At 47.3% G+C, this 72089-nt stretch overlaps 1 long non-coding RNA gene across 1 annotated transcript; it reads left to right on the plus strand.

Annotated features, from left to right (window-relative positions):
* Positions 1 to 32617: 32617 nt before the first annotated feature.
* Positions 32618 to 34423, plus strand: LOC130358076 (uncharacterized). The gene is made up of 3 exons (XR_008889404.1): positions 32618 to 32776; positions 33365 to 33660; positions 33979 to 34423. It is a non-coding gene; the product is annotated as an uncharacterized LOC130358076 (long non-coding RNA).
* Positions 34424 to 72089: the final 37666 nt, after the last annotated feature.

Here is a 72089-nt window from a genome sequence, read left to right on the forward strand (position 1 = left end):
GACATACACATATGAGGTATTTCCTTACTCGAGAGAAATTGCGTTACAAATTTTGGCGGGCTTTTTCTCCTTTTACCCCTTGTAAAATTTCAAAAACTGGGTCTACAAGAACATGCGAGTGTAAAAAATGAAGATTTTGAATTTTCTCCTTCATTTTGCTGCTATTCCTGTGAAACACCTAAAGGGTTAACAAACTTACTGAATGTCATTTTGAATACTTTGAGGGGTGCAGTTTTTATAATGGGGTAATTTATGGGGTATTTCTAATATGAAGGCCCTTCAAATCCACTACAAAACTGAACTGGCCCCTAAAAAATTCCGATTTTGAAAATTTTGTGAAAAATTGGAAAATTGCTTCTGAACTTTGAAGCCCTCTGGTGTCTTCCAAAAGTAAAAACATGTCAACTTTATGATGCAAACATAAAGTAGACATATTGTATATGTGAATCAAAATATTATTTATTTAGAATGTTTATTTTCCTTACAAGCAGAGAGCTTCAAAGCTAGAAAAATGCTAAATTTTCAATTTTTTCATCAAATTTTGGGATTTTTCACCAAGAAAGGATGCAAGTTACCGTAAAATTTTACCACTATGTTAAAGTAGAATATGTCACGAAAAAAAAATCTCGGAATCAGAATGAAAAGTAAAAGCATCCCAGAGTTATTAATGCTTAAAGTGACAGTGGTCAGAATTGCATTATAATGGGCTCCGTCCCCAAGGAGTTAAGGAATCAGAGATCTGTAGAAGGGGAGAGGTGGATTCCCAGGAATGGAGGATGACAATATATCTCTAGCATAATATCTCTGGATAAGTGGATATGGTAGAAACAGTATCATTATTATTATTACTATTATTATTAACCCCTTAAGGAACCAGGGCACATGGATACGCCCTGGGTTTTTGATCGTTAAGGACCGCGCAGGGATTTCAGCAGGGACCGGAGCGGGATGCTTGCTGGAATCATTCAGCAGGCATCCCGTGCAAAATGTCGGTGAATTCACATTGACCATTTGCACCGATTCTGAGTCATACGGGTCTATGGTGACCCGGAATATAAGGGGGATCGCGGTTGTCCAAAAAACCCACAATCCCCCTGAAGGGATAGGAGTGAGATGGCAGGGGTGCCACCCCTCCTATCCCTGCTATTGGTCGTCAAGAAGCGACGACCAATAGCAGATTGGGGGCAGGGGGGGTTAACTTTTGGCTTACCCTCTTCTGCCCACCCACAGTAGGCTGGGCAGAACGGGGAAACCGACAGAGACCAGCGCCGAAGTTTAATTACTTATGGGTGGCGGTAGCAGGCGGCGATCGACGGGGGTGATCGGCGGCAGAAGAGGACGTCGATGCAGCTCTCTGGATCCTACGGAAGCCGGTGAGTTGCCTAGCAACATCTGGAGGGCTACAGTCTGAGACCACTATACAGTGGTCTCTAAACTGCAGCCCTCCAGATATTGCAAAACCTCAACTCCTACCATGCCCACACAGTAAACAGGTGTCTCGGCATGCTGGGAGTTGTAGTTGTGTACCTCCAGCTGTTGCATAACTACATCTCCCAGCATGCCCTTCGGCAATCAGTACATGCCGGGAATTGTAGTTTTACAACAGCTGGAGGCACACTTGTTTACCTCCCTAATCTCCCGATGCCTCTCTGGTGTGGCTCGTGGTACAGGTAATATTTTAGAAAATATTACCTTGGAGGTCCTTGCCTTAGGATTGCAGCCTAAGTCCCTGAAATCATTTTTAACCCCTTAAGGACCAAGGACCAAGGCGTACGTCCTAGCTCCCTGGTACTTAAGGACCAAAGACATACGCCTCCATCCGTTGGAATTTCGGTCCCCGCCGTGTGCCGGGCAGGGACCCGACCGTGGTGACTGCTGATATCGATCAGCAGGCACCCCGCGCAAATGCCCAGGGGTGTCTTCAGACCCCCCATGTCGGCGATCGCCGCAAATCGCCGGTGAATTCACACTGGCGATTTGTGCCGATCACGGATCATACGAGTCTATGGTGACCCGGAAAATAAAGGGGATCGGAGTTGTCCAAGACACCCACGATCCCCCTGAAGTGATAGGAGTGAGGTGGCAGGGGTGCCACCCCTACTATCCCTGCTATTGCTCGTCTATAAGCGACTACCAATAGCAGATCGGGGGCGGGGGGTTAACTTTTGGTTTCCCCGTTCTGCCCACCCACAATAGATGGGACAGAACGGGGAAACCGAGGAGGACTGATGCCGAAGGTCCACTTTCCCATTGGATGACTCAACGGGCGGCGATCGGTGGCAGAAGAGGACGGCGATGCGGCTCCCTGGTGCAGCCTAGCAACATTTGGAGGGCTAAAGTCAGAGACCACTATACAGTGTTCTCTAAACTGTAGCCCTCAAGATGTTGCAAAACTACAACTCACAGCATGCCCAGAAAGCTGTTTGCTGTTTGGGAATGCTGGGATTCGTAGGTTTGCAACAGCTGGAGGGCTACAGTTTGGAGATCACTGTGCAGTGGTCTCTAAACTGTGGACCCCTAGATCTTGCAAAACTACAAATCCCAGGATGCCCAACAGCTGTCTCGGCATGCTGGAAGTTGTAGTTGCATACCTCCAGCTGTTCCATAACTACATCTCCCAGCATGCCCTTCAGCGATCAGTACATGCTGGGCATTGTAGTTTTGAAACAGCTGGAGGCACACTGGTTGGAAAATACTGAGTTAGGTAACAGTAACAGTAAGTTTCCTGCTTCAATTTTGAGCTGTGGCAAATTTTTCGCCGCGGCGCAAACTCCTAGCGGGAAACTCACTGCAACCCGCCAGTGCGAATGTACCTTAAAAACACTACACTATACTAACACAAAATAAAGGGTAAAACACTACATATGCATCCCCTTACACAGTTCCCCCCCTCCCCAATAAAAATGAAAAATGTATCGTATGGCAGTGTTTCCAAAAGGAGCCTCCAGCTGTTGCAAAACAACAACTCCCAGCATTTCCGGACAGCCAATGACTGTCCAGGCATGCTGGGAGTTTAGCAACAACCGGTAGGCACCCTGTTTGGGAATCAGTGGTGTAGAATACCCCTATGTCCACCCCTATGCAATCCCTAATTTAGTCCTCAAATGCGCATGGTGCTCTCTAACTTCGGAGCCCTATCGTATTTCAAGGAAACAGTTTAGGGCCACATATGGGGTATTTCCGTACTCGGGAGAAATTGCACTACAGATTTTGGGGGCTTTTTCTCCTTTTACCCCTTATGAAATAGAAAAGTTGGGGTCTACACCAACCTGTTAGTGTAAAAAACTAAAAAAATTTACACTAACATGCTGGCTTTTTATTTTCTCAAGCGATAAAAGGAAAAAAAGACCCCCAAAATTTGAACAGAGAAAATTTGTACAGAAATACCCCATATGTGGACGTAAAATGCTCTGCAGACGCACAACATGGCTCAGGAGTGAGAGCACACTATGTACATTTGAGGCCTAAATTGGTGATTTGCACAGGGGTGGCTGATTTTACAGCGGTTCTGACATAAATGCAAAAAAAAGAAATACTCACATGTGACCCCATTTTGGAAACTACACCCCTCATGGAACGTAACAAGGGGCATAGTGAGCCTTAACACACCACAGGTGTTTGAAGAATTTTCGATAAAGTTGGATAAGAAAATAAAACAAAAAAAAAAGTTTTTTCACTAAAATGCTGGTGTTTCCTTAAAATGTTCATTTTCAGAAGGGAAGATAGGAAAAAGGCTGTCCAAAATTTTAAACCCCATTTCTTCTGAGTAAGAACATACCCCATATGTGGACTTAAAGTGCTCTGCGGGCGAACTACAATTAGAAGAGGAGCGCCATTGGGCTTTTGAAGAGAAAATTTGTCCAGAATTTAAGGCCATGTGTTTTTACAAAGCCCGCATAGAACAATGGAACCCCCCCCCCCCACATGTGACCCCATTTTGGAAACTACACCCCTCACGTAATGTAATAATGGGTACAGTGAACATTTACGCCCCACAGGTGTCTGACAGATTTTTGGAAAAATGGTTCAGTGAAAATGAAAAATGTTATTTTTATTTGCACAGCCGACTGTTCAAAAGACCGGTCAAATGCCAGTGGGGTGTAAATACATTAAATTATGTGAGGGGTGTAGTTTCCATAATGGGGTCACATGTGCAAAGCCAAATGTGACTCCTTCTATTCTGAGCATTGTAGTTCGCTCACAGAGCATTTTACGTCCAAACATTGGGTATTTCCATACTCAGAAGAGATGGGGTTACAAATTTTTGGGGGAATTTTCTCCCATTACCCTTTGAAAAAATTGTATATTTGTGGAAAAAACTGCACTTTGGTGAAACATTTGTTTTTTTTTCATTTACACATCCGACTTTAACGAAAAGTCGTCAAACACCTGTGGGGTGTTAAGGCTCACTGGACCCCTTGTTACGTGCCTTGAGGGGTGTAGTTTCCAAAATGGTATGCCATGTGGGGGCTTTTCTGCTGTTATGGCACCATAGGGGCTTCCTAAATGCGACATGCCCCCCAAAAACCATTTCAGAAAAACTTACTCTCCAAAATCCCATTGTCGCTCCTTCCCTTCTGAGCCCTTTACTGCGCCCGCGGAACACTTGACAAAAACATTTGAGGTAATTCCTTACTCGAGAGAAATTGGGTTACAAATTTTGAGAGGATTTTTCTCATTTTACCCCTTGTAAAAATTCAAAAACTGGGTCTACAAGAACATACAAATGTAAAAAATGAAGAATTTGAATTTTTTCCTTCACTTTGCTGCTATTCCAGTGAAACTCCCAAAGTTTTAACACACTTACTGAATGTCATTTTGAATACTTTGAGGGGTGACATTTTTATAATGGGGTCATTTATGGGGTGTTTCTAATTAGAAAGCCTTTCAAATCCACTTCAAACCTGAACTGGTCCATGCAAAGTTCAGACTTTGAAAATATTCTTGAAAAATTGGAAAATTGCTGCTGAACTACGAAGCCCTCTGATGTCTTCCGAAAGTAAAAACATGTCAACTTTATCATGGTAACATAAAGTAGACATATTGTATTTGTGAATCAAAATATAATTTATTTGGAATGTCTATGTTCCTTACAAGCAAAGTGCTTTAAAGTTAGAAAGATACTACATTTTCAATTTTTTCATCAAATTTTGGAATTTTTCACCAAGAAATGGTGCAAGTATCGATGAAATTTTACCACTAACATAAAGTAGAATATGTCACGAAAAAACTCTCTCGGAATCAGAATGAAAGGTAAAAGCCTCCCAGAGTTATTAATGCTTAAAGTGACAGTGGTCAGATGTGCAAAAAACGCTCTGGTCCTTAAGGCCAAAATGGGCCTGGTCCTTAAGGGTAGGGCTGGACGGTATGACCAAATATGTGTATCACTGTATTTTTGTAACTTATGGCTGTTCCACGGTATATAACGGTATCCGCTCCCCCCCCCCCCCCCCAAAATTTATTATCAGCCCAGCGCTGCGCTGTCCCCATCGGGGTAAATACTCACATGTCACCCACAAGCGCTGCCCTCCTTTTCCTCCTGTTTGTTGCCGGCCGTCGGCGCTGACACTCTATACTGTACAAGATATTCCTATGCCTGGGCTGCAAAAGGTAAACTACACTTTAACGCACGTTCCTACGTTGGCCTTACGCTCTTCCTGAGGACGGGACCGTCGGACAGCCGTCAGCTTATATGTACCATGACCGCTGGGTCCTCTCCAGCCCAACCCAGCAACCTGTCAATCCAATCCGCGATGTTCCGAACTCGGGCGCCAGGAGGACAACACACTGTTCAGCGATCCTGTCTTTGTGACAGATCGCCCTGTCTGTCCCCCTAATAATTGAGTCCCCCACTACCAGTACCTGTCTGGCCTGCCCTGCACTCCTCCCTCCTTACTGGATCAGACACCCCCCTGGCGGTTAGAGGCAGTATCTTGCTGCAGTACTACTAGCTCTGAAATGGCATCCCCCTCATCTGCCAACCGGGCAAACTTGTTGGGGTGTGCCAGTTCAGGACTAACCTCCCTGACACTTTTCCCTCTACCCCATTTTCTAACTGTAACCCAGCTAACTGCCTGACTTTCCTGCACCTCCGTCCCACTATCCTCCCCCACCTCTACCCCAGAGAGTACTTGCTCAGTCAGCAGGATACTCCTCTCCATGTTGTCAATGTGTCTCAGTGTTGCTAGTTGTCCCTCTAGATCCAGGATCTTGGCTTCCAAATGAACAACTCGCACACATCTCGCACAACAATATGCACCCTCAAACTGCTGTTCAAGGATTGCATACATTGAACAGGATGTACATCGGACTGCATTTTCCAATATGGAGGCCATAATAATGATGGGGATTTCACAGATTAACAGCCAAAAACAGACAGTAAATATTACAATGAAATTCTCTGTAGTTAAAGTCTCTACAGTGTAAGCAAAGTAACACTCACAGCAATCTCAAACTCCTGACTGGATGGGATTTTAGATACATCCCTTCCCCTCTAAACCCACTCCCAACCGATTATAACACTGACATATATTGTGGAAAAATTGGGCCGTGTGGCCCGTTTATTTAACAAGAAAATAAATAACAGTTAAATATCTTATACATATAAACATAACCAAAGTTCACTGGAGGGCACTCCCCTCCCCCAATCAGACTTGTGTACCATGCTCTTTCCCCTGGCCGCGACCACCTGGCCCAGGGGCACCAAGACAACCTTCTGCACCATCCTTCAAACTCCTGAGGCCCAGAACTACCACCAGGAGGCCCAATTGAACAATCTCAAACATTTATTTTTCAAACTACTACCTCCCCGGGACCCTTTCACACGCCACAGATGAAAGATATTGACACCTTACTAACTTTCATCCCGCCACACACTCAAAGCAATCTCAATATCCCCTTGCAATGCCAACGCCCACAAATCCATTCCAATATCATTCAAATGTATACCATCAGCATCCAAAAATTCCCCGGGCTCCCCCTCCAGGTCACTGTGGCCCACCACTCTTCCCCTATTGCGACGTACAAAGCAACCCACCTCTTTGTTCAGTTTCACCCGAGCCTTATTCACCCGATCCACCGACCGGGCGTGCCGCCACACCCGCCTTGCCACCACGTCGGACCACACAAATAGCAGACCTGGAAAGGTAGACTGTAGTCTCAAAATGTGTAGTTTAATATCCCTCATCAACTCCCGAGCCGACCGAAGGCCCAAATCGCTACCCCCTGCATGCACCACCAATACGTCCGGGGGGCGGTCAAAAGAAGCGTGAAAGTGCACCTCAGGGAGCACCCTACCCCACAGCATGCCACCAGTCCCGATCCAACGCAACACCGCCAAGTCCCTCGAAAAACCCAGCTGTCTACCATCCCGCCTTACAGCAGCCCGAACTGCACCCCGACGGACATAAGAATGGCCGAGAATCCACACCAAGCACCTTTCGCGAGCTGAAAAACACAAAAATAAGAAAAGCATAGAAAATAACCACCCCCACAACACACTCACAACAAATGCGGACAGACATACAGACGAAAACGAGCAGACTCCCAGCGCCCTATACGCCAAATCACTTCCTCACCCATCCCCCACCGGGCAGCCTCAGTAGCAGCACCGATCCGAAACGAATGAGAACTGTAATTACCTCGGTGAAAACCTCGCGCCACCAAACACCTGCGGAAAACCGACACAAACTGAAAATGCGAGAGAGAAGACCCATCCCTATGCACCAGCAAAGAACCCGCACCCTGCGGCCGCACTGACAAAAATGCACACACACAGCGCACCAGGCACACCAACGACCCCGGCAATTCCCCTAAAACGACCCAACAACCCTGACCTCTCTGATCAGTTTTAGACCTGCGCAAAAAACAACGCACACCCTCCGCCTGCACCACCACATCCCCGAATAACAAACCCCCAACCACTGAACGACTCAGAGCCACCAATTCGGAAATCAGAAAGGCCCCAAAAAAGGCCATAACAAACGCGACCCGAAACAACAGTACCTCATAATCATCAGTGCACTCAAACCCTACTCGCTCCGCCAAAAATAACAACAAATCAAAAGAAATCGGGCGACACCTTATAGGTGGAGTCCCACCACTCCGATATCCCTGCAGGGCGCGATGCACTAAAAGATGCTTGGTCGCATCCCCCAGGCCCCGTAACAAAATCCAAAACGCCAGCGCTGACATGCGGCGCGACCCGAAACCGACACCCCCGACTCAAACAGCATACCCACAAAGTACAGCACCACAGCCATCCAATCCTCTAAACCAACACACTCTGCAGCAACTCCTCCCATTCACACCAAACCTTCGAACATGCAGACCAAGCGCAAGCACTCAACGACCTCCTTATCAACTGTGCCGCTGCTCCCAAACCACGCTCCACAGCCGATCGAGGCAAGGGATAACGCACTGCCCCGCCTCTGTTGCCAGCACGCAAAACCTGTCCCACTGTGAACGAGAAAGAGAATCAGCGACTGAGTTGACAACACCTGAAACATGCACCGCCACAAACTGCGCATTCAATAGCAAGCCCCGCAAAACCAGATGCCGAAGCAAGCGCAACACCGGCGGGGAACTAGAGGTCTGATGATTGATCGCGTGGCCACTCCCATATTATCACAACGAAAACGGACCCTCCTATCCCTCAACCGATCCCCCCAAATTACTGTTGCCACCACAATAGGGAACAGCTCTAACACAACTAAATTAGCCACCAAACCCGCCTCCCACCAAGAGTCCGGCCACTGTGCCGCACTCCACTCCCCTTGAAAAAACGCCCCATAACCTACCGAACCGGACGCATCCGTAAACAACTCTAGCTCAGCATCATCAACCACCTCCGCCATCCACAAGGACCTGCCATTGTAAACAGACAAAAAGGAATCCCACACCTCCAAGTCCGCCCGCACTTCCCCAGACAGGCGAACGTAGTGATGCGGAACCGACACCCCTGCAGTGGCCAAGGACAAACGCCTACAAAAAACCCTGCACATTGGTAAAATCCTACAGACAAAATTCAATTTCCCAGACAACGACTGAACCTCCCTCAAAGGTGCCCGCTTACAACGACGAGACTGCTGTACACACCATCTCAGATCCGCCAACTTGTCCTCAGGCAAGCGACACTCCATCCGATTCGAGTCAATCACTATCCCTAAGAACTTTACCACCATAGACGGGCCTTCCGTCTTATCTGGAGCCAGCGGGACCCCAAAACGCTGCGCAACCGCCTCCATAGTATGCAACTACACCGAACAAATCTGATAGCCCTTTGGCCCCCAAAAAAGAAAGTCATCCAGGTAATGCAGCACCGAGGACCAACCGGCCTCCTGCCGCACCACCCATTCCAAAAAACAACTGAAGGCCTCAAAATATGGGCAAGAATTCGAACAGCCCCTCGGCAAACAACAATCAACATAATACTGAACCTCCCAACGAATCCCCAACAAACGGAAACTAGTCAGATGGACCGGCAACAAACGGAAAGCCGATTCCACATCCTTCTTGGCCAACAGCGCCCCCTGTCCAAACTTGCGAACCCACCGCACTGCTCATTCGAAGGAAGTATAGGACACCGTACAAACCCCCTCTGCAAACCCATTATTCACCGAAGCCCCAGCTTGGTAAGACAAATGATGTATTAATCTAAACTTGCCCGGGTCCTTCTTAGGCACAAGGCCAAGCGGCGAAACCACCAAATCCGCCAATGGCGGGTACAGGAATGGACCCGCCATCCGACCCAAAGCCACCTCCCCCTGCAGCTTAGCTGTGACCACGTGCGGATGACCAGAAGCCGAAACCAAATTGTGACCCCCAGCCCCCGTAGCAACTGCTGAACTTGGAATCACAAAGCCCAAACTAAAACCTTCCTCCAACAAAACCGCTGCCGCTCTATTTGGGTACCGGCTTAGAAACGGCCGCATCTCGGCCACCCTCACTGGAGTTACCCCGGGACGCCGAAGCCTCAGCTCCCTTTCCTTTACCTCACCTAAAACAACGGGAGAAACTGTGTGCACTCGTGCTTGAATTTACAATCAGCAAGGAAGCGGCAATGCCCCTCGTTGAATTGCCAACAGCAGCCACGTCGCAAACCAGCTGACTGTCTGGCTGCTCAGAAACCGCCGGCCACCCCTTGAAAGGGATGGGAGCCCCCACGAGTAGCGGCCATAAGGCGTATTCATAAACTGATGTCCTTATGATCCCACCTCAAGGAAGGCCGAACCACCTTGCGCTGATGAAAATGTTCATCATAACGCAGCCAAACCACTCCTCCATACACCCTATATGCCTCCCCAATGGCATCAAAATAGCAGAAAAGCGCCGAACAATGTTCAGGTGCCTTCTCCCCAATAATACTCGCCAATATAGAAAAAGCTTGCATCCAGTTAGTAAACGTGCGGGGTATCAGCTGATACCGCTGCTTCTCTTCCTCCTCCTTCTTACTCTCCTCTGTCTTTTTTCTATCTAGGTTAAATTTCTCCAACGGAAGCAAGGAGAAGATCTCGACATACTTGTCCTTCCAGATCTTCTCCTTCACCTCCGGTTTCAAGTGAGCCCCCAACGGCCCCTCAAAACAAACGTAAACTTCTTCCTTTGCGGAATCCGCCATACGCACATCCTCAACTACCACCTTAGCTGCCACCGCAGTCCCCGCCACACCTCCACCAGCTGCCGGAGCCACCACCTGCCCCCCCTCCGACAAAGTTGCCACCGCTTCCCCCCCCCGATGGCACCGCCAAATGCACACCAGCCGCTGGAGCAACCCACACTGGAACTGGGGACACCTCCCCACCAACCCCCCCAGGATGCCCAGACAACACACCTAACAGCTGCGCAAGTAAATCCTGCAACCCCCCATCCCCCCCACATTAACAGAAACCGACCCCTGCCCCATAACCCCAGTGGACTCAACAGGCTGACCTGAAGCCGATGCCCCAGCAGCCGCAGGCACAGGCGTCCTCTTCCTGGAACGGCCGGCTGCTCTCCTGCCATCAAACGCTGACGAAGGACCACCAGGAGGTGCCGCCAAGTACGTTCCAGACTCCCGCCGCTGACTGGCCCCCTGATGGGCCGCCATCTGAGTCGGCTCCGCCAGCTCCTCTTCAGCGTCTGCATCAAAATCAGATAGGGAAAAAGCATCAGGAGAAAAGTACCCAGCAGCAGGACCAGGCCTGCAATGTCGACTCCTACCACCAGGTGGCGCACTCCTCTCACTGGAACAGACAGGATCCTGCAGTCCTCTAGCAAATCTATCATCTCTGCCCGGTAAGGAGACGCTGGTAGAAGGGGAAAAAAAGGGCCTCCGATGTGACCTGGCTGCTCCTGAATTCATGGAACTCTGCTGTGGGGCTGCACTCCCCCCAGGAATAGGTGAGCCAGCTGTGTCTCTGCTGCCTCTGGGCCGCTCACTCCCCACTGCATTGGCCCCAGAAAGGTGTTTGGAGCCCGACCCAGGACTAGCCGGGGCCGGCCCCACCTCCACCACTCTAACCTGATGGGCCGCAATACAGGAAGGCCCCGTCACCTCCTCCAGCCGGGATCCACGCCGGGCCGATGTGGCAGCTGCTGCAGACCTAGCAGGGGGGCCAGACACACTCCCAGCTCTAGACGCCCCCCATTTATCTCCAGCCCGATGCCTCGATGTCCTCTGGCCCGTCTCCTGTGTGACGGCCGCACCACCACCCAGGCTGCGCTGTAGGGAAGGAGCGGAGGGGCCAGCTACCACCCCCGCTCCTGTAGCAGCTGCCGTACGCCCTGCCAAAGCCGGCCCAGATGTACACCCGAGCGCAGCAGCCACCGGCTCCCGAGAGGGCCGCACAGACCTCTGACACTGCTGCCTGGTGCGGGGAGTGGGTTCGGGACTGAAGCGCTCCGGAGCTCTGGACCTGCGGGAACCGCGCCGCAAGCCAGGGAGGGGGTCCGCCTGCACCCCTCTCCCACACCCACTCCCCAGCACCCTCTGTACCTGCTCCTGTGTGGTGTCCCAGTACAGGTACATTGTGTCAAGGTATTTTGGGCCCTGTCAGATTGAGACCTCCAGTGCAGGGACTCAACCAATTCTAATGTGTATTTGCACTGTGTAAGGTATTATGTTATTACTTGTATGTAACTTTATTGTTAATCCTACAGGTTAGGCAGACAACTCTATGGTCCACAGCTGCCTGGCCAATGGGCTTTAGTTTAGCCTTCCCTCATAAGGGGTGGCATTTCCTGTGTAGTTCAGTTCTGGAGGTCGGGTGTTCAGGGGTCCGGAGTTCTGGAGAGTTCAGCAGTTCAGTGGTGTTCAGAGATGGAGATCAGGAGTTCAAGAGTGCAGGAGTTCACAGTGAAGAATCATTAACTCATTTCAGTCAGAGTACAGAAATATCAAGCCTTTACTTCAGCCTTGATCAGAGAATTCCTAAAGGACAAGTCACTATCTTCCAGCGAAAAGCCACAAATCTACCGGCACTTCAGTAAGTGACTTTAATCTCAAGCCTAATATAGCGCAGAGATAAAACTCCTAGTCCGGCCGTAAGAGCAAAGCATATATGCAATATCAAGTTCAGGCACTGCGAGCTGTGTGGTCCTCTAGAGACTGTCTGTTAAACCTTTGGGAGACCTTGGTTGAGCGCTGTGAAGATTGTACCACCTATCTTCAAGTTAGTCAATTCTTTCCCTTGCTAGCCTGTGGGGAGACGGAGTTCCCCGGACCTGTAGTACCCTGGGAGATACCAAGACTACAGTGGCGTCACGTGACATTAAGGGTTAATACCATCCGACCCTGGGTTCATAACCCCCCCAAGAACCAAGTAGCTAACCCCAGCGTAGCGGTGGCTACGGACCTCACCCGTGGCCACCACAACGTTTTTGGCGTCCACGAACAGGATACGGGTGTACGCCTTAACTATTCTGCCACTAAATCAAGTCCTTCCCCCAAGTCCGAACTGTGTACGGGACTGTGTTATTGAAAGAAATTTATCTGCTGAGGCGCAAATACAAGTGGTGGGGAATGTGAAGTTTATTGCATTCTCTAAAGTCAAAGAACTGCCATGTGTAAAGGAAAGACAGAAATGATGCTTCGCGTCAAAAACTTCCCGGTACCTGAAAGAGTTAAAGATCCTCTGGAAAAGAGCGCCAAGGACTCCCGCCAAAGTCTTTGCCCCGCTCCTGGGCGAGGAAATAGTCTGGTTGTGTCCAGAGCCAAGTGGAACGGAAAAAGTCCAGCCCCTGATGCCAGGGGGCCGATGAAGAGGATACGCTGTTGTGCAACTTCCGGTCCCAGGCGCAGCCGATGATGCACTTCCGACTGGAGGCCATTTTGGTGGAGACCTTCATAAAAGAGAAGACACAGAGCAGCCTCTTCAGTCTGAAGGAATTACAGAGGAGAGCAGAGATGGCGGAGACCAAGAGCGACACGTGAGCCGAGAGTTCCAAGATGGAGTCCGAGGGGGCGGAAGATTGCCGCGGCGGCATCGGAGAAGTTCCGGTAACTGGCGGAGAAGTTGCAGCGACTGTCCCTCGGGGCCGACGAGGCCTACTGCCAAGTGCCGTTGCCGGAGGATGATGGCGAGTGGGCCGTAACGCCACCCGGGAGTTCCAGAGACCCGTCACCTGTGAGGTTGTCGCCCCATCACCGCACCTGGGGCTCGTGGGCAGAAATTCCGACGGAGTCGGACGTGAGTACCCCAGCGGAAGCTGATTTCTCCACTCCCTCTTCTAATAGCCCCGAAGCCAGCCCTGACGCAAAGGTCCCGCCACATCCACAGGCCGCGGCCTCCCAAGATCAGTCAGCCCCTCAGTCGGCCGAGCGCCCGCCATCACCCCTGCTCCCTAGAGGGTTGTTCGGGGATGAGCCCGCCATCATCAAATACATGTGGGACAATATCCTCCCGTTGCCTGGGAAATCCCTACCAAACAGATGGAGGCATAATATATGAGGAGGCTTGAGCAACCAAAAGAAGTCATTAAGTTTGACCGCATCAGGGGCTGCAACACTATAATGGGCTGTCACCACGAAGGCACGCTCTTTGTGAACGGGAGGGCGGTGCAAAGATCCTATCTGCCTCCTGAAAAGCACTCTCTAAAACCTGGGGAAATCGTTGAGTACACCCCTGTGAAGAGCCTGAGAGGGGAATGGGCTGCAGCAATCACCAGGCCCAGCCGTCCTACTCAGATTCCCTTTGCTTATTTCCCCTCAGAAGATTGGGACTCTGATCCCTTTGGACTTTTTACTCCAAATGTCAAGGAGATCCACGTCCGAGAGGACTACCCTATCACTTCTGCAGCAGTTATCCAGTTTCAAGAGACAACGCTCTCAAAGACAACGCTCTCAAAGACGGCGCACTCAAAGACGGCGCACTCAAAGACATCCACAGTGCACCAATGTACCCGGGCCTACACCACCGGAGGGCCGGCCCCCAACATGGGTACCCACGAAAGTGCCAGGGCCCCCTCCTGCAGTGGCGGAGGTTTGGCCCGAAGAGCAGGCACCAACTGATCATCCTTCTGTGGCACAAGCTGCTGCAGTCCAGGTGGTAGTGAATGTCCAACCTACCATCTCAAATTCTACCCTGTCCTATGTATCCTGGGACACCCACGTTGACCCCTTGCAGGGTGCCCAATCCCGAAGCCCTCGCTTCATCAGTCAGCCGAGGGCTCCTCCTAGTAGGCGGGATTGGAAAGAAAGAGGACGTCCCGTTCCTGCTGCATTAAAAAGAAAGAAGAATAAGGCACCAGAGTGATGCTATCTGAAAATGTTTGTTACTTATAGTGCTAGGACTAACTGTGTTTTGTTCCAGGTTCAGCAACGGTTTAGTGCCTGACACATGGTGTCAAGAAGAGTTTACAGAGAAGAAACCGGAATTGTAAGTGTTGTGCCCGGCCTAGCCGGGAGACTCCCGTATTGGAGATTTTTGTGAAAAGTGTTGTGCCCGGCCTAGCCAAGAGACTCCCGTATTGGAGATTTTTGTGTGAGAACTATTGAACACCTTCATAAAATTTCTTAATGACGTTTTCAAGTTTATTTCAAATCTAATAAACTTAAGTGGTTGAGTCTTTCCAGTGTCTGCTCCATATTTGTATGACCTCTACCCTTCAGCAGATCTTGTACACATTAATTGTACACCAAGTAGTATTATCGTGTATATATGTCACATGTAAACAGGAAGAAATGTATATATGGTTGTACCCGAGAAGGGAAATATGTATAAAATTATTGTGTTATACAGTCAAGTCACAAAATCCTGCGTGGTGGTTGGTTGTTTTCTCTAGGGGTCTATCCAGACACAGTCAGGAGTTACTTATACTGCCCCCATCGCCAACTTCATGTGTAAATAGAGATGGTGTTGCGTAGATCCACACGTTCTAATTGTGGACAACCCCCAGCAAGATATAGGGATTAGTCTAAAAACATGTACATAAACATATGTAGATAAACTACATACACATAAGTCAGTATACACCTCAAGTATACTTCATTGATAATTCACTACAAGTGAATCTAATGGGTGAACCATTATCAGTTCAAAACCTTTTAACCCTGTTTGTGCACAGGAACCTACCTGGCCAGTAAGTATCCTGTTCCTAACCTAAGCACTACAGTAAAAAAAAAAAAAAGAAAGGTATATAAAAATGTCTAGCTTGTGATATAATGTACAGTAAAGTTATGTAAGTCTGTATATTCAGCTACAAAACTGTCTAGTTAGACATATCAGTTGTGTATAGTGTACCATATGCATAGTCCACTTATAGAAAGTACATAGAAAGGTCTTTACGAATGTATATACATGTGTACAGGTTATAAATAGTAAAATAGCTAAATCTTATTAATAAGAACCCTTCAATACTTTGGATAATCAGTCTACTAAACCAGTCTGTTAGTATACTTAGATAAATGCTATCCCATTTACACCTACTTATTATACAGGTGACATAGCAAAGCATATAATAACAATAATATCCTAGTGATAACTATAAATATAAATAGTTTATGAGCCCTCATACCGGCCCTTATACGGAAAAATAAAAAAGTTATAGGGGTTAGAAGATGAGAATTTTTAACATATTGTTACGCCTAGCTGGCACGCGCCCTAGAGAGCGGAGCCGCGCGCGCCAGCACATGACAGCAGGGGACCGGGACGGGTAAGTGACCTGGGATGCGATTCGCAAGCGGGCGCGTCCCGCTGTGCGAATCGCATCCCCGACGGCCATGACAGTGCAGCGCTCCCGGTCAGCGGGACTGACCGGGGCGCTGCAGGGAGAGAGACGCCGTGAGCGCTCCGGGTAGGAGCGGGGACCCGGAGCGCTCACGGCGTCTCTCTCCCTGCAGCGCCCCGGTCAGTCCCGCTGACCGGGAGCGCTGCACTGTCATGGCCGTCGGGGATGCGATTCGCACAGCGGGACGCGCCCGCTCGCGAATCGCATCCCAGGTCACTTACCCGTCCCGGTCCCCTACTGTCATGTGCTGGCGCGCGCGGCTCCGCTCTCTAGGGCGCGTGCCAGCTCTCTGAGACTTAAAGGGCCAGTGCACCAATGATTGGTGCCTGGCCCAATTAGCTTAATTGGCTTCCACCTGCTCCCTGGCTATATCTGATCTCCTCCCTTGCACTCCCTTGCCGGATCTTGTTGCCTTGTGCCAGTGAAAGCGTTTAGTGTGTCCAAAGCCTGTGTTACCTGAACTTCTGCTATCCATCCTGACTACGAACCTTGCCGCCTGCCCCCGACCTTCTGCTACGTCTGACCTTGCCTCTGCCTAGTCCTTCTGTCCCACGCCTTCTCAGCAGTCAGCGAGGTTGAGCCGTTGCTAGTGGATACGACCTGGTTGCTACTGCCGCAGCAAGACCATCCCGCTTTGCGGCGGGCTCTGGTGAAAACCAGTAGCCTCTTAGAACCGGTCCACTAGCACGGTCCACGCCAATCCCTCGCTGACACAGCGGATCCACAACCCGTAAGCCGAATCGTGACAGTAGATCCGGCCATGGATCCCGCTGAGGTGCCGCTGCCAAGTCTCGCTGACCTTCCCACGGTGGTCGCTCAGCAATCGCAGCAGATTGCCCAACAAGGACAGCAGCTGTCGCAGTTGACCGCCATGTTACAGCAACTTCTGCCTCTGCTACAGCAGCAACCATCTCCTCCGCCAGCTCCTGCACCTCCTCCGCAGCGAGTGGCCGCTCCTAGCCTCCGCTTGTCCCTGCCGGACAAATTTGATGGGGACTCTAGACTCTGCCGTGGATTTCTGTCTCAGTGTTCCCTGCATATGGAGATGTTGTCGGACTTGTTTCCTTCAGAACGGTCTAAGGTGGCGTTCGTAGTGAGCCTTCTTTCAGGAAAGGCCTTGTCTTGGGCCACACCGCTTTGGGACCGCAATGATCCTGCCACAGCCACAGTCCAGTCCTTCTTCGCTGAAATCCGGAGTGTCTTCGAGGAGCCAGCCCGAGCTTCTTCTGCCGAGACTGCCCTGTTGAACCTGGTCCTGGGTAATTCTTCAGTGGGCGAGTACGCCATCCAATTTCGTACTCTTGCTTCCGAGTTATCATGGAATAACGAGGCTCTCTGCGCGACCTTTAAAAAAGGCCTATCCAGTCGCATCAAGGATGTGCTGGCCGCACGAGAGATTCCTGCCAACCTGCAAGAACTCATCCATTTGGCTACCCGCATTGACATGCGTTTTTCTGAGCGACACCAAGAGCTCCGCCAGGAAAAAGACTTAGATCTCTGGGCACCTCTCCCACAGCATCCTTTGCAGTCTACGCCTGGGTCTCCCGCCGAGGAGGCCATGCAAGTGGATCGGTCCCGCCTGACCCAGGAAGAGAGGAATCGCCGTAGGGAAGAAAATCTCTGTCTGTACTGTGCCAGTACCGAGCATTTCTTGGTGGATTGCCCTATCCGTCCTCCACGTCTGGGAAACGCACGCACGCACCCAGCTCACGTGGGTGTGGCGTCTCTTGGTTCTAAGTCTTCTTCTCCACGTCTCACGGTGCCCGTGCGGATTTCTCCTTCTGCCAACTCCTCCCTCTCAGCCGTGGCCTTCTTGGACTCTGGTGCCTCTGGGAATTTTATTTTGGAGTCGTTTGTGAACAAATTCCGCATCCCGGTGACCCGTCTCGTCAAGCCGCTCTACATTTCCGCGGTCAATGGAGTCAGACTGGATTGCACCGTGCGTTACCGCACAGAACCCCTCCTGATGTGTATTGGACCCCACCACGAAAGGATTGAGCTCTTCGTTCTCCCCAACTGTACCTCTGAGGTCCTCCTCGGTCTGCCATGGCTCCGGCTTCATTCTCCCACCCTTGATTGGACCACCGGGGAGATCAAGAACTGGGACTCTGCTTGCCATCGGAAGTGCCTCTCCCCCCCTCCCAGTCCCGTCAGGCAAGCCTCTGTGCCTCCTCATGGCTCCCGTCCTTGTGTCACCCTGCCCCGTGCCAAGCTTCACCCTCTGCCCTCCCTCCCCATTCCAACTCCTGCTGTACTGCCTGCCGTTGAGGAAACCCTCCATTCTTTCCCGGTGTCCTCATCCCAGGGGAGGCAGTTACCGGACAAAAAAAAGGGGAGACCTAAGGGGGGGGTACTATTACGCCTAGCGCTCCGGGTCCCCGCTCCTCCCCGGAGCGCTCACGGCGTCTCTCTCCCTGCAGCGCCCCAGTCAGTCCCGCTGACCGGGAGCGCTGCACTGTCATGGCCGTCGGGGATGCGATTCGCACAGCGGGACGCGCCCGCTCGCGAATCGCATCCTAGGTCACTTACCCGTCCCGGTCCCCTGCTGTCATGTGCTGGCGCGCGCGGCTCCGCTCTCTAGGGCGCGCGCGCGCCAGCTCTCTGAGACTTAAAGGGCCAGTGCACCAATGATTGGTGCCTGGCCCAATTAGCTTAATTGGCTTCCACCTGCTCCCTGGCTATATCTGATCTCCTCCCTTGCACTCCCTTGCCGGATCTTGTTGCCTTGTGCCAGTGAAAGCGTTTAGTGTGTCCAAAGCCTGTGTTACCTGAACTTCTGCTATTCATCCTGACTACGAACCTTGCCGCCTGCCCCCGACCTTCTGCTACGTCTGACCTTGCCTCTGCCTAGTCCTTCTGTCCCACGCCTTCTCAGCAGTCAGCGAGGTTGAGCCGTTGCTAGTGGATACGACCTGGTTGCTACTGCCGCAGCAAGACCATCCCGCTTTGCGGCGGGCTCTGGTGAAAACCAGTAGCCTCTTAGAACCGGTCCACTAGCACGGTCCACGCCAATCCCTCGCTGACACAGCGGATCCACAACCCGTAAGCCGAATCGTGACACATATAAATTTTCCTGCATGTAGTTATGATATTTTTCCGAAGTACGACAATATCCAACCTATATAAGTAGGATATCATTTTAACCGTATGGACCTACAGAATAAATATAAGTAGTTATTTTTACCAAAAAATGCACTGCGTAGAAACGGAAGCCCCCAAATTTACAAAATGCCATTTTTTCTTCAATTTTGTCACACAATGAATTTTTTTTCTGTTTCACCGTGGATGTTTGGGTAAAATGACTAATGTCACTGCAAAAAATAAGCCAACATATGGAATTTTATGTGAAAAATTGAAAGCGTTATGATTTTTAGAAGGTGATGAGGAAAAAATGAAAATGCAAAAACGGAAAAACCCTGCGTCCTTAAGGGGTTAAAGGTGTCAACAGATATTACCATACCTGAGTGGGGAGCTATACTTGCCTAGTCTTGTCGGTTTTGGCTCTAATTCCTCCTCCTCAGTGTGATTGACAGCTCTTATCACCACTAAGCTCTCTAAGCAGACAGAGCAGAGCGATGACGCAAGCTGAGGCTGGGCTGTCACTCAAACTGCGAGGGCGTGATTACAGCCAGAGAAGATTGGACTAGGTGAGTATAGCTTCTGACCCAGGGGACTACTTAAAGGGGTACTCTGCCCCTAGACATATTATCCCCTATTATCCCTTATTATCCCCTATCCAAAGGAGGGGATCTCTCCTGCAGCACCCCCTGTCATCTAGTGCACAGAGCGAGCTGTGCTCCATGCCTGATGACTGGCGATGAAGGGGGCGGAGGATCATGATGTCAGGAGGGGGAGGGGCAGTGACGTCACAATCCTCCTCTCTTCACCTGCCTCCTGACCGGCTCCAGAGATCATCTCCTTTGCTCTGCAATCCGGCAGACCAGAGAAGTAGATTGTCGATATTACTGATCAGTATTAAAAATCTAAAAGATAGCTATTAACTATTACAGTTTAATAATGGGAATAAGTAACTCCTCCAATAAAAAAAAAAAATTCGCCCTCTTTTCCCATTTTACAAATATTTAATATACGCAAATTTTACATATACGCAAATGTGGTACCGATAAAAACAGCAAATCACAGATTTAGTGCCCATACAAGCATAATCATATGAATAAAACATGTCCAGGGGTGAGATGTGAGTGCAGGTGCAGTGACCATGAAAAAAAAAATATATTTTTTTTTTACCCTCTTCAGGATGACAGGTTTTTCATTTTTGCACTTTCGTTTTTTCCTCCTCACTTTCTTAGAATCATGTCACTTTCAATTTTCTACTAACAGACTCATATAAGGGCTGTTTTTTTTTTGCGCCATATACTGTACTTTGTAATGACATCAATCATTTCACCACAAAATCTACGGCAAAACTAGAAAAAAACATTTTGAGGGGCAAAATTGAAAAAAACTAACACCATTTTCAATTTTTTTTAGGGGCTTCCGATTCTACACAGTGCACTTTTCTGTAAAAATGACACCTTATATTTATTTTGTAGATCCATACGATTAAATTGATACCCAGCTTATTAAGGTTTAATTTTGTTTCACTTCTGTTAAAAAAAATTATAACTTTTTGCACTAAAATTAGTACGTTTAAAGTTGTCCTCTTCTGACCTGACAGGGATGAATACGGGGAAAAGAAATAGCCCTCATACAGTTTAAAACATACTAAGGCTGGGTTCACATCACATTTTATGCAATACGGGACCACATACGGCTGGACCACGTTCTAGGTCCGGTGGGAAAACCAAATACGGGACAAAAATAAGTTGACCAGAGTCATCACTTCACTCTGGTCGGCTCACTGAGATACATTACATGCGGTAAGGATACGGGAGCCCTCGGTTTTAGCTCCCCCCCCCCCCCCCCCAGCCGTATGCGGTTCCGTATTGCATAAAACGTGATGTGAACCAGCCTTATATTGTTCAAAAAGTTTGAGGTATTTTTTAGAAGCAGTACTGACTTTTTTTTTATCGTATTGACCTGCAGTATAAAAAGAACATGTCATACAGTTCACTGTGTAAAAACCAAAAGCCCTCAAAAGTTGGAAAATTGGTTTTCTTTTCAATTTCCTGCCTCAAATTATATATATATATTTTGGTAGAAGAGCAGCACTCCCAGGCCGTCAGTAAGTGGGTGCAGGCAGTCTCAGGGACCACGGTCCTAGGTCCAAAGGGCTATAGAGACAAGAAGGCGACCACAGCACTCCAATTCAATGTGCAAAAGTATTTATTCCAGGGTTAATACAGGCGACGTTTTTGTGGCCTCACACCACACCAGAGCTTGAAAATGGTGGTGTGAGGCCACAGAAACGTCGCCTATATTAACCCTGGAATAAATACTTTTGCACATTGAATTGGAGTGCTGTGGTCGCCTTCTTCTCTCTCTCTCTCTCTCTCTCTCTCTCTCTCTCTCTCTCTCTCTCTCTCTCTCTCTCTCTCTCTCTCTCTCTCTCTCTCTCTCTCTCTCTCTCTCTCTCTCTCTCTCTCTCTCTCTCTCTCTCTCTCTCTCTCTCTCTCTCTCTATATATATATATATATATATATATATATATATATATATATAGACAAAGAATAAGTCAGCCAGCACTTTAGTTGATACCAAACTATTATATGGACCTGGCCTACAGGTGCACGCTACTAGGCTAGATATACAGCAACAGAAGAATGCAGCAGCACACTGCCAGCACAAGGATATAGGTGAAACATGAACATGCAGATAAAACATGGAGAGCTATACAGCTATGGTGTAATAGATGCAAATGTGAAACTATGAAATAGTGAGGCACTTAGCTCGCAAATTTGTCTCCGCCGGCGGTCAAATAGCTTGGACCGTCCCACCGCGATAAGGTAGCCTCCTGGGACGGACCCTACACTGTGTATATGCCTCTGTGTGAACAGTTCAGTAAGCATGGCAGGATCTGGAACATCCAAGACACCTTATATACACACCTGATAGAGGTGGGTGGGGTGCAAGGCCAACATGGAGGTAGCCACTCCCCCGTATGTGCAATACAGACAAAGAATAAGTCAGCCAGCACTTTAGTTGATACCAAACTATTATATAGACCTGGCCTACAGGTGCACGCTACTAGGCTAGATATACAGCAACAGAAGAATGCAGCAGCACACTGCCAGCACAAGGATATAGGTGAAACATGAAAATGCAGTTAAAACATGGAGAGCTATACAGCTATGGTGTAATAGATGCAAACCTCCATGTTGGCCTTGCACCCCACCCACCTCTATCAGGTGTGTATATATGGTGTCTTGGATGTTCCAGACCCTGCCATGCTTACTGAACTGTTCACACAGAGGCATATTCACAGTGTAGGGTCCGTCCCAATGAGGCCACCTTATCGCGGTGGGACGGTCCATGCTATTTGACCACCGGCGGAGACAAATTTGCGAGCTAAGTGCCTCACTATTTCATAGTTTCACATTTGCATCTATTACACCATAGCTGTATAGCTCTCCATGTTTTAACTGCATATTCATGTTGCACCTTTATCCTTGGGCTGGCAGTGTGCTGCTGTATTCTTCTGTTGCTGTATATCTAGCCTAGTAGCGTGCACCTGCAGGCCAGGCCCATATAATAGTTTGGTATCAACTAAAGTGCTGGCTGACTTATTCTTTGTCTATATATATATATATATATATATATATATATATATATATATAATTTTTTTTTTTTTTTTTTTTTACAGTACCAACTGTACTTCATTACAAAGTACAGTTGGTCGCAAAAGAAACAAGCTTATGGCTCTTAGAAGGGCGACACATACTGTACTTTGTAATGACATCAATCATTTCACCACAAAATCTATGACAAAACTAGAAAAAAAAATGTTTGTGGGGCAAAATTGAAAAAAAAAAAACTAATTTTTTTGGGGCTTCCGATTCTACACAGTGCACTTTTCAGTAAAAATGACACCTTATATTTATTCTGTAGATCCATACGATTAAATTGATACCAGATTATTAAGGTTTGATTTTGTTTTACTTCTGTTAAAAAAATTAGAACTTTTTGCACTAAAATTAGTACGTTTAAAATTGTCCTCTTCTGACCTCTATAACTGTGTTATTTTTCTATATACAGGGATGTATGCGGAAAAAAAAATAGCCCTCATACAGTTTAAAACATACTAAGGCTGGGTTCACATCACGTTTTATGCAATACGGGACCACAAATGGCTGGACCACGGTTTAGGTCCGGTGGGAAAACCAAATCCGGGACAAAAATGAGCCGACCGGAGTCAGCGCTTCACTCCGGTCGGCTCACTGAGATACATTACATACGGGCCGCATACGGTAAGGATACGGGAGCGCCCGGTTTTAGCTCCCCCCCCCCCCCCCAGCCATATGAGGTTACGTATTGCATAAAACATGACGCGAACCAGCCTTATATTGTTCAAAAAGTTTGAGGTATTTTTTAGAAGCAGCACTGACTTTTTTTTTATCTTATTGACCCGGAAAATAAAAAGAACATGTCAATGTTATCATACAGTTCACTGTGTAAAAATGAAAACCCTCAAAAGTTGGAAAATTGGTTTTCTTTTCAATTTCCTGTTGCAAATAATATATATATATTTTTTTTGGTAGTACTGTACATTTTATGTTAACATGAAAGGCTTCATTACAAAGTACAGTTGGTCGCAAAAGAAACAAGCTTATGGCTCTCAGAAGGGGAGGAGCGAAAAATTAAAACGTAAAAATGAAAATTTCCTTTGTCCTGTGACCCTGAAGGGGTTAAAACTAATCTTCAAATCCTTTGTAAACCCCCAGTATATAACTGTGCATAGTGTAAGTAAAGTACAGTACAGCCATTACAATGGATACACATACACGTGATGTCATCTGCTGTGACATCACACATCAAAGAGACTTTCTCCAGGGTAGAATCCAATCCCTAACACTTATTTCCTCGGTTCGGCGGGTGAACACGTTCTCCTACTAGACCTGCGCTTATTTTGCAAATTGAAGAGAATTTTGTCTATTTAGGCAAAAGGATCCTGTAAGGACGGCGACCATGAAGCTAAGAGGTAGGAATAATGAAAACTTCCTACATTTCTGTTTATAAATGGATTTAACATGAATGTATTAGTGTAAAGTTAATATAGTACAGTTCCGAACGCTTGGAGCGGGCGGTGGGGGGCGTGATGTCACAGCCACGCCCCCTCAATGTAAGTCTATGGGAGACTTGCATTGAGGGTGTGTGGCTGTGACATTACGAACCCGTCACCCAGCGTTCTGAACAAACACTGGGTGCTGCACAGAGATCTCTGCAGGACCCCTGCGATCAGACATCTTATCCCCTATCCTTTACATAGGGGATAAGATGTATAGGGGCAGAGTACTCCTTTAAGTCTCTTACAGCTATTGGGTAGAGGTTTACTCCTGTGAGATAAATGATTTGTGAATCAATGTTTTACACATAATAGTCACACATAAATTTACAAAAAGCTTCCTACAGTGTTCAATGACCATACTTTGTGTGAATATATATATATATACATAAATACATGAATGAATATAGGTCTAATATATTGTATCCTGTCGCTATTTTGCAGATATCCCAGTTCTCTCGGTGCCTGTCGTGTGTCTCATACATTACGTGACGAGTTTCCTTTGGCGGTATACTAACCTATATCATTATAAGGTCACTCCACCATATTATGAGATCCATAAAATACCTGGGAAGAAGATTAAGCACCGTGGTCAGCGAGCAGATGTGGCTATTGACATGGCTTTAGGTGACAATTCAGACCCACATGAATCCAGGCACAGTGATCATGTGACAGTCACCATGGCGGATAACCAGATGGATTTACCAACAACCTCTGAAGATGCCTCGGAGCCCAAAGTGTCTTGGCTGCAGCGGACTTGGCAATATGCTAAAAGCAAACTGAAGTGGTCCAATTATGTATCCAATGTGTGGGTTGGAGCATGGGCCATGGCCAAATGGACAGTAACCGGCATGATGACCACATTCAAGATGCCATTTTACTTCCTACATACAAAGCTAAGAAGTATTACAGCAAAGGCCATTGATGATCAATGTGAACCAGTTTAACAAGATGCTGATTGGGTCACACAAGATCTACATATGGTTGGGGGTGGGGGTGGGGAGGAGCCCGAAATGCAGCCACCTCCACGTGGTGGGCTCTGGGTCACTTGATACATTAACAAGTGAGCGAGGAGCTGCATAATTCAAGGCACATTTCCCCTATTGGACATACAGCTTGTAATGGAGACAGAAGATATTGTCCACCTAGAGATACATTTTGCACATAAGTGGGAAACAAGCCTCCCTATTGGATGATTAACTCCTTGGGGACGAATGGCGTATGCATACGCCCTCGCGTCCCGTCACTTAAGGACGGAGGGCGTATCCATACGCCCTCCGTATTTCCGATCACCCCCCCCCCCCCCCATATCGGCGATCGCAGCAAATCGCAGGTCAATTCAAACCTGCGATTTGCCGCGATCCGGGCAAATCGGGTCACTGGTGACCCGATCTCCCGGAAAATAAGACTGATCGGAGCTGTCAGAGACAACTCCGACCAGCCTAAAGCATAGAAGCGAGGTGGCAATGTTGCCACCCCCTCCAATCCCCTGCCATTGGTCGGTCAGGCTGACCACCAATGACAGGAGGGGGGCGGGGGGTTAGAGTTCATTTCCCCTCACTCTGCTCACCGATCGAAGTCGGTACAGAGAGGGGGGAACACTGGCGGCGAGGGGGGGGACATGGCCCGGCTTACCCGGACCGGCATCGTAGGCAGCAGGAACAAGCGGCGCGAGAAGGAGGAGCGGCGGCCGGAAAGTGCGGCTGAGAAGGCTGCAGTGAAAATCGCGATAAGTGATCTTCACTGTGGCCTTCTAAAAGCTGCAAAACTACAACTCCTAGCATGCCCACACAGCCAATGGCTGTCTGGGGATGCTGGGAGTTGTAGTTTTGCAACATCTGGAGGGTCACAGTTTGGAGACCACTGTGTAGTGGTCTCTAAACTGTGGTCCTCCAGATGTTGCAAAACTACAACTCCCAGCATGCACTAATTGTCTGGGTATGCTGGGAGTTGTAGTTTTGCAACATCTGAAGTGGCACAGTTTGGAGATCACTATATGGTGGTCTCCAAACTGTAGCCCTCTAGATGTTGCAAAACTACAACTCCCAGCATGCCCAGACAGTCAGGGATGCTGGGCGTGTAGTTCTGCAATATCTGGCCCTTCAGATGTTGCAGAACTACAACTCCCAGCATGCCTGGACAGTCTGGGCATGCTTGGAGTTGTAGTTTTGCAACATCTGGAGGGCTACAGTTTGGAGGCCACTGTTCTTCCCCAGTTGTTGCATAACTACAACTCCTAGCATGCCCAGACTGTCCAGGCATGCTGGGAGTTGTAGTTCTGCAACATCTGAAGGGCCAGATATTGCAGGACTACACGCCCAGCATCCCTGATTGTCTGGCCGTGCTGGGAATTGTAGTTTTGCAACAGCTGTAGGCACACTGGTTGGGAAACACTGAGCTAGAGTCTGTTTCCTAACTCAGTGATTTCAACCCGTGTGCCTCCAGCTGTTGAAAAACTACAACTCTCAGCATGTACGGTCTGTCAGTGCATTCTGGGAGTTGTCATTTTGCCACAGCTGAAGGTTTGGGGTGCCCCCTCCCCTTGGGGCACCCCCCCCCCATGTGAATGTACAGGGTACATTCACACGGGCGGGTTTACAGTGGGTTTCCTTCAAGGAAACTTACTGTGAACCCCTACCTGTGTGAATGTACCCTAAAAACACTACACTACACTAAGAAATAATAAAAAGTAAAACACTACACATACACCCCCTTACACGTCCCCCCCCCCCCCCCCCCAATAAAAATGAAAAACGTCTCATACGGCAGTGTTTCCTAAACGACGCCTCCAACTGTGGCAAAACCACAACTCCCAGTGTTTCCGGACAGCCATAGACTGTCCTGACAGGCTGGGAGTCTTGCAACAGCTGGAGGCACCCTGTGGGAGACACTGCTGTATGGTTTTGGTGGAGACAAGCCCCATCCTTGTAACCGGGTCCACCCCTACTGCAAATTCCTTATTCAGGCCTCAAATGCGCATGGCGCTCTCTCACTTCAGAGCCCTGTCGTATTTCAAGGCAACAGTTTAGGGCCACATATGGGGTATCTCCGTACTCGGGAGAAATTGCGTTACAAAGTTTGGGGGGATTTTTCTCCCATTACCCATTGTAGAAATGGTAAATTTGGGGGAAAAACCTGCACTTTAGTGAAAATATTTTTTTTTTTCATTTACACATCCGAATATAACGAAAAGTCGTCTAACACCTGTGGGGTGTTAAGGCTCACCGGACCCCTTGTTACGTGCCTTGAGGGGTGTAGTTTCCAAAATAGTATGCCATGTGTTTTTTTTTTTTTTTTGCTGTTCTGGCACCATAGGGGCTTCCTAAATGCGACATGCCCCAAAAACTATTTCATTTTTTCATATTCCATATTTTTTGATCTTTTTCAGTGTGTTTCCAGTGAAGTTCCATTTTAGAAAGTACTACAGGTGTATTGACACTTTGTCTCCTCTACATTGTTGCCAGGATTAAAGACCTTCTACGAATAATCTTTATCCCTCCGATTTTATCCGGTCATCTCATCCCCATGGATATTCTATCTTTATATGTATTTTCATTATTTATTATTTTTTATTTTACATATATATATTATTTCACATACCGTATTTATCAGCGTATAACACGCACTTTTTAGGCTAAATTTTTTAGCCTAAAGTCTATGTGCGTGTTATACGCCGATACACCCCCAGGAAAGGCAGAGGGAGAGAGGCCGTCGCTGCCCGCTTCTCTCCCCCTGCCTTTCCTGGGGTCTAGAGCGCTGCTGCCGGCCCTTCTCTCCCCCTGGCTATCGGCGCCGCTGCCCGTTCTGTCCCCCTGACTACCGATAGCCAGGGGGAGAGAAGCGGCGCCGACAGCCAGGGGGAGAGAAAGGGCAGCGGCACCCAATTCCGGCACCGCTGCCCCGTTGCCTCCCCCCATCCCTGGTGGGATAATTACCTGGGTCGGGTCCGCACTGCTCCAGGCCTCCGGCGTGCGTCCCCGGCGTCGTTGCTATGCGCTGCACGGCGCGGCGCATGACGTCAGTGCGCCGCGCCGTGCATAGCAACGACGCAGGGGACGCGCGCCGGGGATCGGGGGAGGCAACGTGGCAGCGGCGCCGGCAATGGGTGCCGCTGCCCCTTCTCTCCCCCTGGCTGTTGGCGCCGCTTCTCTCCCCCTGGCTATTGGCGCCGGCACCGATAGTCAGGGGGACAGAATGGGCAGTGGCGCTGATAGCCAGGGGGAGAGAAGGGCCGGCAGCAGGGCTCTAGACCCCAGGAAAGGCAGGGGGAGAGAAGCGGGCAGCGACGGCCTCTCTCCCCCTGCCTTTCCTGGGGGTATATCGGGGTATACACGCGCACACGCACCCTCATTTTACCATGGATATTTGGGTAAAAAACTTTTTTTACCCAAATATCCTTGGTAAAATGAGGGTGCGTGTTATAGGCCGGTGCGTGGTATACCCCGATAAATATGGTATATATAAAAATATTTTTTTCCGATTTTTCCCGATTTTTCTTTCCTTTCTTTCCTCTTATCCTTCCCTTTCCCCCTTTTTTCCTTTTTTCCCTGGCCCTTCCTTCCCTCTTCTTTTCATCCTTTTATCTTATTTCCCTTTTTTCATTCGCACATATATGCACTTCTCCTTTCATATATATTTATCATGTTTTATTTTATACTCTACATTTTTATTCATTTGATTCAGTATTTCAGTGTGATCACTTATATGCACTTTTTAGCATTATTTTGCACAATTGATTTGTTGTTTTTTTGCACTAATTTAATGTATACACTTTATATTTATATAATATAATCATATTCTGTCTTCATGCACTTTATTTTTCTTCACTTATTAAATAATCAATTATTCTTCACTAACACATATATATAGATACACTGTTCCACTATCATGCATTTTTCTATTTTATATATATATATATATATATATATATATATATATATATATATATATAGTTTATGATACATCCCTTACTATATTTATATATTTTTTATTACTAAAAATTTATAATTAATTCTTTATATATATATATATATATATATATATATATATATATATATATATATATATATATATTTATTGTGACGATCCGTCTTGGGGATTAGCTCTGGGATCGTCCTGGACCACGCCACAGGATGCGTTTCTTCTCAATAAACCAGCAAACAAACGCTTATAATGCAAATCTGGCACCTTGCCAGTTTTATTAGACAGGTTGCAGGGAAAGAAATAAACAAAAAGCAGGAACAAAACAAAATCCTAGACCGTCTGGTCACTGACTAAACAGATCAGCTTGTCCTGACTAACAACCGCTGAGCTTCCCTCAGTCGGTTAAACATATGTCCCCTGCAACCTTCTACTCACAATTCATGGCAGTCTCTTTGAGCCTCTCATAGCTCGGGCTGTGTACTCCTCAGCAGGCTCTGTCTCTTCCCTACAGCCCACATGCTGTCTCCTAGGAAGAGCCCCAACTATTCTGTCTCTTTTCCTTTTAAAGCACACACTTTCCCTTCCTGATACCTCATTAATCAGGCCACAGGTGGAGCATTCTGCAGAGATAGCAAGGGAAATACACCCTTTCCTTGCCACACTGCCACAATATATATATATATATATATATATATATATATATATATATATATATATATTACTTTTTTATTTTACTTTTCAATTTAATTTTTTTATTATTATTATTATTATTATTATATATATTTTTTTTCTTCTATTATGTATTCTTTATCTCTCTATCACTCATTATATACACATCTAATCCACAATGCATTTTTATATATTAAAATTTTCCACTAGTTTTTTATATACTTAAATTTTCCACTAGGTTTTTTTTTTTTCTTGTTTTTTTTCTTGTTTTTTTCTTCTTTTTTCCTTCTCTTTTTTCTTTCTATTAATCATGTATTAAGGGGAATGGGGACGGCCCTAGGTAGGGATCACGTTTTTATTTTTCTTCTTCTTTTTATTTAGTTTGTCTATTTCTCTGGTTTTTATGCATGTAGTACTTTATCATTATAAAACAGACAAAGTCCCGATTTTGTGCCGGTGCGCATGCGCGGGTGATCCGGCCTCCGTCCTTCCTTGTGGGCGTCATTGCGGCAGCCGTGTCATGTGACCAATCAGCTGTTGATCGGGTCACCTGACCGGCATTCCGTGACGTGATGCCGGAAGTGAGCAGAGTCCAGAAGACCCGGCGTAACATGCGCCATAAACGGCTGGGCGTCTGCAGATGTAAACAATAAGGTAATGATAACTGGCTTTTCATTGGTACACACCAATATAAATATCATGATCATCCTGGAGGACACCACCCCTCGACCAAGGCTTGTCCGAAACGCTGCGTTGGGGTGGTGTCATCCTGTTCCCCGGTACCGTGCATTGTCTTAGTATGTTCTAATTACTATAGGGCTGTTTTTCTTCTTTGTAGCTCTTCATTGTATGTATATATATATATATATATATATATATATATATATATATATATATATATATTTATCATACTTCTAATGAACGGGGTACAGTGTGACACCTTGTTGTTTTTTGTTTTCTATCCCCCATTGAGTGTGTTATGCCTCCAATGTGTTTTTATATATGTGATTTAATAAACTTTGGATTTTGTATATTTCTATAAAGTGACTCCATCTTTTTTTGTTGTGCTATTATGTATGGGAGTTCATACTAGCTGTAGTGATTTGGGTTTACTTTTGCACCTTGAGTGCGTTACTATTAGCAATTATATTACATAATATAGTTTTTTAGTCAATATATTTTGACGCTTTATAGTAACCCTATCCTTTTTGTGTTTTTTGTATTCATGCTCGTTTTTTCTGTATAATTACAGGTTTTTGTAAAACACAATTTGCGCTATGGATTTTAGGGCCAGAGATCTTACCTGGCAGTCACAGCTGAACCAAGTGTTCAGGGAGGATTCCACCTCAGTGGGGGCAAACGGTCAAAGAAACATTCTTTCTTTACAGAAAAAGTTAAGTAACCTATTGCATCGGCGACTCCGCACCTGGTGGAATAAAGCATTCCTTGAAAATTATATTCGTAGAGGCCTTGTACCAAGAGGACTTCACATACAAGTTTTCCCATCTTTTCCTGTGAGAGATGATACTTTTGTAACAAGATGGGAGGAGATATGCACTTCATCTTCCTTAAAATTTATGGAACTGCTTGTGGGGCTCCACAAGAGGTCCTTGGAAGAATATGAAGTAGAAATCGAACCTTTACAGACCACTCTTAGGAATGAATCCACTGCAGCGGAGTCAGATGAGTTTAACAAAAAAATGGAGAAGAATTTTACTATTTGGGAAAAGGAGATTTCTGAAGTAAAAGGCAATAAACTAACAAGAGACTTGAATGACGTGGAACAGAAAAGAATGTATAAATGGCAACAGAATTCTCAAACACAGCGGACTATGGGAAATTTTTCACGACAAAGATCAATGTCTGTATCCTCGATGTCTTCTATGAGCGAACATGACAATTCTAATCCCAGGAGTTCCTGGAGATATAATAACCAAAAGAGAAAAATAGACTCACAACAAAATGGCAACAAGCGAAGATGGACTCAGGCACGTGGACAAGGTGCGCTGGGTGGATCTAGCACATCAGGTGCTCTAGAGGACAGTTCTAAGGTAATTAACCTGTCTGATTATACTCTTTCTGACACGGATGTTTCCGTTTTAAGTAAAGGTTTAACCTTTTCACCTACAGCATCTTTTAACCATTTTTCAGCAGTGAAAGACCTTCATCTATTTGCCCGTTCCCTTATTTTTTAAAAATGGCACCACAAGGAAGAGATTGATTCCATCTTTACGACATCCGAGGAAAGGACAGCTTTACGACATTTAGAGGACCTACTTTCAGAACAAGACTCCTCTCCCGACACACAGGTACCAGCTACTATAAAATCTAGGTCACAAAAATTCCCACCTTTGTCTGTGTACCCCACTGTTGAAATGTTCGTACGGCTAGTCGGTGAGCAATTCAAAAAACTTAACATGAGAATTCAGAATGATAATCTCACAATACAAGAAAGGGCTAGTCTTGAGAGATTGAAATCAATGAAGGACGTTGTGTTCAAACCAGCCGATAAGGGCGGCAATATCGTAGTGTGGCCTTGTAAGATGTACGAAGCAGAAGCTTCTAAATAACTACGTAATGGTACTTGTTATAAAAAACTAACGTACAATCCTATGTCTTCTTATACTCAGGCTCTTAACAACATCATTTCAAAGGCAAAAGCAACAGGTACCATCTCCACAGAATTGGCAAAGGCATTGATGGAAGATCATCCCAGAATACCTACTTTATATTTACTTCCTAAGTTACATAAAAATCAGACAAAACCTCCCGGACGTCCCATCATTTCTGAAAATGGTAATTTAACCGAGAAAGTTGGAAAATGTATTGATGCTAAATTGAAACCGATTGTGGAAAGTCTGCCATCTTACAACAGAGATACGAACGATATGTTAAAGAGGATCGAAGGTATACACCTAGATGACAATGTACTTTTAGTGACCTGTGATATATAGTCACTATATACCAATATCAGACACTCTGATGGTATTGAAGCAACTACCTTCTTCCTAGAAACAAGCAACATCGGTAAGGAGATGGCGGACTTTATCACACATCTGTTGCATTTCACCCTAACTCATAACGTCTTTTCTTTTAAGGAGTCCCTCTACCTACAGCTCCAGGGTACTGCTATGGGGGCGGCCTGTGCACCCTCGTATGCAAATTTACTCCTGGGGCTGTGGGAGAGGGACATCTTCCTGTCGGATCATGGGGACGCCGCGGTGGATCGCGTCCTTTTTTTGGACGCGGTACATCGACGACGTCCTCATGATCTGGCAGGGAGATGAGACTGAGCTGGCCACTTTCATGTCATTTCTCAACTCAAACAATAAAAACATCCCTATTACTTACAATAGTAATCGAAATTTAATGTCGACTTTTTAGACATATCTTTGTTTCGGGACAACTTGGGATACATACAGACGGACATGTACAGGAAGCCTACTTCAACGAATATATACCTGCATGCTACTTCGTCACACCCCCAACATATTATCAATGCGATCCCTACAGGACAATACCTTCGAGCTAGGAGAATCTGCTCATCCGAAGTCTGATTCAAGAACCAAGCAGATGACCTTTGTCGCAGATTTACAGAAAGGGGTTACAGTCAATGGAACCTGAAGAGGGCCTATAAAAGGGCCATTGGAACATCACGAAGGGATCTTCTACAACCTAAGGTAAAAGAAACAGAGGAACAACCTGTTAGATTTATCTCTAGCTACCACTCCCAGGGGACAGCATGAAAAAATGCTTGGGCAAATATTGGTCTCTTCTGACAACAGATCCGATTTTGAAACACTATGTAACACCTACAGTAACTGTGACTGCTAGAAGATCTAAAAATCTCAAAGATTTATTCGTGACAAGTGAATATAGACCGTCTCGTCCCATTGGTATGTTTGGATCTAAAGGTGTACCAAGTGGATGTGCACCTTGCGGCCATTGTGTAGCTTGTCCGAATATAGAAAAAATTGACTCTTTCTCCAATTCTTCAGGTACCAGAACATATAAGATCCGAAACTCCATCAATTGTAACACAAAAGCCATCATCTACTATGCCACATGTCCCTGCCACAAAATCTACGTGGGATAAACCACAAGAGCCTTAAAGGTACGAGTCAGAGAACACGTGCGGGATATCAAATTAGCAGCAACATCAGATGACATAGAAAGCCTTAAGTCTGTACCACGCCATTTTTGAAAATGTCATAACAGTGACTCCACCCTCCTAAAAATTAGAGGGATTGATCGTGTTGATCTTGGATTAAGAGGGGGCAATATAGGTTAAATATTGTCACAAAAAGAGAGCCAGTGGATTTGGATGCTGGAAACCCTTTCCCCCCCAAGGGTTGAATGACATATTGCCTTTTGCCCCGATCCCTTATATGCACTTTTTAGCATGATTTTGCACAATTGATTTGTTGTTTTTTTTGCACTAATTTAATCTATACACTTTATATTTATATAATATAATCATATTCTGTCTTTATGCACTTTATTTTTCTTCACTTATTAAATAATCAATTATTCTTCACTAACACATATATATAGATGCACTGTTCCACTATCATGCATTTTTCTATTTTATATATATATAGTTTGATACATCCCTTACTATATTTATATATATATATTCATATATTTTTTTATTACTAAAAATTAATAATTAATTCTTTATATATATATATATATATATATATATATATTACTTTTTTATTTTACTTTTTTATTTTATTTTATTATTATATATATATATATTTTTTTTTTTTTTTCTATTATGTATTCTTTATCTCTCTATCACTCATTATATACACATCTAATCCACAATGCATTTTTATATATTCAAATTTTCCACTAGGTTTTTATATACTTAAATTTTCCACTAGTTTTATATATTTTTTTTCCTTGTTTTTTTTCTTCTCTTTTTTCTTCTTCTTTTCTCCTTCTCTTTTTTCTTTATATTAACCACTTAAGGACCTAGGGCGTATGGATACGCCTTGACGTCCTGGTACTTAAGGACCCAGGGCGTATCCATACGCCCGTGGGAATTTCGGTCCCCGCCGCGCGCCGGGCGGGGACCGGGCCGGGGTGACTGCTGATATCAATCAGCAGGCACCCCATGCAGACCCCCCCCCATCGGCGATCGGCGCAAATCGCAAGTGAATTCACACTTGCGATTTGCGCCGATTCCGGGTCATACGGGTCTATTGTGACCCGGTGACCCGGAATAGAAGGGGGATCGCGGTTGTCTAAGACACCCACGATCCCCCTGTAGGCATAGGAGTGAGGTGGCAGGGTTGCCACCCCTCCTATCCCTGCTATTGGTCTGCTATTGATCGTCAGAGGCGACGACCAATAGCAGACCGGGGGCGGGGGGTTAACTTTCATTTTCCCCGTCCTGACCTCCCACAATAGGCAGGGCAGAACGGGGAACCGAAGGGGACCGGGCGCCGACGTCCACTTACCCGTCCGGAGGCTGCGGCGACGTTGATCGGCGGGCGGCGTCACGTGCGTCTGAAGAGGACGGCTGCCGGGATCCTACGGAAGCCGGTAAGTAGATCTGGAGGGCTACAGTCTGAGACCATGGTCTCTAACTGTAGCCCTCCAGATGTTGCAAAACTACAACTCCCAGCATGCCCAGACAGCTGTTTGGTCATGCTGGAATATGTAGTTTTGCAACAGCTGGAGGGCTGCAGTTTGAGACCACTATACAGTGGTCTCTAAACTATATCCCTCCAGATGTTGCAAAACTACAACTCCTAGCATGCCCACATAGCTGTTTGTTGTCTGGACATGCTGGGAGTTGTAGTTTTGCAACATCTGAAGGTCCACAGTTTGGAGATCACTGTGCAGTGGTCTAAAAACTGTAGCTCTCCAGATGTTGCAAAACTGCAATTCCCAGCATGCCCAGAAAGCAAACAGCTGTCTAGGCATGCTGGGAGTTGTAGTTGGGTACCTCCAGCTATTGCATAACTACATCTCCCAGTATGCCCTTCGGTGATTAGTACATGCTGGGAGTTGTAGTTTTGCAACAGCTGGAGGCACACTGGTTGGAAAATATTGAGTTAGGTAACAGAACCTAACTGAAGGTTTTCCAACCAGTGTGCCTCCAGCTGTTGCAAAACTACAACTCCCAGCATGCACGGTCTGTCAGTACATGCTGGGAGGTGTAGTTTTGAAACAGCTGGAGGTTTGCCCCCCCATGTGAACGTACAGGGTACATTCACATAGGCGGGTTTACAGTAAATTTCCTGCTTCAGGTTTGGGCTGCGGCAAATTTTTTGCCGCAGTGCAAACTCCTAGCGGGAAATTCACCGTAACCCGCCAGTGTGAATGTACCCTAAAAACACTACACTACACTAACACCTAATAAAGGGTAAAACACTACATATACACCCCTTACACTGCCCCCCCCCCAATAAACAATTTAAAACGTCTTGTACGGCAGGGTTTCCAAAACGGAGCCTCCAGCTGTTGCAAAACAACAACTCCCAGCATTTCTGGACAGCCACTGACTGTCCAGGCATGCTGGGAGTTTAGCAACAGCTGGATGCACCCTGTTTGGGAATCACTGGCATAGAATACCCCTATGTCCACCCCTATGCAATCCCTAATTTAGTCCTCAAATGCGCATGGTGCTCTCTTACTTCGGAGCCCTGTCGTATTTCAAGGAAAGAGTTTAGGGCCACATATGGGGTATCTCCGTACTCGGGAGAAATTACACTACAAATTTTGGGGGGCTTTTTTTCCTTTTACCGCTTGTGAAAAGGAAAAGTTGGGGGCTACACCAGCCTGTTAGTGTAAATTTTTTTTATTTTTTTACACTAACATGCTGGTGTTACCCCATACTTTTTATTTCCACAAGCGGTAAAAGGAAAAAAAGACCCCAAAAATTTGGAACGCAATTTCTCCTGAGTACAGAAATACCCCAGATGTTGGCGTAAAATGCTCTGCGGGCACACAACAAGGCTCAAGAGTGAGAGTGCACCATGTACATTTGAGGCCTAAATTGGTGATTTGCACAGGGGTGGCTGATTTTACAGCGGTTCTGACAAACGCAAAAAAAAATAAATACCCACATGTGACCCCATTTTGGAAACTACACCCCTCACCAAACGTGACAAGGGGTAAAGTGAGCCTGAACACCCCACAGGTGTTTGACGAATTTTCATTAAAGTTGGATGGGAAAATGAAAAAAATTATATTTTTTCACTAAAATGCTGGTGTTACCCTAAATTTTTCATTTTCACATCGGGAAATAGGAAAAAAGACCCCCCAAATTTGTAAACCCATCTCTTCTGAGTAAGAACATACCCCATATGTGAATTTAAAGTGCTCTGCGGGCGAACTACAATGCTCAGAAGAGAAGGAGCGCCATTGGGATTTTGTAGAGAAAATTTGTCCGGAATTGAAGGCCACATGTGTTTACAAATCCCCCATAGTGCCAGAACAATGGACCCCCCGACACATGTGACCCCATTTTGGAAACTACAACCCTCACGTAATGTAATAAGGGGTACATTGAGAATTTACGCCCCACAGATGTCTGACAGATTTTTGGAACAGTGGTCCGTAAAAATGAAAAATAAACTTTTTCATTTGCACAGCCCACTGTTCCAAAGTTCTGTGGGGTGTAAATACTCACTGCACCCCTTATTTAATTCTGTGAGGGGTGTAGTTTCCAAAATGGGGTCACATGTGGGGGGTTCCACTGTTCTGGCACCACGGGGGGCTTTGTAAACGCACATGGCCCCTGACTACCATTCCAAACTAATTCTCTTTCCAAAAGCTCAATGGCGCTCCTCCTCTTCTGAGCATTGTAGTTCACCAGCAGAGCATTTTACTTCCTAACATGGGGTATTTCCATACTCAGAAGAAATGGGGTTACACATTTTGGGGGTCATTTTCTCCTATTACCCCTTGTAAAAATGTAAAATTTTGGGGAAAAACTGCATTTTAGTAAAAAAAAGAAATTTTTTTTTTCATTTACACATCCAACTTTAACGAAAAGTCGTCAAACACCTGTGGGGTGTTAAGGCTCAGCGGACCCCTTGTTACGTTCCTTGAGGGGTGTAGTTTCCAAAATAGTATGCCATGTGGGTATTTTTTGCTGTTCTGGCACCACAGGGGCTTCCTAAATGCGACATGCCCCCAAAAAACCATTTCAGCAAAAGTTGCTTTCAAAAAGCCAAATGTGACTCCTTCTCTTCTGAGCATTGTAGTTTGCCCGCAAAGCATTTTACATCCTAACATGGGGTATTTCCATACTCAGAAGAGATGGGGTTACAAATTTGGGGGGGCATTTTCTCCCATTACCCTTTGTAAAAATGGTAAATTTGGGGGGAAAACTGCACTTTAGTGAAAAAAATTTTTTTTTCATTTACACATCCGACTTTAATGAAAAGTCGTCAAACACCTGTGGGGTGTTAAGGCTCACTGGACCCCTTGTTACGTGCTTTGAGGGGTCTAGTTTCCAAAATGGTATGCCATGTTGGGGTTTTCTGCTGTTCTGGCACCATAGGGGCTTCCTAAATGTGACATGCCCCCAAAAACCATTTCAGCAAAATTCCCTCTCCAAAATCCTATTGTCGCTCCTTCCCTTCTGAGCCCTCTAGTGCACCCGCCGAACACTTGACATACACATATGAGGTATTTCCTTACTCGAGAGAAATTGGGTTACAAATTTTGGGGGGATTTTTCATCTATTACCCCTTGTAAAAATTAAAAAACTGGGTCTACAAGAACATGCGAGTGTAAAAAATGAAGATTTTGAATTTTCTCCTTCACTTTGCTGCTATTCCTGTGAAACACCTAAAGGGTTAACACACTTACTGAATGTCATTTTGAATACTTTGAGGGGTGCAGTTTTTATAATGGGGTCATTTGTGGGGTATTGCTAATATGAAGGCCCTTCAAATCCACTTCAAAACTGAACTGGTCCCTGAAAAATTCCGATTTTGAAAATTTTGTGAAAAATTGGAAAATTTCTGCTGAACTTTGAAGCCCTCTGATGTCTTCCAAAAGTAAAAACATGTCAACTTTATGATGCAAACATAAAGTAGACATATTGTATATGTGAATCAATGTATAATTTATTTGGAATATCCATTTTCCTTACAAGCAGTGAGCTTCAAAGTTAAAAAAATGCTAAATTTTCAATTTTTTCATCAAATTTTGGAATTTTTCACCAAGAAATGATGCAAGTATCGACAAAATTTTACCACTAACATAAAGCAGAATATGTCACGAAAAAACAATCTCGGAATCAGAATGAAAGGTAAAAGCATCCCAGAGTTATTAATGCTTAAAGTGACAGTGGTCAGATGTTCAAAAAATGGCCGGGTCCTTAAGGTATATTTGGGCTTAAGGGGTTAATCATGTATTAAGGGAAATGGGGCCGGCCCTAGGTAGGGATCACGTTTTTATTTTTCTTCTTCTTTTTATTTAGTTTGTCTATTTCTCTGGTTTTTATGCATGTAGTACTTTATCATTATAAAACAGACAAAGTCCCGATTTTGTGCCGGTGCGCATGCGCGGGTGATCCGGCCTCCGTCCTTCCTTGTGGGCGTCATTGCGGCAGCTGTGTCATGTAACCGATCATCTGTTGATCGGGTCACCTGACCGGCATTCCGTGACGCGATGCCGGAAGTGAGCGGAGTCCGGAAGAGCCGGCGTAACATGCGCCACAAACGGCTGGACGTCTGCAGATGTAAACAATAAGGTAATGATAACTGGCTTTTCATTGGTACACACCAATATAAATATCATGATCATCCTGGAGGACACCACACCTCGACAAAGGCTTGTCCGAAACGCTGCGTTGGGGTGGTGTCATCCTGTTCCCCGGGACCGTGCATTGTCTAAGTATGTACTAATCACTATAGGGCTGTTTTTCTTCTTTGTAGCTCTTCATTATATATTATTTATCATATGTTACTACTTCTAATGAACAGCTGGAGGGCTACAGTTTGGAGATCACTGTGCAGTGGTCTCTAAACTGTGGACCCCTAGATCTTGCAAAACTACAAATCCCAGGATGCCCAACAGCTGTCTCGGCATGCTGGAAGTTGTAGTTGTGTACCTCCAGCTATTCCATAACTACATCTCCCAGCATGCCCTTCAGCGATCAGTACATGCTGGGCATTGTAGTTTTGAAACAGCTGGTTGGAAAATACTGAGTTAGGTAACAGTAACAGTAAGTTTCCTGCTTCAAGTTTGAGCTGTGGCAAATTTTTCGCCGCGGCGCAAACTCCTAGCGGGAAACTCACTGTAACCCGCCAGTGCAAATGTACCTTAAAAACACTACACTATACTAACACAAAATAAAGGGTAAAACACTACATATACATCCCCTTACACGGTTCCCCCCTCCCCAATAAAAATGAAAAATGTATCGTACGGCAGTGTTTCCAAAAGGAGCCTACAGCTGTTGCAAAATAACAACTCCCAGTATTTCAGGACAGCCAATGACTGTCCAGGCATGCTGGGAGTTTAGCAACAACCGGTAGGCACCCTGTTTGGGAATCACTGGTGTAGAATACCCCTATGTCCACCCCTATGCAATCCCTAATTTAGTCCTCAAATGCGCATGGTGCTCTCTAACTTCGGAGCCCTATCGTATTTCAAGGAAACAGTTTAGGGCCACATATGGGGTATTTCCGTACTCGGGAGAAATTGCACTACAGATTTTGGGGGCTTTTTCTCCTTTTACCCCTTATGAAAAGGAAAAGTTGGGGTCTACACCAGCCTGTTAGTGTAAAAAAATAAAACATTTTACACTAACATGCTGGCTTTTTATTTTCTCAAGCGATAAAAGGAAAAAAAAGACCCCCAAAATTTGGAACGCAATTTCTCCTGAGTACAGAAACACCCCATATGTGGACGTAAAATGCTCTGCAGACGCACAACATGGCTCAGGAGTGAGAGCGCACTATGTACATTTGAGGTCTAAATTGGTAATTTGCACAGGGGTGGCTGATTTTACAGCGGTTCTGACATAAATGCAAAAAAAAGAAATACTCACATGTGACCCATTTTGGAAACTACACCCCTCATGGAACGTAACAAGGGTCATAGTGAGCCTTAACACCCCACAGGTGTTTGACAAATTTTTGTTAAAGTTGGATGGGAAAATAAAACAAAAAAAAAGTTTTTTCACTAAAATGCTGGTGTTTCCTTAAAATTTTCATTTTCAGAAGGGAAGATAGGAAAAAAGCTGTCCAAAATTTTAAACCCCATTTCTTCTGAGTAAGAACATACCCCATATGTGGACTTAAAGTGCTCTGCGGGCGAACTACAATAAGAAGAGGAGCGCCATTGGGCTTTTGAAGAGAAAATTTGTCATGAATTTAAGGCCATGTGTTTTTACAAAGCCCCCATAGAACAATGGAACCCCGCCCCCCCACATGTGACCCCATTTTGGAAACTACACCCCTCACGCAATGTAATAATGGGTACAGTGAACATTTACGCCCCACAGGTGTCTGACAGATTTTTGGAAAAATGGTTCAGTGAAAATGAAAAATTTAATTTTTCATTTGCACAGCCCACTGTTCAAAAGACCTGTCAAATGCCAGTGGGGTGTAAATGCATTAAATTATGTGAGGGGTGTAGTTTCCATGATGGTGTCACATGTGCAGGGTCCACTGTTCTGGCACCACGGGGGCTTTGTATACGCACATGGCCCCTGACTTCCATTCCAAACAAATTCTCTTTCCAAAAGCTCAATGGCGCTCCTCTTCTGAGCATTGTAGTGTGCCAGCAGAGCACTTTATATCCACATATGGGGTATTTCTATACTCAGAGGAAATGGGGTTACAGATTTTGGGGGTAATTTACTCCTATTACCCCTTGTAAAAATGTAGAATTTGAGGAAAAAACTGCATTTTAGTGAAAACATCTTTTTTTTTCCATTTACGCAACCAACTTTAACAAAAAGTCGTCAAACAACTGTGAGGTGTTAAGGCTCCCTGTACCCCTTGTTACATTCCTTGAGGGGTGTATTTTCCAAAATAGTATACATTTTGTTTTTGTTTTTTGCTGTTCTGGCACCATAGGGGCTTCCTAAATGCGACATGCCCTCGCCAAAAACCAGTTTAGCAAAATTTGCTTTCCAAAAGCCAAATGTGACTCCTTCTATTCTGAGCATTGTAGTTCTCCCACAGAGCATTTTACGACCAAACATTGGGTATTTCCATACTCAGAAGAGATGGGTTTACAAATTTTTCTCCCATTACCCTTTGTAAAAATGGTATATTTGTGGAAAAAACTGCACTTTGGTGAAACATTTGTTTTTTTCATTTACACATCCGACTTTAACGAAAAGTCGTCAAAAACCTGTGGGGTGTTAAGGCTCACTGGACCCCTTGTTACGTGTCTTGAGGGGTGTAGTTTCCAAAATAGTATGCCATGTGGGGGCTTTTCTGCTGTTATGGCACCATAGGGGCTTCCTAAATGCGACATGCCCCCCAAAAACCATTTCAGAAAAACTTACTCTCCAAAATCCCATTGTCGCTCCTTCCCTTCTGAGCCCTCTACTGCGCCCGCTGAACACTTGACATACACATTTGAGGTATTTCCTTACTTGAGAGAAATTGGGTTACAAATTTTGAGAGGATTTTTCTCATTTTACCCCTTGTAAAAATTCAAAAACTGGGTCTACAAGAACATGCAAATGTAAAAAATGAAGATTTTGAATTTTTTCCTTCACTTTGCTGCTATTCCAGTGAAACTCCTAAAGGGTTAACACACTTACTGAATGTCATTTTGAATACTTTGAGGGGTGACATTTTTATAATGGGGTCATTAATGGGGTGTTTCTAATTAGAAAGCCTTTCAAATCCACTTCAAACCTGAACTGGTCCATGAAAAGTTCAAACTTTGATTTTTTTTTTGAAAAATTGGAAAATTGCTGCTGAACTACGAAGCCCTCTGATGTCTTCCGAAAGTAAAAACATGTCAACTTTATGATGGTAACATAAAGTAGACATATTGTATTTGTGAATCAAAATATAATGTATTTGGAATGTCTATATTCCTTACAAGCAAAGTGCTTTAAAGTTAGAAAAATACTAAATTTTAAATTTTTTCATCAAATTTTGGAATTTTTCACCAAGAAATGGTGCAAGTATCGATGAAATTTTACCACTAACATAAAGTAGAATATGTCACGAAAAAACTCTCTCGGAATCAGAATGAAAGGTAAAAGCCTCCCAGAGTTATTAATGCTTAAAGTGACAGAGGTCAGATGTGCAAAAAACGCTATGGTCCTTAAGGCCAAAATGGGCCTGGTCCTTAAAGGGGTATTCCGCCCCTAGACATCTTATCCCCTATCCAAAGGATAGGGGATAAGATGTCAGATCGCCGCGGTCCCGCTGCTGGGGACCCCTGGGTTCCCCACTGCGATACCACGCTATCATTACAGCACAGAGCGAGTTCGCTCTGTGCGTAATGACGTGCGACACGGGGGACGGAGCAGCGTGACGTCATGGCGCCGCCCCTCGTGACATCACGGCCCGTCCCCTTAATGCAAGTCTATGGGAGGGGGCGTGCTGACCGCCACGCCCCCTCCCATAGACTTGTATTAAAAGGGGCGGACCGTGACATCACGAGGGGCGGAGCCGTGAAGTAACGATGCTCCGGCCCCTGTACCGCCCATCATTACGTGCAGAGCGAACTCACTCTGTGCTGTAATGACAGCGCGGTGCCGCAGCGGGGATCCCAGGGGTCCCCAGCAGCGGGACCGCGGCAATCTGACATCTTATCCCATATCCTTTGGATAGGGGATAAGATGTCTAGGGGCGGAATACCCCTTTATGGGTAGGGCTGGACGGTATGACCAAATATGTGCATCACTGTATTTTTGTAACTTATGGCTGTTCCACGGTATATAATGGTATCCCCCCCCCCCCCCAAATGAATTATCAGCCCAGCGCTGCGCTGTCCCCATCGGGGTAAATACTCACATGTCACCCAGAAGCGCTGCCCTCCTTGTCCTCCTGTTTGTTGCGGGCCGCCGGCGCTGACACTCTATACTGTACAAGATATCTGTTACGTGGAGCGCTCCGGGTCCCTGCTCCTCCCCGGAGCGCTCACGGCGTCCGCTGACCGGGAGCGCTGCACTGACATTGCCGGCGGGGATGCGATTCGCATAGCGGGACGCGCCCGCTCGCGAATCGCATCCCAAGTCACTTACCGGTCCCGGTCCCCGGCTGTCATGTGCTGGCGTACGCAGCTCCGCTCTCTAGAGCGCGCGCGCGCCAGCTCTCTGAGACTTAAAGGGCCAGTGCACCAATGATTGGTGCCTGGCCCAATTAGCCTAATTGGCTTCCACCTGCTCCCTGGCTATATCACCTCACTTCCCCTGCACTCCCTTGCCGGATCTTGTTGCCTTGTGCCAGTGAAAGCGTTTAGTGTTGTCCAAAGCCTGATCTCCTGTTATCCATATTGACTTCGAACCTTGCTGCCTGCCTCGACCTTCTGCTACGTCTGACCTTGCCTCTGCCTAGTCCTTCTGTCCCACGCCTTCTCAGCAGTCAGCGAGGTTGAGCCGTTGACAGTAGATCCGGCCATGGATCCCGCTGAGGTGCCGCTGCCAAGTCTCGCTGACCTTACCACGGTGGTCGCTCAGCAATCGCAGCAAATTGCCCAACAAGGACAGCAGTTGTCGCAGTTGACCGCCACGTTACAGCAACTTCTGCCTCTGCTACAGCAGCAACCATCTCCTCCGCCAGCTCCTGCACCTCCTCCGTAGCGAGTGGCCGCTCCTAGCCTCCGCTTGTCCCTGCCGGACAAATTTGATGGGGACTCTACACTCTGCCGTGGATTTTTGTCTCAATGTTCCCTGCATATGGAGATGTTGTCGGACCTATTTCCTACAGAACGGACTAAGGTGGCGTTCGTAGTGAGCCTTCTTTCTGGAAAGGCCTGGTCTTGGGCCACACCGCTCTGGGACCGCAATGATCCTGCCACAGTCCAGTCCTTCTTCGCTGAAGTCCGTAGTGTCTTCGAGGAACCAGCCCGAGCTTCTTCTGCCGAGACTGCCCTGCTGAACCTGGTCCAGGGTAATTCTTCAGTAGGCGAGTACGCCATCCAATTTCGTACTCTCGCTTCCGAATTATCTTGGAATAACGAGGCTCTCGCGACCTTTAAAAAAGGCCTATCTAGTAACATAAAGGATGTGCTGGCCGCACGAGAGATTCCTGCCAACCTGCAAGAACTTATCCATTTGGCCACCCGCATTGACATGCGTTTTTCTGAGAGACACCAGGAGCTCCGCCAGGAAAAAGACCTAGATCTCTGGGCACCTCTCCCACAGTATCCTTTGCAATCTACGCCTGTGCCTCCCGCCGAGGAGGCCATGCAAGTGGATCGGTCTCTCCTGACCCAGGAAGAGAGGAATCGCCGTAGGGAAGAAAATCTTTGTCTGTACTGTGCCAGTACCGAACATTTCTTGGTGGATTGCCCTATTCGTCCTCCACGTCTAGGAAACGCACGCACGCACCCAGCTCACGTGGGTGTGGCGTCTCTTGGTACGAAGTCTGCTTCTCCACGTCTCACGGTGCCCGTGCGGATTTCTCCTTCTGCCAACTCCTCCCTCTCAGCCGTGGCCTGCTTGGACTCTGGTGCCTCTGGGAATTTTATTCTGGATTCTTTGGTGAATAAGTTCTGCATCCCGGTGACCCGTCTCGTCAAGCCGCTCTACATTTCCGCGGTCAACGGAGATAGATTGGATTGCACCGTGCGTTACCGCACAAAACCCCTCTTAATGTGCATTGGACCCCATCACGAAAAAATTTAATTTTTCGTCCTTCCCAACTGCACCTCTGAAGTCCTCCTCGGTCTGCCTTGGCTCCAGCTTCATTCTCCCACCCTTGACTGGACCACCGGGGAGATCAAGAATTTGGGCTCTGCTTGCCACAAGAAATGCCTCTCCTCTCCTCCCAGTCCCGTCAGGCAAGCCTCAGTGCCTCCTCCTACACCTGGTCTCCCCAAGGCTTATCAGGACTGTGCCTTGCCTCCTCATGGCCCCCGTCCTGGTGACACCCTGCCCCGTGCCAAGCTTCACCCTCTGCCCTCCCTCCCCATTCCCACTCCTGCTGTACTGCCTGCCTTTGAGGAAACCCTACTATCACTCCCGGTGTTCTCGTCCCATGTGAAGCAGTTGCCGGACAAAAAAAGGGGGAGACCTAAGGGGGAGGTACTGTTACGCCGAGCTCTCCGGGTCCCTGCTCCTCCCCGGAGCGCTCACGGCGTCTCTCTCCCTGCAGTGCCCCGGTCAGACCCGCTGACCGGGAGCGCTGCACTGACATTGCCGGCGGTGATGCGATTCGCATAGCGGGACGCGCCCGCTCGCGAATCGCATCCCAAGTCACTTACCCGTCCCGGTCCCCGGCTGTCGTGTGCTGGCGCACGCGGCTACACTCTCTAGGGCGCGCGCGCGCCAGCTCTCTGAGACTTAAAGGGCCAGTGCACCAATGATTGGTGCCTGGCCCAATTAGCCTAATTGGCATCCACCTGCTCCCTGGCTATATCACCTCACTTCCCCTGCACTCCCTTGCCGGATCTTGTTGCCTTGTGCCAGTGAAAGCGTTTAGTGTTGTCCAAAGCCTGTGTTACCTGATCTCCTGCTATCCATATTGACTACGAACCTTGTCGCCTGCCCCGACCTTCTGCTATGTCTGACCTTGCCTCTGCCTAGTCCTTCTGTCCCACGCCTTCTCAGCAGTCAGCGAGGTTGAGCCGTTGCTAGTGGATACGACCTGGTTGCTACCGCCGCAGCAAGACCATCCCGCTTTGCGGCGGGCTCTGGTGAACACCAGTAGCCTCTTAGAACCGGTCCACCGGCACGGTCCACGCCAATCCCTCGCTGACACAGTGGATCCACAACCTGTAAGCTGAATCGTGACAATATCCCTATGCCTGGGCTGCAAAAGGTAAACTAAACTTTAACGCACGTTCCTACATCGGCCTAGCACTCTTCCTGAGGACGGGACCGTCGGACAGCCGTCAGCTTATCACCGGCCGCAGCGATGTTCCGCCTTGGCTGGTGATAGGCTGAGCCCACTGTCATGTAAGAAGCCGGCTCAACCTATCACCGGCTGAGGCGGAACATCACTGCGGCTGGTGATAGGCTGATGGCTGTCGGACGTTCAAGTATCCAGGAAGCAGGTGAGGCCAGTACCGGACAAACGGGAGGTGAGTTAAAGTTTATTTTGTTTATCTTTTGCAGCCCGGGCATAGGTATACAGCGTACAGTATAGATTTCCAGCGGCCCGCAACAAACAGGAGTACGATAATTGATAATTTATTGGGGGGGGAGGGGCAGAACAGCACATATGATTAGTTCCCCGATGTGGGGACAGCGCAGTGCTGGGCTGATAATTCATTCATTCCCTAGGGGGAGGGGCCAAACCGATATTGCGGTAAAATGAATATCGTGCAGGACAAACATTTTGGTATTCGGTATGAACCGGTATACCATCCAGCCCTACTTAAGGAGTTAAGGACACTCCACCTACCTCTTACTTTGTCATTGGTGCCAATTTGTACCATGACCGCTGGGTCCTCTCCAGCCCAACCCAGCAACCTGTCAACCCGATCCGCGATGTGCCGAACTCTGGCGCCAGGAAGACAACACACTGTTCGGCGATCCTCTCTTTGTGTGCAGATGGCCCTGTCTGTCCCCCTAATAATTGAGTCCCCCACTACCAGTACCTGTCTGGCCTGCCCTGCACTCCTCCCTCCTTACTGGAGCAGACACCCCCCTGGCAGTTAGAGGCAGTATCTTGCTGCAGTACTGCTAGCTCTGAAATGGCATCCCCCTCATCTGCCAACCGGGCAAACTTGTTGGGGTGTGCCAGTTCAGGACTAACCACCCTGACACTTTTCCCTCTAACCCATTTTCTAACTGTAACCCAGCTAACTGCCTGACTGTCCTGAACCTCCGTCCCACTATGCTCCCCCACCTCTACCCCAGAGAGTACTTGCTCAGTGAGCAGGATACTCCTCTCCATGTTGTCAATGTGTCTCAGTGTTGCCAGTTGTCCCTCTAGATCCAGGATCTTGGCTTCCAAATGAACAACTCGCACACATCTCGCACAACAATATGCACCCTCAAACTGCTGTTCAAGGATTGCATACATTGAACAGGATGTACATCGGACTGCATTTTCCAATATGGAGGCCATAATAATTATGGGGATTTCACAGAATAACAGCCAAAAACAGACAGTAAATATTACAATGAAATTCTCTGTAGTTAAAGTCTCTACAGTGTAAGAAAAGTAACACTCACAGCAATCTCAAACTCCTGACTGGATGGGATTTTAGATACATCCCTTCCCCTCTAAACCCACTCCCAACCGATTATAACACTGACACATATTGTGGAAAAATTGGGCCGTGTGGCCTGTTTATTTAACAAGAAAATAAATAACAGTTAAATATCTTATACATATAAACATAACCAAAGTTCACTGGAGGGCACTCCCCTCCCCCAATCAGACTTGTGTACCATGCTCTTACCCCTGGCCGCGACCACCTGGCCCAGGGGCACCAAGACAACCTTCTGCACCATTCCTCAAACTCCTGAGGCCCAGAACTACCACCAGGAGGCCCAATTGAACAATCTCAAACATTTATTTTACAAACTACTACCTTCCCCTGGACCCTTTCACACGCCACAGATGAAAGATAGTGACACCTTACTAACTTTCATCCCACCACACACTCAAAGCAATCTCAATACCCCCTTGCAAAGCCAATGCCCACAAATCCATCCCAATATCATTCAAATGTATACCATCAGCATCCAAAAATTCCCCGGGCTCCCCCTCCAGGTCAGTGTGGCCCACCACTCTTCCCCTATTGCGATGAACAAAGAGACCCACCTCTTTGTTCAGTTTCACCCGAGCCTTATTCAGCCGATCCACCGACCTGGCCTGCCGCCACACCCGCCTTGCCACCACGTCGGACCACACAAATAGCAGACCTGGAAAGGTAGACTGTAGTCTCAAAATGTCTAGTTTAATATCCCTCATCAACTCCCGAGCCAATCGAAGGCCCAAATCGTTACCCCCTGCATGCACCACCAATACGTCCGGGGGGCGGTCTAAAGAAGCGTGAAAGTGCACTTCAGGGAGCACCCTACTCCACAGCATGCCACCAGTCCCGATCCAACGCAACACCGCCAAGTCCCTCGAAAAACCCAGCTGTCTACCATCCCGCCTTACAGCAGCCCGAACTGCACCCCGACGGACATAAGAATGGCCGAGAATCCACACCAAGCACCTTCCGCGACCTGAAAAACACAAAAATAAGAAAAGCATAGAAAATAACCACCCCCACAACACACTCACAACAAATGCGGACAGACATACAGACGAAAACGAGCAGACTCCCAGCGCCCTATACGCCAAATCACTTTCTCACCCATCCCCCACCGGGCCGCCTCAGTAGCAGCACCGATCCGAAACGAATGAGAACTTTAATTACCCTGGTGAAAACCCCCGCGCCACCAAACACCTGCGGAAAACCGACACAAACTGAAAATGCGAGAGAGAAGACCCATCCCTATGCACCAGCAAAGAACCCACACCCTGCGGCCACACTGACAAAAATGCACACACACAGCGAACCAGGCACACCAACGACCCCGGCAATTCCCCTAAAACGACCCAACAACCATGACCTCTCTGGTCAGTTTTAGACCTGCGCAAAAAACAACCCACACCCTCCGCCTGCACCACCACATCCCCAAATAACAAACCCCCAACCACTGAACGACTCCGAGCAACCAATTCGGAAATCAGAAAGGCCCCAAAAAGGCCATAACAAACGCGACCCGAAACAACAGTACCTCATAATCATAAGTGCACTCAAACTCTACTCGCTCCGCCAAAAATAAAAACAAATCAAAAGAAATTGGGCGACACCAATTAGGTGGAGTCCCACCCCTCCGATATCCCTGCAGGGCGCGATGCACTAAAAAAGGTTTAGTTGCATCCCCCAGGCCCCGTAACAAAATCCAAAACGCCAGCGCTGACATGCGGCGCGACCCGAAACCAACACCCCCGACTCAAACAGCATACCCACAAAGTACCACAGCCACCCAATCCTCTAAACCAACACACTCTTCCACCCTCTGCAGCAACTCCTCCCATTCACACCAAACCTTCGAACATGCAGACCAAGCGCAAGCACTCAACGACCTCCTTATCAACTGTGACGCTGCTCCCAAACCACGCTCCACAGCCGATCGAGGCAAGGGTTCCCCCACCGCTCTGCCTCCGTTGCCAGCACACAAAACCTGTCCCACTGTGAATGAGAAAGAGAATCAGCGACTGAGTTGACAACACCTGAAACATGCACCGCCACAAACTGCGCATTCAATAGCAAGCCCCGCAAAACCAGATGCCGAAGCAAGCGCAACACCGGCGGGGAACTAGAGGTCTGATGATTGATCGCGTGGACCACTCCCATATTATCACAACGAAAACCGATCCCCCCAAATTTCTGTTGCCACCACAATAAGGAACAGCTCTAACACAACTAAATTAGCCACCAAACCCACCTCCCACCAAGAGTCCGGCCACTGTGCCGCACTCCACTCCCCTTGAAAAAACGCCCCATAACCTACCGAACCGGATGCATCGGTAAACAACTCTACACCTCCGCCATCCACAAGGACCTGCCATTGTAAACAGACAAAAAGGAATCCCACACCTCCAAGTCCGCCCGCACTTCCCCAGACAGGCGAACGTAGTGATGCGGAACCGACACCCCTGCAGTGGACAAACGCCTACAAAAAACCCTGCCCATTGGTAAAATCCTACAAGCAAAATTCAATTTCAACAACAACGACTGAACCTCCCTCAAAGGTCCAACATAGAAGATAATGAAAATAAAGCCGGCACTCACCATTCTTCTTAAAATTCTTGCTTTATTGTGCTTCACATGTGTTCAGGGGTAGGGAACAGACGTGGGGGGGGGGGGGGGGGGTTACAAAGGCGACAAAAGCTCCATTTCGTGCTGTGAATGCACTTCCTCCGGCCCTGACTTCTAGACTAACAGTACACCTTTATATACCAGGTAAGCCTTCCTGTTATCCAATCACCTTATTTTACTCTCCTTGACATGTGACTAAGACGTACACCTCCGGGAGAGAGAAAGGGGAGGGAGGGGGGGGGGGAGAGTGTTTGTGATTAAAAACAAGCTGATAGTTCTGTTCTATCATTGAGGCCTAATACACCTGTCGCTTTAGTCTTGATTATCCATTCTGTTTCTATTTTTAATAATTTCCTGTCTAGCCTTTCTCCTTTTTGGACAGTTATTCTTTCCAGTCCTGCAAATTTTAAGATATCAGGATTATTATTATGCGTTTCCCTTACGTGGGACATTAGTCTGGCAGCTCCTGGTTTTCCTGTACGTATAGCATACAGGTGTTCTCTTATTCTCACCCTGAGCTGTCGACTTGTCTGCCCCATGTAATAAAAACCGCATGGACAGAACAGGGCATAAACCACCTGATCCGTCTTGCAAGTTATAACGTCTTGGACTGTATGTGACACTGCTCCTAGCCGTATGTATTTAGCTTACATGTCATATTTGCAAAAATTGCAATTTTTACATTTTTTATTGCCTTTAGGTACGGTGTCTCCTAACCAGGTTTTTTGAGATTTTTTCTCCTTCTCTTTTCGTTGTTCATTTTTTCTCAAAATACTCCCTATTGTTTTAGTTTTTTTATAGGTTATTCTTGGTTTTCTCAGGGCAATTTCTCTTAGATCTTCATCTGATTCTAGAATTAACCAATTATTTCTTATAGCTCTTTCAGCTATTTTGTTCACAGGATCATTATCCAATACAAACATGAACCTTTTTTCTTTTTCTTTAGGATAAGTTTTTTTTATTATAATTTTTTAACAAATCTATTCTGTTCTTTTTTTCTGCTTTCTGCCTTGCTTGCGTTATTATTTTTTTTGGGTAAGCTTGTTCTATAAGACGTTTTTCTAAATCATTTGCTTGTTTTCTATATGTATCTTCTTTTGTATTGTTGCGTTTTAGTCTTATAAATTGTCCATATGGTTTGGCATTTTTTACAGCTATTTTATGTGAACTTTGGTAGTGCAGTTAAGTATTTTTTGCAACTTGTTTGCGATAACCTTCAGATATAATACGTCCCTCTTCTATAATTAGTTTAACATCTAGAAACTCTAGTTCTTGATCTCCATACTGATATGTAAATTCCATATTAAAGGTGTTTATTGTGTTTAGATGTATAACAAAATCTATGAACTGCTCTTTGGTACCTGTCCATGTTATCAATATGTCGTCTACATAGCGATTATATGTTTTTATATGTTTCACATATGGGTTTGAACTGTTATAGATATAATAATTTTCAAATATTGCCATGTATAGATTGGCGTATGTGCAGGAAACGGGGGTACCCATCGGGGTCCCCGTCTTCTGCCTATACCACCTGTCACCTGACATGAAAGTGTTATTGGTAAGGACAAATCTGAAACCTTCACATACGAATTCCATCATTTCTGGTGATATACCCGTATATTTAATGTATTCTCGTATAGCCTGTATACCCGTCTCATGGGGAATACGGGTATACAGGCTTACCACATCAATAGAGCATAGAGTAGTTCCCTTTTCACAATAGACACCATCTACAATTTGTAGTAAGTGACTGGTGTCTTTTATGTAGGATGGAATTGACTCCAATAAGGTGTTCAATATCCAGTCTAAATACTGGGATAGGAACTCAGTCGCTGACCCGATCCCCGCCACTATGGGCCTTCCTGGGGGTCGGCTCAGCGACTTGTGAACCTTAGGGAGGTGATACCAGTATGCCGGTTTTGGTACTTCTGGGATCAGTCTCTCTGCGGTTTTCCGACTGAGTAGACCTTTTTCAACACTTATATGCAAAAATGACCGCAAATTCGACATGATTTTATATGTCGGATCTGCGGGTAGGGGGGAGTAAGTGGTGGTGTCAGAGAGCTGCCTATTGGCTTCTTCCAAGTATTGCAACTTCTCCTTCACCACCACACTGCCCCCCTTGTCTGCACGGATAATAACTAGATCATCCCTTTTACATAATTTTGTTAAAGCTAGGGATTCCTCCTTACTTAGGTTTTCAACAGGGTCAGGGTAGAGAATTGATTTCACTACTTTCAGAACTGCCTTTGAAAAAAGGTCTATACTGCTACCTTAATAGATAGGGGGAGAAAACCTTGATTTATTTCCTTATTTCCCTGCTGAGTTTCCTCAAAATTAGAGGCTAGCATCTCTATGCAATCCCTTTCTGCTGTGTCAAAACCTGGAGGAAAAAAAACAAGAGGACCAATGGTAATAGGTGACTCTCCTTCCATAGGTACTTGCTCTTGTGATATTTTATTACAAAAATTTTTGTGAAGGTTGATGTCCCTTAAAGACCTTGCTAGGTCTATTTCAAATCTAGTGTCATTAAATCTGTCATTAATGCCAAAGTTCAGACCTCTTGAAAGTAGGGACAGCGTGTTATTGTCCAAACACTCCTCTGTAAGGTTAATTACATTAACAGTTAGTTCTTGGTTGACCAAGGATTCATTTTTCTTTTCTTCTGATCTTGAGTCAGCTGTGGAAGGCCCATAGTGGCGGGGATCGGCTCAGCGACTGAGTTCCTATTCCAGTATTTAGACTGGATATTGAACCCCTTATTGGAGTCGATTCCATCCTATATAAAAGACACCAGTCACTTACTACAAATTGTAGATGGTGTCTATTGTGAAAAGGGAACTACTTTATGCTCTATTGATGTGGTAAGCCTGTATACTCGTATTCCCCATGAGACGGGTATACAGGCTATACAAGAATACATTAAAGATACGGGTATATCACCAGAAATGATGGAATTCGTATGTGAAGGTTTGAGATTTGTCCTTACCAATAACACTTTCATGTCAGTTGACAGGTGGTATAGGCAGGAGACGGGGACCCCGATGGGTACCCCTGTCTCCTGCACATACGCCAATCTATACATGGCAATATTTGAAAATTATTATATCTATAACAGTTCTAACCCATATGTCAAACATATAAAAACATATAATCGCTGTCACGATGCCGGCTGGCAGGAGGTGGATCCTCTGTGCCAGAGAGGGATTGGCGAGGACCGTGCTAGTGGACCGGTTCTAAGTCACTACTGGTTTTCACCAGAGCCCGCCGCAAAGCGGGATGGTCTTGCTGCGGCGGTAGTGACCAGGTCGTATCCACTAGCAACGGCTCAACCTCTCTGACTGCTGAAGATAGGCGCGGTACAAGGGAGTAGACAGAAGCAAGGTCGGACGTAGCAGAAGGTCGGGGGCAGGCGGCAAGGTTCGTAGTCAGGGTGGATAGCAGAAGTTCAGGTACACAGGCTTTGGACACACTAAACGCTTTCACTGGCACAAGGCAACAAGATCCGGCAAGGGAGTGCAAGGGAGGAGATCAGATATAGCCAGGGAGCAGGTGGAAGCCAATTAAGCTAATTGGGCCAGGCACCAATCATTGGTGCACTGGCCCTTTAAGTCTCAGGGAGCTGGCGCGCGCGCGCCCTAGAGAGCGGAGCCGCGCGTGCCAGCACATGACAGCAGGGGACGGGAACGGGTAAGTGACCTGGGATGCGATTCGCGAGCGGGCGCGTCCCGCTGTGCGAATCGCATCCCCGACGGCCATGACAGTGCAGTGCTCCCGGTCAGCGGGACCGACCGGGGCGCTGCGGAGAGAGAGACGCCGTACGCGCTCCGGGGAGGAGCGGGGACCCGGAGCGCTAGGCGTAACAGTACCCCCCCCTTAGGTCTCCCCTTCTCTTTGTCCGGTAACTGCCTCCCCTGGGATGAGGACACCGGGAAAGGATGGAGGGATTCCTCAACGGCAGGCAGTACAGCAGGAGTGGGAATGGGGAGGGAGGGCAGAGGGCGAGGCCTGGCACGGGGCAGTGTGACACCAGGACGAGGGCCATGAGGAGGCACCGAGGCTTGCCTGACTGGACTGGGAGGGGGGGAGAGGCACTTCTTATGGCAGGCAGAGTCCATAAAGACCTTAGGGAGACCGGATACAGGGGGAACCACAGGGTCACGGCAGGGAGTACTGGGAACCGGTTTAAGGCAGTCCTTGAAGCAAGAGGTACCCCAGCTCTTGATCTCCCCTGTGGACCAATCCAGGGGAATGGTGTTGAAGCCAGGGTAGTCCAAGGAGAATTTCGGAAGTGCAATTGGAGAGGACCAAAAACTCAATTTTTTCGTGATGAGTTCCGATGCACATTAGGAGGGGCTCCGTGCGGTGCAATCCAACCTGGCTCCGTTGACCGCGGAAATGTGGAGTGGCTTGACGAGACGGGTCACCGGGATGCGGAATTTATTCACCAAGGACTCCCGAATAAAATTCCCAGAGGCACCAGAGTCCAGGCAGGCCACGGCTGAGAGGGAAGAGCTGGCTGAAGGAGAAATCCGTACAGGCACCGTGAGACGTGGAGAAGCCGACTTAGCATCAAGAGACGCCACACCCACGAGAGCTGGGTGCGAGCGTGCGTTTCCCAGACGTGGAGGACGGATAGGGCAATCCACCAAAAAATGTTCGGTACTGGCACAGTACAGACAAAGATTCTCTTCCCTACGGCGATTCCTCTCTTCCAGGGTCAGGCGAGACCGATCCACTTGCATGGCCTCCTCGGCGGGAGGCCTAGGCGCAGATTGCAATGGAGACTGTGGGAGAGGTGTCCAGAGATCTAAGTCTTTTTCCTGGCGGAGCTCTTGATGCCTCTCAGAAAAACGCATGTCAATGCGAGTGGCTAGATGAATGAGTTCATGCAGGTTAGCAGGAGTTTCTCGTGCGGCCAGAACATCTTTAATGTTGCTGGATAGGCCTTTTTTAAAGGTCGCGCAGAGGGCCTCATTATTCCAGGATAGTTCAGAAGCAAGAGTACGGAATTGTATGGCGTACTCGCCAACGGAAGAATTACCCTGGACCAGGTTCAGCAGGGCAGTCTCAGCAGAAGAGGCTCGGGCAGGTTCCTCAAAGACACTTCGAATTTCCGAGAAGAAAGAGTGTACAGAGGCAGTGACGGGGTCATTGCGGTCCCAGAGCGGTGTGGCCCATGACAGGGCTTTTCCTGACAGAAGGCTGACTACGAAAGCCACCTTAGACCGTTCAGTAGGAAACTGGTCCGACATCATCTCCAAGTGCAGGGAACATTGCGAAAGAAAGCCACGGCAAAACTTAGAGTCCCCATTAAATTTGTCCGGCAAGGACAGGCGGAGGCTAGGAGTGGCCACTCGCTGCGGAAGGGGTGCAGGAGCTGGCGGAGGAGATGGTTGCTGCTGTAGCAGAGGCAGAAGTTGCGACTGAAGTTGCTGCACCATGGTGGACACTTCCGACAGCTGGTGGGTTAGATGGGCGATCTGTCGGGATTGCTGGGCGACCACCGTGGTGATATCAGAGATATAAGGCAGAGGAACCTCAGCGGGATCCATGGCCGGATCTACTGTCACGATGCCGGCTGGCAGGAGGTGGATCCTCTGTGCCAGAGAGGGATTGGCGAGGACCGTGCTAGTGGACCGGTTCTAAGTCACTACTGGTTTTCACCAGAGCCCGCCGCAAAGCGGGATGGTCTTGCTGCGGCGGTAGTGACCAGGTCGTATCCACTAGCAACGGCTCAACCTCTCTGACTGCTAAAGATAGGCGCGGTACAAGGGAGTAGACAGAAGCAAGGTCGGACGTAGCAGAAGGTCGGGGGCAGGCCGCAAGGTTCGTAGTCAGGGTGGATAGCAGAAGTTCAGGTACACAGGCTTTGGACACACTAAACGCTTTCACTGGCACAAGGCAACAAGATCCGGCAAGGGAGTGCAAGGGAGGATATCAGATATAGCCAGGGAGCAGGTGGAAGCCAATTAAGCTAATTGAGCCAGGCACCAATCATTGGTGCACTGGCCCTTTAAGTCTCAGGGAGCTGGCGCGCGCGCGCCCTAGAGAGCGGAGCCGCGCGCGCCAGCACATGACAGCAGGGGACGGGAACGGGTAAGTGACCTGGGATGCGATTCGCGAGCGGGCGCGTCCCGCTGTGCGAATCGCATCCCCGACGGCCATGACAGTGCAGTGCTCCCGGTCAGCGGGACCGACCGGGGCGCTGCGGAGAGAGAGACGCCGTACGCGCTCCGGGGAGGAGCGGGGACCCGGAGCGCTAGGCGTAACAATCGCTATGTAGACGACATATTGATAACATGGAAAGGTACCAAAGGGCAGTTCATAGATTTTGTTATACATCTAAACACAATAAACACCTTTAATATGGAATTTACATATCAGTATGGAGATCAAGAACTAGAGTTTCTAGATGTTAAACTAATTATAGAAGAGGGACGTATTATATCTGAAGGTTATCGCAAACAAGTTGCAAAAAATACTTAATTGCACTACCAAAGTTCACATAAAATAGCTGTAAAAAATGCCATACCATATGGACAATTTATAAGACTAAAACGCAACAATACAAAAGAAGATACATATATAAAACAAGCAAATGATTTAGAAAAACGTCTTATAGAACGAGCTTACCCAAAGAAAATAATAACACAAGCAAGGCAGAAAGCAGAAAAAAAGAACAGAATAGATTTGTTAAAAAATAATAATAAAAAAACTTATCCTAAAGAAAAAGAAAAAAGGTTCATGTTTGTATTGGATAATGATCCTGTGAAAACAAAATAGCTGAAAGAGCTATAAGAAATAATTGGTTCCTTCTAGAATCAGACGAAGATCTAAGAGAAATTGCCCTGAGAAAACCAAGAATAACCTATAAAAAAACTAAAACAATAGGGAGTATTTTGAGAAAAAACGAACAACGAAAAGAGAAGGAGAAAAAATCTCAAAAAACCTGGTTAGGAGACACCGTACCTAAAGGCAATAAAAAATGTAAAAATTGCAATTTTTGCAAATATAACATGTAAGCTAAATACATACGGCTAGGAGCAGTGTCACATACAGTCCAAGACCTTATAACTTGCAAGACGGATCAGGTGGTTTATGCCCTGTTCTGTCCATGCGGTTTTTATTACATGGGGCAGACAAGCCGACAGCTCAGGGTGAGAATAAGAGAACACCTGTACGCTATACGTACAGGAAAACCAGGAGCTGCCAGACTAATGTCCCACGTAAGGGAAACGCATAATAATAATCCTGATATCTTAAAATTTGCAGGACTGGAAAGAATAACTGTCCAAAAAGGAGAAAGGCTAGACAGGAAATTATTAAAAATAGAAACAGAATGGATAATCAAGACTAATGGGACAGGTGTATTAGGCCTCAATGATAGAACAGAATTATCAGCTTGTTTTTAATCACAAACACTCTCTCCCCCCCCCCCCCTCCCTCCCCTTTCTCTCTCCCGGAGGTGTACGTCTTAGTCACGTGTCAAGGAGAGTAAAATAAGGTGATTGGATAACAGGAAGGCTTACCTAGTATATAAAGGTGTACTGTTAGTCTAGAAGTCAGGGCCGGAGGAAGTGCATTCACAGCACGAAACGGAGCTTTTGTCGCCTTTGTAAACCCCCCCCCCCCCCCACCACGTCTGTTCCCTACCCCTGAACACATGTGAAGCACAATAAAGCAAGAATTTTAAGAAGAATGGCGAGTGCCGGCTTCATTTTCATTATCTTCTGTGTTGGACTACTGTGATTACCTATCTACAAGCCAGAGCACCACAGTACACTCGCCAGCGTTTCCCAGCATACTGTAGAGATCCCTCCACGTCCTCAGTGCCGTATGCACACCTAAGAGTGATCTCCCTCAAAGGTGCCCGCTTACAACGATGACACTGCTGTACACACCATCTTAGATCCACCAACTTGTCCTCAGGGAAGCGACACTCCATTCGATTCGAGTCAATCACTATCCCTAAGAACTTTATCACCATAGACCGGCCTTCCGTCTTATCTGGAGCCAGCGGGACCCCAAAACGCTGCGCAACCGCCTCCATAGTATGCAACTACACCGAACAAATCTGAGAGCCCTTCGGCCCCCAAAAAAGAAAGTCATCCAGGTAATGCAGCACCGAGGACCAACCGGCCTCCTGCCGCACCACCCATTCCAAAAAACAACTGAAAGCTTCAAAATATGCGCAATAATTCAAACAGCTCCTCGGCAAACAACAATCAACATAATACTGAAACTCCCAAAGAATCCCCAACAAACGGAAACTAGTCGGATGGACCGGCAACAAACGGAAAGCAGATTCCACATCCGTCTTGGCCAACAACGCCCCCTGTCCAAACTTGCGAACCTACCGCACTGCTCATTCAAAGGAAGTATAGGACACCGTACAAACCCCCTCTGCAAACCCATTATTCACCAAATCCCCAGCTTGGTAAGACAAATGATGTATTAATCTAAACTTGCCCGGGTCCTTCTTAGGCACAAGGCCAAGCGGCGAAACCACCAAATCCGCCAATGGCGGGTAGAGGAACGGACCCGCCATCCGACCCAAAGCCACCTCCCCCAGCAGCTTAGCTGTGACCACGTGCGGATGACCAGACGGGCCGATGTGGAAGCTGTTGCAGACCTAGAAGGGGGGCCGGACACACTCCCAGCTCTGGCCGCCCCCCGTTCATCTCCAGCCCGATGCCTCAATGTCCTCCGGCCCGTCTCCTCTTCAGTGACGGCCGCACCACCACCCAGGCTGCGCTGTAGGGAAGGAGCGAAGGGGCCAGCTACCACCCCCCTTCCTGTAGCAGCTGCCGTACGCCCTGCCGAAGCCAGCCCAGATGTACACCCGAGTGCAGCAGCCACCGGTTCCCAAGAGGGCTGCACAGAGCTCTGACACCGCCGTCTGGTGCGGGGAGTGGGCTCGGGACTCAAGCGCTCCGGAGCTCTGGACCTCCGGAAACCGCCCTGTAAGCCAGGGAGGGGGTCCACCTGCACCCCCCTCCCACACCCACTCCCCAGCACCCTCTGTACCTGCTCCTGTGTGGTGTCCCAATACAGGTACATTGTGTAAAGGTATTTTGGGCCCTGTCAGATTGAGACCTCCAGTGTCCTGGGGGCTCCCCTGCAGGGACTCAACCAGTTCTAATGTGTATTTGCACTGTTATAACTTAACAATCAGTTATTAGGTATCTGTAGCTTTAAGTATGTTACCTAGCAACCTCATGCGCAGTCAGGGTATGTGAGAGTGGAGGACTGAGGGCTAGACTAAACTTTTGTGTAAGGTATTATGTTATTACTTGTATGTATTTTTATTGTTAATCCTACAGGGGAGACAGACAACTCTATGGTCCACAGCTGCCTGGCCAATGGGCTTTAGTTTAGCCTTCCCTGATAAGGGGTGGCATTTCCTGTGTAGTTCAGTTCTGGAGGTCAGGTGTTCAGGGGTCAGGAGTTCTGGAGAGTTCAGCAGTTCAGTGGTGTTCAGAGGTGGAGATCAGGAGTTCAAGAGTGCAGGAGTTCACAGTGAAGAATCATCAACTCATTTCAGTCAGAGTACAGAGTGGAGAAATATCAAGCCTTTACTGTAGCCTTGATCAGAGAATTCCTAAAGGAGAATTCATTATCTTCCGGCGAAAAGCCACAAATCTACCGACACTTCAGTAAGTGACTTTAATCTCAAGCCTAATATAGCGCAGAGCTAAAACTCCTAGTCCGGCCGTAAGAGCCAAGCATATATGCAATATCATGTCCAGGCACTGCAAGCTGTGTGATCCTCTAGAGACTGTCTGTTAAACCTTTGGGAGACGTTGGTTGAGCGCTGTGAAGATTGTACCACCTATCTTCAAGTTAGTAAAGCCTCCGTTAAACTGCAACCTAGTGTGGAGTCAATTCTTTCCCTTGCTAGCCTGTGGGGAGACGGAGTTCCCCGGACCTGTAGTATCCCAGGAGATACCAAGACTACAGTGGCGTCACGTGACATTAAGGGTTAATACCATCCAACCCTGGGTTCATAAATCACCAAGAACCAAGTAGCTAACCCCAGCATAGCGGTGGCTGCGGACCTCACCCGTGGCCACCATTCCTGCACCCAAGCATCCCCATGAGAGGCTGTAGCAGCCCGGAGGCGGGAGGCGGATAAGTAGATCATCCAGGGACGACATGGCACCGTCTTCTTGCTTCCACACGCTGACTGGTGAGTACCCTCCCCCCTAGCAACCCCTTAAATACACTCCCCCCCTCCCCTCCAGATGACCTCCCTGTCACCCCGCTCTCAGGCCACCTGCTGCCATCCCTTAAAGCGGCAGTAGTAAATTAACCCCTTATACCCCCATTACCTTGCCATCCCTCCTGTAATCCAAATTACCCCCTATTCCATATGGAAGGGCCACAAAAACCCCCGTCTAGGCGCCACTATGCCAGGTGTTCCCCCCCGCTACGTTTGCTCCCATGCTTTCTAACACTCTGGTTTTCTAACTCTCTTACAAATTCCGCTCTTTCCAAAGCACCACTCACAGACAGAGCATTCTCAGACAGACTCCCAAACTAAGATTTATACACCTGTGTGTGACTAATCTACCCCTCTCCCTAGAGGTAGAGTGGAAAAAAAACTATGGGCCATATCAACTGACCATTATCTTAACTACTTAAGGATGCAGGGCGTACCTGTACGCACTACGCCGTCCCAGTGTTTAAAACAGGGTCACACCGTGACCCCGTATCACACCGGGTCGGTCCCGGCTCCTAATCATAGCCGGGACCCTGGGCTAACAGCGCGCGGCATCGATCGTTGTGCCGCGCGCTGTTAACCCTTCAGATGCGGCGATCAAAGTTGACCGCCGCATCTGAAAATGAAAGTATACGCTTCCCGGCAGCTCAGTCGGGCTGATCGGGACATTGCGATAAAATCGCGATGTTCCGATCAGCTGGGACGCAGGCGAAGGTCTCCTTACCTGATTCCGTGTCGTCTGATCGTCGATTGATTGCTCCAAGCCTGAGCTACAGGCTTGAGCGATCAAGCCCCAATCTGACTGATCCGTGCAAAGCTATGGCTTTGCAGGGATCAGCATAGGAGATCAGTGTGTGCAGTGTTATAGGTCCCTATGGGAGCTATAGCACTGCAAAAAAAAAAAGTGAAAAAAAAAAAGTTAACAAAGATAATTTAATCCCTTCCCTAATAAAAGTTTGAATCACACCCTTTTTCTCATAAAAAAAACTGTGTAAATAAAAATAAAAATTAACATATGTGGTATCGCCGCGTGTGAAAATGTCCGAACTATAAAAATATATCGTTAATAAATCGCACGGTCAATGGCGTGCGCGCAAACAAATTCCAAAGTCCAAAATAGTGTATTTTTGGTCACTTTTAATATCATGATAAAATGAATAAAAAGCGATCAAAAAGTCAGATCAATACAAAAATGATAGAGATAAAAACTTCAGAACATGGCGCAAAAAATGAGCCCTCATACCGGCCCTTATACGGAAAATTAAAAAAAGTTATAGGGGTTAGAAGATGAGAATTTTTTACATATAAATTTTCCTGCATGTAGTTATGATTTTTTTACGAAGTACGACAATATCCAACCTATATAAGTAGGGTATCATTTTAACCGTATGGACCCACAGAATAAATATAAGTAGTTATTTTTACCAAAAAATGCACTGCGTAGAAACGGAAGCCCCCAAAAGTTACAAATGACATTTTCTTAAATTTTGTCGCACAATGAATTTTTTTTTTGTTTCACCGTGGATGTTTGGGTAAAATGACTAATGTCACTGCAAAGTAGAATTGGTGGCGCAAAAAATAAGCCATCATATGGAATTTTATGTGAAAAATTTAAAGCGTTATGATTTTTAGAAGGTGATGAAAAAAAAATGAAAATGCAAAAATGGAAAAACCCTGCAGTCTTAAGGGGTTAAAGGTGTCAAAAGATATTACCATACCTGAGTGGGGAGCTATACTTGCCTAGTCTTGTCGGTTTTGGCTCTAATTCCTCCTCCTCAGAGTGATTGACAGCTCTTATCACCACTCAGCTCTCTAATCAGACAGAGCAGAGCGATGACGCAAGCTGAGTCCGGGCTGTCACTCAAACTGAGAGGGCGTGATTACAGCCAGAGAAGATTGGACTAGGTGAGTATAGCTTCTGACCCAGGGGACTACTTAAAGGGGTACTCCAAAGGAGAGGGGATAAGATGTCTGATCGCAGGGGTCGCACCACTGGGAACCCCCGCGATCTCTCCTGCAGCACCCCCTGTCATCTAGTGCACAGAGCGAGCTTTGCTCCATGCCTGATGAAGGGGGCAATGAAGGGGGCGGAGGATCATGATGTCAGGAGGGGCAGTGATGTCACAATCCTCCTCTCTTCACTCGCTGCGGCCAGATGTTAGCTGCAAGTCAATAGTAAACTGCAAAATGCCAAATCCACTTGGCGTTTTTCAGTTTCGCGTTTTTGGGCTCCTTGGCAGTTTTTAAAAAACGACCTCTTGTAGAGACTTTGGCGTTTTTTCGGGAAAATCTTGGCGTTTTTCTCCCATAGAAGTCTATGGGAGTGAAAAAACGCCAAGAAAAACGCCATGTGGGTTTTAAATTTGGCGTTTTTTCAGGTACTTTTTATTCTCTTTTGGACTTTAGCGATCCAAAAAAGGGTTGGAGATACCTTTTTTATTCAAATTTAGTAGGGTACCATTAAAAAATAATAATAAAAAAGATACAGTAGTGATGGAAAAAATTGTATTTAACTTTTTTATAACAACATTTTTATAAATTTTTAAACAGGGATCAATTTATGTGCGCGGGTAGGGCACTAGAAATGTAGCCGACAATAATAAAAATGTAGTGTGTTTGTGTGTGTTTCACTTTTTTTTTTACATTTTTTAGGTAGTACTACTACTCCCAGCATGGAAAACACTGTTTCATGATAGGAGTAGTAGTTACCTGTACTAATTGAAAGATCGCTGGGGTCCCTTGCGATCCTCTTGTATAATATATAGATGCGGCGGCTGCTCTTCTATGGTCCCCTGCACTGGCTTATAAGTGCAACAAAACACAGTAAACAGCCTAGTATAGGGGGGGAACTATAATACGTCCCTACGGTACTCCTAAGGCTATGTGTATATGGACATATCTATGCTGCCAATACAGGAAACACGAATACACAAACCTATATAGAAAGGAAACTGTGGCAGACAATAACGTGAATGCAAATAATGTTTATTGATTAAAATTACAATAAAAGCAGGATTGGCGTCTGACAAATATGGAACATCTCTCATGTAGAAGCTGCTAGAAATGCCAACATAGCACCTCAAGGTATCAAATATCTATATATAGCAGCCTAACAAAGGTTAAATTCAGATACAGTGCATCATTGTATATACATAAAGTGCTAAAATACAGTACAAGCGCAGGATCACAGCAGCAAGATACCTACATGTGCAAGCAGAGAGCACAACAGAGAGACGTCCACCCCTACGTCCGTTTCGGACTTGCGTCCTTCTTACGGGACGCAAGGACGGGACAGATTCCAGGGATGTCACTCCTCCTGGCACCTGCTGCGATCGTCCTTATGTGAATGTCGGGATCAGCTGTTCTCAGGGCTACAGAGCTGGGAGATCAGCTGATCCTGAGCAGTAGATATACATTGTATATCTACTGCCCAGCAAGAACTTACAGTGAGCCTGCAATGTGTATACAGTATACACATTGCTGGCTCACTTAACCCCTTGCTGAGCTGTGTGCTATGCACCAGCCCAGTAAGGAAAGAGTTAACTTACACTGCTGGACAGGACTGTGTGTACTATACCGCTCCCTTCCCTCTTGTTATATATCCTTAAAATAACCACACGGACAACTGATATCTTTTAGTGGACATGGGGGTCGGCCACAGCTTTATTCCTTTAACCTCTTAACCAGAAATAACTTTAACTATCAACCTCCATAGGTTGACCACCAAGAGGAAGCAACCAGCCAGCCGCCGGCCTAAGCCGATGGGCATAAAAGCCCTCCACCTTTCCTTATTCCGATCTCATATCTCCTGTACCGCCAGCTGTGACTTCACAAACGCAAAAGAATAATATATGCAGACAGAAAATACAAACAACGTCACTTAATAATTTTTTTTTAATTTTTTTTTATTAATAATATTTTTTTTATTTATTTATTTTTTTGTATAACAGGGGGTTACAAATAAGCACCGTAGTAAAGAATCAACAACCAAAGAAAAATTGGGCGGGAGGGCGGGGCTTTCTCCCTGGCGCTGAGACCGGTAAGAGGAAGTGGGAGGGGGGATAGCCCACCCTCTCTGCCACCTACCACCAACCAGTCTCCTCATTGGCTATCCGTCTGACCTATCGGGAACCATATCTCTCTCCCCACACATGTAATGGGGCTCACCTTAACCCCTTCCTAACCTCCTACCACAGACCACACAGTCCGTGGCACCTAGCCCTAGGTGGCCCGGTGCCCACCAGACTGTGTGTACTATACCGCTCCCTTACCTCTTGTTCAACCCATTAACCTTATATATCCTTAAAATAACCACACGGACAACTGATATCTTTTAGTGGACGTGGGGGTCGGCCACAGCTTTATTCCTTTAACCTCTTAACCAGAAATATCTTTAACTATCAACCTCCATAGGTTGACCACCAAGAGGAAGCAACCAGCCAGCCGCCGGCCTAAGCCGACGGGCATAAAAGCGTTCCACCTTTCCTTATTCCGATCTCATATCTCCTGTACTGCCACAGGAGGAGCAGAGCCTCAAACTGAGCTCCGACCCCCACCCAAAATATACAAGGCCTGTTCTATGCCATCTTGAAGGCCCGATAAGAAGATGTCTAAGCCAATATCATTTAGATGTACCCCGTCCTGACTCATGAGACGTCTATTGTCCCCTTCTAGTTGCCTGTGCCTAACAACCACACCAGACCTAACTCTAACAAAACGGGACATACGGGAGTTAACGGTTCTGCGGGCCCTCTCAATACCAACCGCATCCCGATCCTCTTGCCAAGTTACACGGGGTACAATTTCCGACCAAACCAGAAAAAAGGGAAACCATCCTGTCAATGTCAATTCTCATAAGGACAATAAGCCCCGGAACCCTCAGAGAGCGGAGATCGTTACCCCCTGCATGAACAACCAAGCGCACGAGAAACGCTAGCAATCTGAAAGGACTCCATGAGAACACGTGACCAGGGGAGCCCCCCGATCCCCCGCCAATGCACCTCCACCTGAAATCCCAAGGACCTACCGCCCGCTCGGCAGATCACCCTCTGTGCAGCTCGATGTATATAAGAGTGGCCTATAATGTGCACCACAGGAGATCGAGGACCTAAAAAAAAGGAAAAACGTTAAAACAACAGTTCAGGTCTCACATACCCAGCATAACATCCAGACTTCCAGCGCCCAATTCTCTGAATATCACTAGCGGGCAGTCCTGCCCCAGCTGCCTCCGTGGCAGCCCCAATCCTAAAGGAATGCATACCGTACTCCAAAGGGGGGACACCCAACACAGTCAAACAACGCTTAAACACAGAGTTAAACTGAAAACGGGTAAGGGGGGCCCCAGAGAAATGGACCAAAAACTTCTCACCCACCGGCCTTCAAAAATTCCGCCACCAATGCCACTGGGCATACTGAACCCTCAATCGCCCCTAGGCGCAACCAACAACCCTCACCCAGCTGATCCATCTTAGACCTCCTTATTCTCAATTGTACCACCCCATTAGCCAACAAAACATCGTCCCGAAACAAACCCCCGTAACCACCGGCCGAGGCTGGAACCAACTCTCCCACCCGCAAGGCAAAAAGCGGTGGAAAAAAGAGTCCCCTCATAAGGAGAAGAGCAGACATCCACAGTGGCCGAAACTAGAGCCTCCAACATAGCAAAAGAAACTGGGCGCCTGCTGTCCTTTCGCACCTGCACCTTTCTCCACCCCTTCAAAGCCTGCTGAATGCTAAAATGTTTAGTGCAGTCCAACCAACCATGTAATTTTAGATGAAAACCGACACCCCCCAAACGGCGCCTAGCAACCGCCACAGAACAACCCGCCCGTTGCAAACCCAACAAATAATCCACCGTGACCTGAAAACGAATAGAACAGCTAGAAGCAAAATCCCATCCACCCGCTGAAACCACCCAGTCCCTCCATGCCTTACCATGGTTAGCCCACGTCGTCGGGGCAACAGATGAAGAGATCAATGGCATCAAGCTCATGACACCAGGGTCCACAGGAACGGCGGGCAAGGTCGGCCCTCCAGGGCCGCCCCCGGACACAGCTTGTGAAATTCCTGCAAACGAGAACAAGACAATAAGTCAGCAATTGTACATTCTCTACACCGGGAACATGACGAGAGCGAAACCAAATATTGTAGTCCAAACATCTCAGTACCAGATGCCGAAGAAGAGACAGTACTGGAAGAGATGAGGAGGACAACCCATTAATACAGTGAACCACACTAATGTTGTGGGTCCAAAAACACACCTTACGATCCCTGAGCTCATCCCCCCAAAGCTCCACCGCCACCACAATGGGAAAAAGCTCAAGAAGTGTAAGGTTGCGACACAACCCCTCCGCCTCCTACTCCTGAGGCCAGGTTTCAGCACTCCAGTCATTCCCCAAGATAGCCCCATAGCCCACCGATCCAGCTGCATCGGTGAACAATGACAGCTCCTTGTTACAAGTTTCACCAGCCTGAAAACAAGTGCGACCGTTGTAGCGGCGCAAAAATTCGCGCCACACCAACAAATCCGCCTTGAGAGTAGCAGTCAAACGAATACGATGTTCAGGTCTCCTAGCCCCCTTTGTGGCCAATGACAGCCGCCGGGAAAAAACCCGACCCATCGGCATGATACGACATGCGAAAACCAGGAGACCCAACAGCGATTGAATCTGACGCAACAAAACCTTCTGAACTCCAGTGAAACCTTCAATCAAACCCAACAATTTCTCCAGTTTGTCCGCCGGCAACCTAAAAACCATTGTAAGGGAATCAATTTCAATGAAAAAAGAAATGGAGGGGGTCCAGCTCCTGGGTTGAGGTATCCAATAAAACTTAACCTTTAATGGCAACTAATTAAAACATGGAAATTCGCCACAAGGTGGCGAGTGACATGTCACTAAAAACAAAAAGGGGGGTGAAACGCCGACGCGTTTTGAGCAGTTGCTCTTAGTCATTGACTAAGACCTACGATCTGGAACTTTATCCCCAAAATGCTTGCGCTCTTTTTCAATGGTGTGCTGATCTACCGACACTGAAGACCAAATATCAATATAATGATTGGCCCAAATTTTTTGCTTGATCTCCTCACTAACATGCGTCCCTAAAAGACTAATGCCGCAAAAATATGATTCCTTATGAACACTCTCTCTCGGCGGAGACGGAGCCCGTTTATTCGGAAGGGGCTTCCCCGCACCCTGCGAACCAGGCTCCAGCTGCGCCAGTAAGGCCTTAAGGGCCGACACTAAAACCTGCGGCCTACCCCCATCACCCCAAGCCCCGACATAATCAAACTCACCAGCCGTTGAAGACGAAGGCGGGGGCATCTCGCTGGAAACAGCAGGCGTCAACTGAACCGAAGGACCATTCACCGGAGGAGAGGGAACCACTGCAGGTATCGGCAAGGACACTGTCGGAGCAGGAGGAGGCGGAGCAACAACAGCTCTGCTGGCCGCGCCGGACCGACTGTCCGCGCGGGAAGGCTGCCTAGATCGCCTATATGATCTCTCCCTATCTCTATGGCGAGACTCCCGACCCCTGGGGCTCCTAGAACGACTACCGGAGGTGGATGGTGACCTCCACCGGGAGGAGCGGGAACCTTTGGAGTGACTATAACGTCTATGGGACCTATGTCTATGGCTCCTACCTCCACCGGAACCAGTGGTCCAAGCGCGATAATACCTCCCAGAACTGCGGGAAGAGGACCTAGAAAAGGACCGAGCATCCCGTCTACGGGATCGGTCACGGCGGCGGCTCCCACCGCGAGAGCGAACATCCAGTGGCAAAGGCTGAGGGGCAGAAGGCAAAACTACAGCCTCTGATAAGGCATCTTCAAAGACACCACTAGGGGCTTCCTCACTAGCAGTAGGTCCCTCACACACAGGCTGCTCAGAGGGTGCAGCCAACACAGCAGTAGGGGCAGAGTCTTGGTCCCTAACTAAGCCAGCCTCCTCAGGGGCAGAGGAGCTGGAAGAACAGGGCACATTACTATTCCCCATAGTGGCTACTAACAAAGGAGAGGGCAGCACAGATCCAGAAGCCAGCCGGCAGGACAGGGGGTCAGCAGCATGAGGCACACAGGAAGAAGGGGGCGGGGCCACAGCGCAACCACGCGCGCGAACAGCAGAACCAACTCTGGCCCCTCCCCTCCCTGCCTCAGGAACTACTGAGCGTCCCCGCCGCTGGGAAGCCCTGGGAGGACTCGGGCTAAGTCTATCCGGGGGGCGGGTGGCGCGACGCGTGGCACGCCGACCCCTTACCTCCGGTGCTACAGGTGGGCACGGCAAGGAGCTCGGGATGGGGGCCCCCAGGTCCGCCGCAACGCGGGCCAAGAAACCACCGTCCTCCCGCACTCGCTCCCGGAGCAAACACATCAGTTCTTCAGCCATGCAGCAGAGCTTTCTCCCTGGTGCTGAGATCGGTAAGAGGAAGTGGGAGGGGGGATCCCCTCCTTAAATACCCGGCTAGCCCACCCTCTCTGCCACCTACCACCAAACAGTCTCCTCATTGGCTATCCATCTGACCTATCGGGAACCATATCTCTCTCCCCACACATGTAATGGGGCTCACCTTAACCCCTTCCTAACCTCCTACCACAGACCACACAGTCCGTGGCACCTAGCCCTATGCGGCCCGGTGCCCACCATGTAGTTTAACCCTTTGGGCGGTATACACTATATACAGCTATCTATAGATAGGGAGACTCCAGCTGACTCCAGACAGGGAGACTCCAGCTGTTGCTAAACTACAACTCCCAGCATGCCCAGACAGCCAAAGGCTGTCTGGGCATGCTTGGAGTTGTAGTTTTGCACCAATTGGAGGCTCACTGTTTAGGTAGACATTGCATTATGGGCGCTCTCACCTGCAGAGAGCACAAAAAATGTCCTAACCTGTTTTTTTTGTGTTTTTTTCTTTCTTCTCGTTTCAGATTCGTGTATGCAGAGGATTACGACGGATTCGATGGATTACCACAGATGAACACGATTTTTTAAAATATTTTAATAAAATGGTTAATGAGGGCTGTGGGGGAGTGTTTTTTAAAATAAAATAATTTTTCTAATGTGTTGTGTTTTCTTTTTTATTGAATATTCAGGCTTAGTTATGGAGGCTGTCTAATAGACAGAATCCATTACTAAGTCAGGGCTTAGCGCTAGCCCCAAAAACAGCTAGCGCTAACCCCCAATTATTACCCTGGTACCCACCGCCACAGGGGTGTCGGGAAGAGCCGGTACCAACAGGCCCGGAGCATCAAAAGTGGCGCTCCTGGGCCTAGGCGGTAACAGGCTGGCATTATTTAGGCTGGGGAGGGCCAGTAACAATGGTCCTCGCCCACCCTGGTAACGTCAGGCTGTTGCTGCTTGGTTGGTATCGGGCTGATACTGAAAATAGGGGGAACCCTATGCGTTTTTTTTTTTTTTTTTTTTCTATTTATGAAAACAAAAACGCACAGGGTTCCCTGTATATTCAGTATCAGCATGATACCAACAAAGCAGCAACAGCCTGGCGCTACCAGGATGGGCGAGGACCATTGTTACTGGCCCTCCCCAGCCTAAATGACGCCAGCCTGTTACCGCCTAGGCCCAGGAGCGCCAATTTTGACGCTCCGGGCCTGTTGGTACTGACTCTTCCCGGCACCCCTGTGGCGGTGGGTAACAGGGTAATAATTGGGGGTTAGCGCCAGCTGTTTTTGGGGATAAAACTAAGCCCCGGCTTAGTCATGGATTCCATCTATTAGACAGCCTCCATAACTAAGCCTGAATATTCAATTAAAAAAAGACACAACACATTGGAAAAAATATTTTATTTTGAAAAACACTCCCCACAGCCCTCGTTAACCATTTTATTAAAATTTAAAAAATAAAGTTCATCCGTCGTAATCCATCGAATCTGTCGTAATCCTCTGCATACACGGATCTGAAACGAGAAGAAAAAAAAACACAAAAAAAATAGGTTAGGACATTTTTTGCACTCTCTGCAGGGGAGAGCGCCCATAATGCAATGTCTACCTAAACAGTGAGCCTCCAATTGGTGCAAAACTACAACTCCCAGCATGCCCAGACAGCCTTTGGCTGTCTGGGCATGCTGGGAGTTGTAGTTTAGCAACAGCTGGAGTCTCCCTGTCTGGGTAGACACTGGCAGAAGGGTCTGTTCCCATTATCCAAAACGGACAATGTGAACAGAGCTTCAGACTAGCCTGAATATGTCTCTAGCTTCGCCCCTAATGACGTCATCACTAGGGGGCGGAGCTACACGGACCGGCAGTGACAGAAACGAGGGAGGTAAGTGGACCTCCTGTTCTGTATAAACTATATACAGCTATCTATAGATATCTGTATATACTGTATACCGCCCAAAGGTGCTATAGGAGCAGGGAGTCCTGTCAGTGTGGTGACAGGATTCCCAGCAGCTGTATAGTATACACGGGTACACTATGCCCCCCTGTATACTATACAGCCGGGGAGGTAAGTAGTGATGCTGTACATCACTCCTCATCTCCTTACACTCTGTGGACCAGGTGCTCAGCATCCGACCCACAGAGTGGTACCCTGAAGGCAGTGAGAAAACTGCAACAGGGGACAAATTTGGCTGTTTCCACACACCAGGGAAAACGCCAGAAAAAACGCCAGAAAAACTGCCAAAACTCAGGTAAACCCTGTGGCAGTTTTTCTGGCGTTTTTGCTGGCGTGGAAACCTAGCCTTATACCACACGTTATACACCTGCCGGTGTAGTAAAGAAAAAAAAGGTTTTCCTGCTTACAAATACGCTTAACAGTGGCCTTATCATTGCAAAGGGCCTACATACAAGCAAATAGCGTGCCATATACTACCTCTTTTTCTGTGTCTGTGCTAAATTCAGTGTTATACCACACGTTATACATCTGCCGGTGTATTAAAGAAAAAAAAAAGTTTTTCCTGCGTACAAATACGCTTAACAGT

The sequence above is a fragment of the Hyla sarda genome, chromosome 2 (assembly GCF_029499605.1).
Source record: "Hyla sarda isolate aHylSar1 chromosome 2, aHylSar1.hap1, whole genome shotgun sequence".
NCBI classification, from domain to species: Eukaryota; Metazoa; Chordata; class Amphibia; order Anura; family Hylidae; genus Hyla; species Hyla sarda.